Source organism: Monodelphis domestica, chromosome 2 (genome assembly GCF_027887165.1).
Source record: "Monodelphis domestica isolate mMonDom1 chromosome 2, mMonDom1.pri, whole genome shotgun sequence".
In the NCBI taxonomy this organism is placed as follows: domain Eukaryota; kingdom Metazoa; phylum Chordata; class Mammalia; order Didelphimorphia; family Didelphidae; genus Monodelphis; species Monodelphis domestica.
The window spans coordinates 231180808-231236181 of NC_077228.1; the positions used below are offsets into that span (position 1 = coordinate 231180808).

Genomic DNA, 55374 nt, shown 5'->3' on the forward strand with positions numbered 1-55374 from the left:
CCAGGGGTTTCCTACCCTTTAACAGTCTCCAAGTTCAGGGAACACAGAAATCAGCAGGCAGATGCCTAGGGCCTCTGGTGGGTTTTTATGATTTTATCTAAGGATGCTTATAAAACATCTAAGTTCTGACTGATAAAGTTGATTCTTTAGCTTGTAAGGAAAAGAAATCATCAAACAAGCTTTAGTTTCCTAACATTGTTAAGTATTTATCAGTTGTTTTCCAATTTAGGGGGATACATCAGTAGTAATTCTTTGCTAAATTTTGAAGGCGATAGGTTGTTGCAAACTATAAAGGTACTCTCTTATTATTTAAAAAAACTATGAAAACAGAAAACGGAGGCTTCAAACAGAATGAAATTGTTCATCTAAAGTTAACATACTTATTCCAACTACAACCTGTAGCTAAAAAAGACTAAAAAAGCAACATCAAAAACTCCAATTAAAAACAAAAAGTAGAAATTTTGAAAATCAAAGAAGAGATAAACATAATAATTGTCATCCATTTAGCTCAGTAAATAGAGTGCTGGACCTAGAGTCAGGTAGACTTGAATTCACATCCAAACTTGGGCTTGTTAGCTGTATGAACCTAAAGAAATTAAACTCTCTCAGCCTCAATTTCTTCATGTAAAACAAGGATCATACTAGCATCTACCTACCAGGGTTTTTGTGGGAAAAAAAAAGACAATATTTGTAAGTTCCATTGCAAACCTTAAAAGAGTACATAAATGCTGGTTATCACTAATTGAATTGATAAAAATAAAATCATTTATTTTAAAATTTTAATAAATAAATTGATCAACAAAATAAGGAAATCCAAGTTTCCAAGATCAAAAATGAAAAAATGGGTGATTAAATGATATTTTTAAAATCCTTACTATGTACAAAGTATTTTTATTACATGCTGGGTATTCAAAAAGAGACAAAAGCTAGTCTCAACCCTCAAGAAAGTACAACCAAAAGGGGAAGACAGGGGCAGCTGGGTAACTCAGTAGATTGCAAACCAGGCCTAGAGATGAGAGGTCCTAGGTTCAAATCTGGCCTCAGACACTTCCTAGCTGTGTGACCCTGGGCAAGTCACTTGACCCTCATTGCCTAGCCCTTACCTCTCTTCTGCCTTGGAACCAATACACAGTCTTGATTCCAAGATGGAAGGTAAGGGTTTAAAAAAAAAGGGAAGACAACATGTAGACAAATATATACAAAAATAAGATATATTTAGGAAATCAGAAGGAAGGAATTGGAATTAAGAGGGACTGGGAAAGGCTTCTTTATAGAAAGTGGGATTTGAGTTGAGGCTTAAAAGAATCCACACAGAAGACAGTAGGTGTAGATGAGGAGGGACAGCATTCTAGGCTTAGGGAATAACTGCAGAAAATGCCTAGCGCTGAGAGATGGAGTATCTGTTTTGTTCATGGAACAACCAAGAGGCCAGAATCACTGGGTTCAATCGTACAAGTATGGGAGTAGTATGAGAAGACTGGAAAGATAAGTGGGGGCTGGGTTATGAAGGGCTTTAAAGGCCAAACAGAGCATTTTGTATTTGGTTCTTGGGTGTTATCCTTTGTATTCAAAGAGGACCAAAATTATATCACTATGTCTGGGTCAATGTACAGTATTGTCCAACCATGGCTACTCAGACCAATACAAGCTCGGAAGACTCTACCACAGTTTGGGTACAAACAGCCTGTCTGAACAGTTGGGGTGAAGATGACTCTAAATATGCACATCTCAGCGTTTCTTTTGCATTACTGCAATTCTGTTTTGCTCATAGAGAACAGTGCCTTTTTTGCTGCATGTATGCCATGCTGGATATGCATGCCAGTGTCTCTCAGATCTCATAATCAATACCAAGTTCTTCAGAGAGGCCTTGAGAATGTCCTTGTATCACTTCTGACTTCCATCTGAGCTCTTCTGTTGTGTGAATTCTCCACAAAATAATCTTTTAGGCAAATGTACTTTTGGCATTTGAACAGCATGACCAGACAATCACAACTGGGCCTGGAAGCAAAAGGAAGCCACTGGAATTTTTTTCTTTTTTCTTTTTCTTTTTTAATCAATTACATGTAATAATAGCCATTGGAGTTTATTAAGTGGGAAAATGACATGAAAAACCATTAAATCATACACCTATCAGATTGGCTATGACAGAAAAGTAAATGACAAAATTTGGAGGAAATGTGGGGAAATGGAATTGTGGACTGATTCACTCTGGAGAGCAATTTGAACCTATGCCCAAAGGGTTATAAAATAGTACATACCCTTTGACCCAGCAATACTATTACTAGGTTTATATCCTAAAAGAGATTAAAAAAAAAAACAAAAAGCAAAAGAACCTATATGTACAAAGAGTTAAAGCATCTCTTTTGGTGGGGGCAAAGATCTGGCAAGTGAGAGAATGTCTATCAATTGAGGAATGGCTGAGTAAGTAATTGTATGTGATTGTAATGGTATACTATTGTGCTATAAGAACTGACAAGCAAGAAAAAAACCTGGAAAGACTTACATGAACTGAAGCAAAGAGAAATAAGCAGAACCAGGAGAACGCTGTACACAGTGACAGGAAAACTGTCCAATGAACAACTGTGAATAATTTAGCAATATAATGATCCAAAACTATTCCAAAGGACACATGATAAAAAATGCCATCTACTTCCAAAGAAAAAGAACCAATAGTGTCTAAATCCAAGCCAAAGCAGATGTTTTTCACTTTTTAAAATTTGTTTTTTATTCAAGTTTCCTCAAAAGGATTAACATGGGAAAATGTTTTTCCATGATTGCACATATAAAATCTATATGAGAATGCTTACCATCTTACTGGGGGAGGGGAAGAGGGAGGTGAGGAGAATTGAGGGGACAGAGAGAGGGAAAGAATTTGAGACTCAAAATGTTGGAAATGAAAAAAAACCCAAAATGTTTGAAATTATTTTTATACATAATTGGGAGTAAATTTAAATTTTTAAAGATTCTCTTCTGAAACAAAGAAAGATAAATTTTAAATGAAAGGTTAATTAATATAAATCCATTTTTCATCCTCCCATTCTTCCTCCTCATTAAAAAAATAAGAAAAGAAAACTTTTTCTTTCCCTAACAAATACACAGTCAAACAAAACAAATCTCCTCCTGTTAAAATACACACACGCACACACACACACACACATATTATATAGAATCTCATTCTGCATCATGAACCTTTTGCTTTTCTATTAGGAGTTGGGTAGAATCCTTCATCATCACTCCTTTAAAATCATGAATGGTCATTGCATTGATCATAGTTCTTACAGCTTTCTAATTATTCATCTTTACAGTAATGTTTTTATATAAATTGTTCCCTTGGTTCAGCTCATTTCATACTTCATCAGGTTATAAAAGTCTTCAAAATGATTTACTTTTGTAATATTGACATGAATATAAATTGTCCTACTTGGTACTTGATGCTTAACTTTACTCTGCATTAGTTCATACAAATCTTTCCATTTTATAGCAAATGCAACATTCCATAACAGTTGACCTCTCATCCCTCTATTAAGAAGGAAAGTTATTTTGTTTCCTGTTCTCCAGTACCAAGATTGGTTATTGAATTTAATCTGAGTCTAGCTTCCTTTTAGTATCTTCACTAATCTTTGTACTACCTGAAGTCTGATGAAATTCCAAAGTGAATTGGATCTTGCCCTCTCCTTTTCATTTAGAATGAAATTATTAGTTTATTATTATTATTATCAAAATTATAGCTAGTTGGACTCCTTAGCATATTCATTCAGCCACTTGAGAAATATGGCCACATTTTAGCAGACAAACATGTTTAAAATCTAGTTTGCTATTGTTTTCCCAGTTGACCTGTTTTAAGGACTGGATTCTAACTAGCCCAGGGAAAAAAGGTTCATTTATTTAACTCTTGTCTCAGTGAGAATTGGTGCTTAAACTAAGCTCCAGTAAGAGTTTAAGATGTTCAAAAGCAGGTGCTTTCCTAATGGAAAAGATTTTTATTTAGCTTTTTATTACTACTAATAGACCACATTTATAAAGCACTTCAAAATTTGCAAAGCACTTTATAAATATTTCATTTTATTTTCACAACATTTCTGGGAGGTAGATGCTAATTATCCTTATTTTCCATCATGAATATACAGCCAAGAAAGAAGTTAAATGAAAGAAAGAGGTTATACTGAGCCAATAAGTGTCTAAGGTCAAATTTGAACTCAAGTCTTCCTCATTCCTCCTCCTTGATTCACTGAGTCACCTAGCTTGTAGGCATCTCTCTCTATATGGTATTTGTTCTTAGGGGAGAAATATTAAATGAACATAAATATTTAGATTATTCATAATTAAAGGTTGTAGGTGTAAGGCACCATCCATTACATAGAGTAGGGACTGAGTTTATGATTTCATTGGTCCCTCTACAGGGCAGCACCTTCCCTGCAATTTATTGTCTTAGAGGTTACCTGGATTGCTGAAAGCCTAGAGTGACTTGGTCTGAGGCACACAGTCAGTCTGGTCTTCCTAACTTTAAGATCAGCTCTTTAGTTGGCTTCTTCTTGCCCCAGTCTCTCTCTCCAACCTTACTGAATATTACTTTCCCTTTTTCCCAGTCCCTTCGCCACTACCTGTGATCTGGCCAAATTGGCCTTCTCTTTGTTCCTCATACACAATTCTCTGTCTTCCATCTCTCTTATCTTTTATTAGCTGTCCCCCATGAGGGAAATGTACTTCTTCCTGATCTCCATTTCGTACATTTCCTTTCCTCTTTAAGAGGAGGAGGAATGAGGAAGACACCATCTTCTGTAGTTTTTCCAGATTCCTCCTTCCCCCTCAACCTCAACTACTTGTACCCTTTGTCCTAAACTACCTTGTATTTAACTACTTTGTGTATGTGTATATATATAAATACATATACACACATGCACATTTATTTGCTTCATACTTATGCTCTATATTTGGAGAGATTGGCTAATGTCTCTGATATTAATATAGAGAATGGTTATAAAAATTAACATTTAAATTTTTAGTATTGAAGATGCTAGTCTATTTTTGTTCTAAAAGTTATTCATGTAAAATGATTTAAGCAAAGTCACATTAGAAGTTTATATATTTTGGGCACAGTTACTGAAGGAATTTGCTTTGCTTGCTTGAATCTATTTGTTATTAGAACTTTCTTTTTTTCCCCCCTAAGGCAGTCAGAAGGAAAGAAAATAAATGCTTATTAATTGAAAAAATAATAAAAATGTTAACAATTTTTTTCAAAGCTTATGCATATAGAGAGTGTGCTCTTACAACACTGGCCACTATGAAAGTGTATTTTGCATGATAATATATGTATAGCTCAGATCAAATTGCTTACCATGTCTGACAAGGGAAGGAAAGGAAAGGAGACTGGATCTTATAATTTTGGAAAATATGTTGAAAATTATTACTACATGTAAATGATAAAATGAAATATAAAAATATTAAAGTTTATGCATATAGGGATCAAAGCTTTAAAAATGCTGATTTTGTTTTAGCTATATCATACCTTTACTTAAAATTGGTCTCATTCAAATGGTCAAAGGATATGAACAAGCAGTCTTCAGATGAAGAAATCAAGCTGTCGATAATTGTGAAAAATATTCTAAATAACTGGTGATTAAAGAAATACAAATTAAAACAATTCTGAGGTACTACTTCACATCTATCAGATTGGCCAACATTAAAGGAAAGTGATAAATGTTGGAGAGGATGTAGCAAAATTGGGACAGGCATTGTTAGTGGAGTTGTGAATTGATCCCAACTATTTTGGAGGGCAATTTGGAACAAAGCACAAAGGGTTATAAAATAGTACATACCCCTTAGTCCAATAACTCTGCTACTAGACCTGTATCTCAAAGAGATAAAAAAAAAGGGGGGGGGAAGGGCCAACTTGTTAAAAAATGGTTGTAGCTGTTCTTTCTGTGGTGGCAAAGAATTGGAAATTGGAGGGGATGTCCATCAATTGGTGAATGGCTAAATAGATTGTGGAATATCACAATGATGGAATACTATTGTTCTATAAGGAATAATAAACAGGATGATTTCAGAAAGAGCTGGAAAGACCTACATGAACTGATGCAGAGTGAAATCAGCAGAACCAGGAGAATATTGTACACAGTAACAGCAATACTGTGGAATGATCAGCTATAATAGACTTTGCTGCTCTCAGCAATATAATAATCCAAGACAATTCTGAGGGACTTAAGACAAAGAATTCTATCCACCTCCAGAGAAAGAACTGATGGAGTCTTTTTTTTTTTAAAAGCCCTTACCTTCCGTCTTGGAGTCAATACTGTGTATTGGCTCCAAGGCAGAAGAGTGGTAAGGGCTAGGCAATGGGGGTCAAGTGACTTGCCCAGGGTCACACAGCTGAGAAGTGTCTGAGGTCAGATTTGAACCTAGGACCTCCCATCTCTAGGCCTGGCTCTCAATCCACTTAGCTACCCAGCTTCCCCCTAACTGATGGAGTCTTAATACAGACCAAAGTGTGCAATTTTTCACTTTAATTTATTTAGGCTTTTATTTTGAGGTTTTGGTTTTATAAGGTTATTCACTTACAAAAATGAACAATATGCAAATATGTTTTACATGATAATACATGTATAACCCAGATCAGATTGTTTACCATTTCTGGGAAGGGAGAGGGAGGGGAGGGAGACAATTTGGATCATATAACTTCAGAAAACTTATGTGGAAAATGTAATTGGTAAAATAAAATATCTTTACAAAAAAAAAACAAACAAACTTGCTCACATGTGTTCTTTATGGAGAAAAAGAAATCCCAGTATGATACTATACTTTTCTCCTGAGTATGTTCATGTTTTGGAAAACATTTGTTCAAAGAGACTCTACTAGAATGAAGTATGTTGGCAGCAGAGGGTTGAGAGATTCATTTCTTCTTAGGGCCAAAGGTAGTTTCCAGTGCCAAAAAAGTATTTGCATTACAATTCTGAGCCTACTCTAAGTCCCCCCAACCCTCCCACCCACCAGGTGTTCTTAAGTCTCATCACTAAATAGGGTAAAATGAGATACAATCCCAAAAAGAGAAATTCCTTCTCTTTGCAGATATTAGCCATCTTTTGTATTTCTTCCTTTTATTGTATTTCATTTGATCCTTCCAACTCCTCCTGTGAGGTAGATAGGGCAGAGAAGTTTCCACCACCGCAGGGAAAAACAAAACAAAACAAAACACTATCTTCACATCAAAAGGTTTTTTGTTTCAAGTATACAAAGTGCAACTTTAGTCTCCATGCTCCATGTAAAACAAGCAGTCCCCAAATAAGAAACCCTTGACTGCCAGGCAACTGGGAACTCCAATGGTCAGGGCTATGCTTACCAAACCATTTCCCTTTGCCCCTAGGGACACACAGTAGCATCAGAGCTGGCTAGGCTCCTCATGCCTGATGAATCCACATTCCAAGGGCCAGTTGGGACAGGTTGGGGTTTGGTGGTAGGGCTACGGGAGGATGGGAAGTTGGAATTGAGTTCTATATTTTCCTTTCTCTATTAGTAGCGTTAGCATTGCGGGACAGTAAATTATTTGGGGACAGGAAGTTTTTCTTTAAATAACAGATCCTGTGTTTCCTCCCCCATTAAACTTAGAGTTCCTGGAGACTAAGGACTGTTTAATGTCTTTCTTTGTATCCTTAGCCCCTTAGCTCAGTGCCTGGCACTTGGTAGGAGGTTAGGAAATACTTGTTGATTCGACAAATAAACAAACAAAAAAGATGACTCAGGCATCACCAAAGAGGGAAGTAGAAGCACCTATGTGGGAGATGGCAGGGATCTGCTTCTGGCAGGAGACAGCCTGTTCCCCTGCCACTCAGGTAGAAGAAGCCTCTTTCCACTGGCTGCCAGCCAGAGCAGGCCTGGGTCTTTAAAGATCCCAGGCTAGGACAGTGTCATTTTCTCTTTCTGGCAGCCACAAGGAGGTAAAGGTCCTGTTCACCCGCAGTACTGGCACCTTCTATTGAGCTGGGTGTTGGTTGAAGGGCTACATTTCCCTCTCTGCCTTTTAGGCCCTGTGACCCCAAGAAAGGGGCTTGGAATTTCTGGTCTTTCTCTGTTGCCCCCTTTCAGGTCTATGTTTTTGGCAGTGGAATTTGAGCCATAGGAACCTTTCTTGTTAAGGGCACTGTGTCCTGTTAACTGGAGGACCTGTCTAGGCAGAGGGACCCTTCCTAGTGCCTTGCATTTCCCATTCCCCATTAATGGGTCCCAAAACTGTAGTCCCTGAGGGTGAAGGAGAGGTAGGGTTGGCTGGGTTTGCCCTTGGGACTTTTCAATGACTTCCCACCTTGCCAGTTCTCTCTCTCTCTCTCTCTTGCTATCTCTCTCTTTCTTTTTTAAAAATCATTTGTATGTTTTAATTTTAATTTTTAATATTATAAAATTAAAATACATAATATTATAAAATAATTATTTTAAATATTTTTCCATGTTTCCATGATTCATTTTCTTTCCCTCCCTTCTTCTCTGCCTGATCCCAGAGCAAACAAGCAATTCCACTGGGTTGTACAAATGTTGTCACTTGATACCTATTTCCATATTATTCATTTTTGCTATAAAACGATTTTTTAAAGTCTAAACTCCAAATCACATACCCATGTATATATGTGATAAGTGATGTAATATATTTTACTTTTGCATTTTTATTTCCATAGTTCTTTTTCTCAGTGTGGACAGCATTCTTTCCCATAACTCTTTCAGTAGTGTCCTGACTTGTTGCATTGCTACTAGTAGCAAAGTATATTACATTGGATTGTTCCACAATGTTTTACTTTCTGTGTACAAAGTTCTTCTAGTTTTGCTCATTTCACTCTGCATCAGTTCACTGAGGCTCTCGAAGTTCATATGTAAATCCTCCAGATCATCATTCCTTTCAACACAATAGTATTTCATCACCATCAGATACCACAATTTGTTCAGCCATTCCCCAATTGAAGGGCATCCTCTCATTTTCCATTTTTTGCCACCACAAAGAGTGCAGCTATGAATATTTTTGTACAAACATTTTTCATTATGATCTCTTTAGGGTACAAACCCAGCAGGGGTAAGGCTGGCTCAAAGGACAGGCATTCTTTTAAAGCCCTTTGCGCATAATTCCAAATTGTCTTCCAGAATGGTTGGCTCAATTCACAACTCCACCAGCAATGCTTTAATGTCCCGATTTTGCTACAACCCCTCCAACATTTATTTTCCTTACTGTCATATTGGCCTCTCTGCTAGGTGTGAGGTGATACCTCAGCGTTGTTTTGATTTGCATTTCTCCAGTTATGAGAGATTTAGAACACTTTTTCATGTTCTTATTGATAGTTTTGATTTCTTTATCTGAAAATTGCCTATTCATGTCCCTTGACCATTTGTCAATTGGGGAATGGCTTGATTTTTTGGACAATTGACAGCTCCTTATAAATTTGAGAAATGAAACCTTTGTCAGAGATTTTAGCTATAAATTTTTCCCCCTATTAGTTGCTTTCCTTCTAATTTTGGTTGTATTGGTTTTGTTTGTACAGGAACTTTTTAATTTAATCAAAATTATTCATTTTACATTTTGTAATGTTTTCTATCTCCTGCTTGGTCTTAAATTCCTTTATTCCTCATAGATCTGACCCATATACTATTCTATGTTCATCTAATTTGTTTATTTCCCTCTTTATATTTAAGTAATTTAACTACTCTGAGTTAATCTTGGTATAAGGTGTAAGAGGTTTAACTTTTTTATTTTTAAAATATTTTTCCATGTTTACATATTTCATTTTCTTTCCCTACCCTTTCCTTCTCCCAGAACCAATAAGCATTTCCACTAGGTTATACAAATGTTATTACTGATACCTATTTCCGTATTATTCATTTTTGCAATAGAACAATCTTTTTAAGCCAAAACCCCAAATCATATACCCATATAAACAAATGATAGGTCATTTGTTTTTCTTCTGTGTTTCTACTCCCACAGTTCTTTCTCTTTGATGTGGATAGCATTCTTTCTCATAATTCCCTTGGGATTATTTTGTATTAGCAAAGTCCATTATATTGGATTGTTTCACTTTCTGTGTATAATGTTCCCAGTTCTCTCTCTTAAATAAACTTTTTTTAAAAATCATGTAAAAAGGAGGACTCCAGGAAGAACTCCAGGCCAGATGTTATAGCAAACAGATGGCAGATAGAATGCTAGCCTAGGAGTCTGGAGATCTGAGTTCAAATTTGGCTTCAATACCTACTAGCTGTGTAATACTGGACAAGACACTTAACTTCTCTGGGCTTCAGTTTCCTCAGCTGTAAATTGGGGGTAATAATAGCATTTAATCTCCCTGGGTTGTTGTGAGCATCAAATGAGATAATATTTGTAAAGCTTCTTTCCTATCAGCCCAGCAGGGAAGCCTTGAGAAGCCAGCCTATTGGGACTTAAGCCCAGGAGACTTCAGAACTTGGTAGGACTTTGCTATATAGGAAATGAATTAAACTGGGAACCTATATAATCCAGTGCAATTGCTTGTCAGCTCTGAAAGGGAGGAGGGAAGAGGGGAGGGAGAAAAAATAAATCATGTAACCATGGGAAAAATATTTTTAAAAAATTAAAAAAAATAGACTGGGAACCTAATTCCCATCTTTTCCCCATAGACAGAGATGGTATAAGGGGGGTGGGGGGATTAGGCTCCCTAGGTGCTGGGAAGGTTTTTTGTATATTTGTTCTTGTGAAACATTTGGAGCAAATATTCCTTTTGAAAAATCTAATATGACTGTTAAATGGATAAATGGAAGTGGGGTGCAGGGAATCCCCTAAAATTGGAAGAACGCTGGGGCAACTGTGTAGCATAGTGCAAATAGGGTGTGAGGTCTAGCGCTGAGGGTTTAAATCTGGCCTCAGATAATTCCTAGCTAAATGATCCTGGGCAAAACACTTAACCCCCATTGCCTATCACTTACCATTTTTCTGCCTTGGAACCAATACATATTATTGATTCTAAGACAGAAGGTGAGGGTTAAAAAAAAATTAGAGGAACATAACTGGTGGGAGCTTAAGTCAATGGCACAGAAACTAGATATTCCTCGATTCCCAAAAAATGTACAAGAGAACCATGTGGGAAGGGCAAAATGTAACAACTGGTTTTCAGATGACCTTAACAAACATTCATTTATTGATATCTTACTATGTGCCAAGCACTGAGCTAGGGGTTGGGGATACAAATGAATAAAAAGAGAATCCCTGCCCTCAGGGGGAAGACAACACACAAAATGAAGTAGGAAAGCAGAATATTGACTTTGAATGTATAAATAAAATATGTAGTATTATGAAGAAAAATAGTTATAGTTATAAAAAAATTTTTAAAAGCAGGTTCATAGACCCCAAATTGAGAACTGCTGTCTCAAATTTATCTAAACTTTATTTATTTTTATTTTTAAAATTCTTATCTCCTGCCTTAGAATCAATACTGTGAAGTATGAATCAGACTTTCTTTGTCTATCAATCAGCAACTTTTAATCAACCAAAAACTGAAAACACCCCTATTTAACACTTTGTTAGCCAACAAGTAAGAGAATTCACCAGTCACTTACTTAAAGAGTTCACACCCTCAGAAACTCAATCAGTCAGGAATTTGTGAATCCTTTTGATAAGAGTTTACACTTGCAGAGGATGAGAAGTGTGAATCCCAATGACCCAGTGCTAGGCAATTTGGAAGCTGTGGTTGGCCCCTGTGAAGAGAGGAAGGGACAAAAAGGACTATCAAAGTCCTGATCTTCTTTGGCAAGGGAGTCTTCTGCAAGCAGTCTTCTAGAGATAGTCTTCTGAGAGTCCTCTTCTGCCTGAACCTGCCTCTTGGAGGTAACTTGGGACTTGGACTGCCTCTTGGATGAGTGAGTAGCTGGCCTTCCTTTCCTAGTGTCTGGAAAGAGATTAGTTTCGGAGAGGTCTTCCCTTCTTGGAGGAGGCCCTGTGGGTGAAACTCTGGGTTCTTTGGAGGGTTAACAAGCCCTGACCAGCTGAGCCCAGCACTGGAGCAATATTTAGTGTGATAGGGTAGATATCTTCTCTACCCTCTTTTTGTATTTCTATACTTTCACTCTTTTGACCCTTTTTATAAATAAAAGTCATTTTACCTTGAGCAATAATATTTTAAATTGGCAACTGCCATATTATTTTAGAATCCTCACATATTTTAGTCAAACCCTTAAATTTAATTCCTTACAATACTATATATGAGTTCTAAGGCAGAAGGACTAGGCAATGGGGGTTAAGTGTTTTCCCAGGGTCACACAGCTAGGAAGTGCCTGAGACCAGATTTGAACCTAGGAAATCCCATCTAGAGGACTGGCTCTCAATCCACTAAACTTTAGATTCTAGTGTGCTGAGACAATATTTAAGTATATACAACATATGGACACATATGGAAGCATATAAATATACATATGGGTATATATTGTATGTATACACACAAACACATATACATGAAAAATGTAACCCCCTTAACATTTGGCTTGATAAGTATTTGTTAAGACCAACATGGTATACAAGTACTGACCTTCCTCTTTCCCTCTCTCTCTTTCCTTCCTCCCTCCCTCCCTTCCTTCCTTCCTTCCCTCCTTCCTTCCTCCCTTCCTCCCTCCCTTCCTCCCTCCCTCCCTTCCTTCCTTCCTTCCTTCCTTCCTTCCTTCCTTCCTTCCTTCCTTCCTTCCTTCCTTCCTTCCTTCCTTCCTTCCTTCCTTTCTTTTTCTTTCCTTCCTTCCTTCCTTCCTTCCTTCCTTCCTTCCTTCCTTCCTTCCTCCCTCCCTCCCTCCCTCCCTCCCTCCCTTCCTTCCTTCCTTCCTTCCTTCCTTCCTTCCTTCCTTCCTTCCTTCCTTCCTTCCTTCCTTCCTTCCTTCCTTCCTTCCTTCCTTCCTTCCTTCCTTCCTTTTTCTTTCCTCCTCTCTCTTTCTTTTTCTTTCTCTCTCTCCCCCCATTCCCTCCCTCTCTCTCTGTGTGTCTCTCTCTTTTCCTTACTTTCTGTCAGTATCAGTTCTAAGAAGAGCATTGTATAAATGGAGATTTTGAGCCTTTGGACTTCATCCATCAGAAGTCCCTTAGTATTTCCCAAAATTTCCTTTTCCTGCATCCCTGTGTTTTGTGTGATTGTATTTAAGTGGCTGTAACTCCTCCCTATCTCTCTTTGGACCTGGGAAAGGGGCTGAATGCAGGCAGTTCTTTTGCCCTAGTTATTATTAATAGAACTTTTAAAATACAATACTTAGTTATTGAATATTAATTTTAAAATTCACAGCATCAAGGCAATAGGGTTTAAGTGACTTGCCTAGAGTCTCACAGCTAGGAAGTGTCTGAAGCCAAATCTGAACCCAGGTCCTCTTCTTTCCAGGCCTGGTGCTCTATCCACTGGGATACCCAGTTGCCCCTCTTCAGTGGTTTTCTACTTTAGCTCAGAGAGCAGCCTAGCAAGTTCTTGGTTCCCCAAAAGGAGAAACTATCTCTTAGTGTGAGAGAACTGTCCTCTTTTTCTCTCTACTAAATCCTTCAAGCTCATGAAGGACAGCTAACTGGGATAAAGAGCAGCAAATGGAGCTTGTCACTTTTCACATTAGTCACTTAATAAGCCCAGGCTGACTCTGAGCCAGGCTGAAAGGGGTTGCCAGCAGCATCAACTACCACTGACAACCAGTCTGTCCCATTGCTAGTTTCTCTCCTTGCTGCCACCACTTTTTTGGCTGCTTTATTTCCCCCTTAAAAAACAAACACAACTGCTTGATTACATGGGTCGAGGGGATATGATTGGGGATGTAGACTCTAAATGAATATCCTAGTGCAAACATCAACAGCATGGAAACAAGTTCTGATCAAGGACACACGTAATACCCAGTGGAATTGCACATCGACTACGGGAAGGGCGGGGGAGGGGAGGGAGGACTAGAACATGATTTTTGTAACCAAGGAATAATGTTCTAAATTAACCAAATAAAACAAAACAACAACAACAACAACAAAACCCACAAACTTGGCTTTTCCTAAGGTCAAAGCTAGACTCTCTCCTCTATCTCACTCCTTAATAAGAAGGAAGCTTGATTATTTACTCTAATCCCCACCCTTGCTACACATTTGGTTATTTCTTATAGTTCAATGGAGCTGGAGGACATGAGGAGATGTAGGGTAGAAGAACAATAAATATAGAATGGAAAACCTGAGTCAGAATCCTAGATCTTTTGATCTTGGACAAGGTACTTTGTACCCCAGTTAAGGTTTATTGATTCTGTAAAAATTAAGTAGATTGAAAAAATAAAAATTAAATCAATAAAATTATTTAAATAAATAAATTAAAATTAAGTAGAGGCAGCTGTGACTCAGTGGTTAAGGGCATTGGGCCGGAGTAATGATGGCCTGAGTTCAAATCCAGCCTCAGACACTTCCAAAACTATGTGACAAGTTTTGGGGAGTGTGCTGGGCCTGGAGTCAATAAGATATGAGTTCAAATGTGGCCTCAGATATGTTCTAGCTGTGTGACCCTGGGCAAGTCATTTAACCTCTAATTGCCTAACAAAAAGATCTCCAGGCTTCTTTGGAGAAGGAAATGATAAACCATTCCAGTAACCTAGCCAAGAAAACTCCATGGATAGCTATGGTCAGTTGTGCCATAAAGAGGTAGACATGATTCAACAACAACAATAAAATTAAATGGTTGAACAATATTATCTTTAAGGTTCCTTCTGAACCTTTGGGTATCATTCTGGGATTTCATTTGTTCTCAAAATTTTAACTTATTCATTCATTTAACATTATTGAATCCATAATTGGTATTCTATATAACATGGAACATAAAAAATATGACAAATTTTTTCCCCCTTAGGAAACTTACAATCTAATTGGGGAGACAACACACAACCCTAAAACATTTTTACAACCCAGATATCAGGTAAACACCAAACTAAGTGGTACAGACTATAGGTGCTTACATGAAGACAGAGAGATGACTAGAGGGATTGAGTGACTGGAAAAGATTTTTTAAATCTTATTTTTTATTGATATACCTTAATTTCTCAATATATTTTTCCTTTTTCTCCAAACCAATGAATTCTCCTGAAACAAAGATTTAAAGGGAGTGTAAGAGAAAGCAGTAAAGTAAAAGTAACTTCAGCAACCTTGTCTGACTATATACAACAACCTATACCCATGATCCACCCTTTACCATCTTGGCAAAGAAGAAATGGTAGTGAATTTTCTCAACTCTTCTCTGGGTGAAGCTTGGTTATTGTTAATTAAAGAGTTGTTTCTTTTTTTGGTTCCTTCCATTTACATCCTTGTAGTCATTGTGTATATTGCTTTCCTGGTTTTTCAAATTCACTTAGGCTTAGTCTTTTTATGCTTCTTCAAATTCCTTGTATTCATGGTTTCTTATGGCATAGTAATATTTCTTTCTTTCTTTTTTTAAAATCCTTACCTTCCCTCTTAGAATCAGTTCAGTGTATTAGTCCCAAGGCAGAAAAGTGGTAAGAGCTAAGCAAGTGGGGTTGTGACACAACTAGAAAGTGTTTGAGGTCATATTTGAACCTAGGACCTCCTGTCTCTAGGTCTGGCTCTCAATCTACTGGGCCACCCAGCTGCCCCTATAATATTTCATTGTATCACAATTTGTCTAACCATTCCCTAATTGATGATTCTAATTCTTTCACAAGAAAAGCTGCTAGTCTATTAGGATACCTTCCCTGGGGTATATGCCAGCAGTGGAATCTCTGAGTCAAAGAGTATGAAGACATTTTAGTTACTATATTGTAATTATTATTGCATGATTCCAAATTTCTTTCCAAAATAGTTGATTGATTCACAGTTCCTTCAAAACTATGCCAATGCTTTTGTATTCCTATAACCCCTTTAACTTTGATTATGCCTTTGTAAAGATTAAAATTTAGGGAGACTGGGGAGACTGAGGCAGGTAGAAATTAGTTTCTCTCTGCAAGGAGTATTATATTTTTTTTTTGAGGTTTATTGAAGATTAAGGATTAAAGAAAATACAGGATAAGAGACATGTGTCTAGGCCATAGAGTGGCCTAGACCCAACCTCACCTACATTATGAAAAAAGCCAGGCCTAACCCAAAACGGAAGTCCAAGAGTCAAGAGCGCCTCAAAAGCCTTTGAATCAGCTTAAATACCTTCTCGATCTCAGCCCAGGTGAGATTACAAGGCATTCTGGGGAAGTGGAGCAAAGGCTCATGGGGATTATAGTCCTGTATTCGAGTCTATTTTTTACACCTTCAAGGATAGTTAGATCAATTCACAGTTTTGCCATCAGTGTTTTAGTATGCTTTTTAAGGAAAGGCTTACTAGATGAGATAGGACTTAGGCTGGGATGAGTTGGGGAAAATGAGATGGGGTAAAAAAAAGACATGGGCAGCTAGGTATCTCAGTGGATAGACAGTCAGGCCAGGAGACAGGAGATCTTGAGTTTAAATATGACCTCAGATACTTCCTAGCTGTGTGACCCTGGACAAGTCATTTAACCCCAATTGCCTAACCCCAACATTCTTCTGCCTGGGAACCAATACTTAGTATTGATTCTGAGATAGAAGGTAAGGATTTAAAAGAAAAAGAATAGGTTAACTTCAGATAGATGAAAAAGACATTCCAGGCAAGGGGGAATAGGAGAAGATAAGAATAAGCTTGGCATATTCAGGGGACAGTGTAATGGCACCTGAAGAAGAAAATTCATAGTAGAGGAGCAGTGAGAAATGAGGCTAGAAAGGTTAGATTTGAGCTCTGTTGAGTGAGTCTTGAATGTTCCTCAGAGGAGTTTGGACTTATAGGCAGAGTGCCACTCAAGGCTTTTGAGCAGGAAAATAACATGATGTTGGTGTTCCAGGAAGACAGAGGACAATATGAAATAGGCATAGGGGAAAAGATAAGGCAAGAAACCTGATGGGCCTAGGTCTCCTGGAACACTTGTTTCCTGTTCTGGTCCTTTACTTTTCTCCTTCCCAAAGTGAATTGGGGGATACTAACAGCAGCAAGGTTCAGGGCTGTGCAAACAGTCAATAAATATTTATTAAGAGCCTTTATCTATGGTTTAGAGAAACACAAAAGGGGAAGCTGGATGGTTCAGTGGATAGAGAAGCAGGCTCAGAGATAGGAAGTCCTGGATTCAAATCTAGACTCAGATATTTCCTAGCTACATGACCATGGGCAAGTCACTTAACCCCAATTTTCTAGCCCTTACTGCTCTTCTGTCTTAGAATATTGATTCTAAAACAGAAGGTATAGATTTAACAAGAGCCTATCAAGTGCCAGGCTTTGTACTAAATGATGGGTACACAAAGAAAGAAAAATCCCTGCTCACAGGAAGTTCACAAGTCTAATGGGGGAGACAATATACAAAAATTTTTGTATAAATTATATCTACAAGATGAATGGGAGATAGTTAATAAGAGAAAGGGTACCAGCATTAAGGAGGATTAGGAAATGCTTCTCATAGAAGATAGGATTTTATCTGGGACTTGAAGGAAACCAAGAAAGCCGAACAACAGTCGATTGGGTGCTAGTAGCTCTCATTTCATCATCCCTTGCCTAAGAACCAGCTCATCAAATCCAAATTGCTTAGGCTTTGGGGTATTAATATTCCTTCATGGTTATTTTTAGACCTTGTTTCCCCCTTGAGTAGGTGCTAGTTGACTGACTTGACTGAGTCAGCAATCACAAGTTTCCTCCAGTAGACTCTTTTTCCTAGCATGATTCTCACTGCATTTCAGTGGGCCCTGCTTTAAGTGCCTAGGTCCAGCTGTGGGGCTGGAAGTGAGTAGCCAGGAAGAAGTTGACCCTTTTGGCTGCATGCAGAGACAGGTGGGCTGAAAGCTGAGACTCTAAACATGATCTTGAGCACGGGGAGGGAGGAGGCTCAATTACAGTCCCTTCGGCAAACAGCATGACTTGTTCACTTTATATAGCCTGGAAAGCTCTATATAAGGTGGAAATGCCCAGGGCTGAAGAGGGACATCACTGTGACTGCTGCTGCTATCATCACCACTGACCCTGGATCGTGGGAGTTGCTCTTAAAGACCAAAGATCTTTCTGTGCTAAGCACACTCCCATAGTTTGTACTCCCAATTTCCTCAGACTGTCCAAGTCTTTTAGGGGCACTTGGGGAGAGTTTGCTTTCTCCCAGCGCCTGCTAGGATGCGTTACTCAGTGCCAACCACTGCTGCCCACCGCAGTCGCTATAATCAGCGACGTCTACATGCAGAACGCTGTGTCCGATTTCCCAACGATGTCCTATTTTTGGATCACATTCGACAGGGTGATCTGCGGCAGGTAGGGCGCTTCATTCGGACTCGAAAAGTGACCCTGGATACCATCTATCCCTCAGGTGAGCAAAAGAGGTTTTTCCTCCTTCCCATGCCTTTAGGATGTTGTTTATTGTTTCAAGACTGATTCCCTTTGCTGCTTTGGGCTATTTCTTCAGTCTGCCCTACTATATGCTACCCTGGAAGAGAATTTTAGAACCCTAAAGGAAGTAATGGGATCTGAAGCACTATCTAGGTATATCACAGAAAGACCTTAGGCTTATTATTATGAACAAATTAGTGTCTCTGTGTGTAAGGGACAGGTAACAGGTGCTTGGAGAATTCTGAAGGGGCAGATAACAAATCTGGGCTTAGATTAGGGAAAGGTTGCTCTGGGGACCACTCTGACACTGTTTAGAGGCTTAGATTGGCTCACTTGGAGCACCAGTTTGAGCTGGAAGGGACCTTAGTGGTCAAGTGGAGCAGCCTGCTCTTCTTATAGATGAGGAGACTGAAGTCTAGACAGGTAACTAATATCACACAACTAGTAAGCCTAGATCAGGCAGGAAGAAAACATGTGGTAAAGGGAGTTTGCTCTCAGCCCCAGCTCTTTCTGCTCTTATCCCCATCTTTCCATTTGGCCATACTAATGAATTCCTTAATGCTTTCTCTCTTCCAGGTCTGGCTGCCCTACATGAAGCAGTACTTTCTGGGAACCTAGACTGTGTGAAGTTGCTCATCAAGCATGGAGCTGACATCCACCAGCGAGATGAAACAGGATGGACAGCACTACACATGGCCTGCAGTGATGGTTACCCAGACATCGCCAGGTGAGTGGTTCAGCCAAGAGTAGGGTCTCTGCTCTCCTTCTGGCTGCCAATGGCACACCTGGGTCATAGTAATACACCCAAGGTCACACTTTGGAGGGAGGAGCAAATTAAAACCCAAAGCCCAGTCGCATAAGACATCCCTTCACTGTAGAGAAGAGTGGGATGGCCTCTTAATGATAGGACACTATGAACTTAAAAGATGTCTGACATCTGACATTAAAAGTTCTTCACCCTATTTGGGAAACTATAAACAGAAATAAGATCCTTGAGGGCAAGGACCACATTTTATTTTGGACACTTGATGCTTGAATTGACTTGAACTGGGACCCCCTAGAGGACAGGGTGATATAGGACATAAATGGCAGGGCCAGCATTTTAACCTGTCTCCTACTAAGTACAAATCCAGCACATCCCAATTCTGGGATAGATACCATGACATGAGGTTGTGTCCAGAGATTTGGACCACTTCATGCCTCTTCCTTTACCCAGAGAAAAGCAAACATTGTAGGCTGTCTCAGTCACCACTAGGCCCTTGGGTTCCCTCCAGCCCTTTTACCACTTTTCTCCTCACCTTAGATACCTCATCTCCCTTGGGGCTGATGTAGATGTCGCTAATGACGACGGTGACTTGCCCTCTGACCTCATCGACCCCGACTACAAGGACCTGGTGGAGCTATTCAAAGGGGCCACGATGGACTGACATCCTCTTGCTACCACATCCCTACGCAGAGCCCTCAATGTCCCTTCACCTTCTCCTCTCCCACCCCAGAGACCCTGAACTTGAGGCGGGGGTTGGAGAGTTGCCCCCTCCCCAACCCCTGCCCCTTACAGCCCAGGTGAGCCTTGCCCGAGCCTCGGCACACACGGAGGGTTGAATTAGACTGGCTGCGGGCACACACACCCCTCCGTCTTGGGCAGCTGAGGCCTTCCGGAGGGGTGGTGCTCGCAGGCCCCAGCTGTGCCTGGCCTTAGGGAAAAGGGGTCCAGGGGTTCATGGATCCCCCTCCACCCCGGCCCTCCCGGTTTCCTCCGCTCCCTGGCCGAGAGCTTGGCTTTTCTACCGGACGTTTTCGTGTTTTATTTTGTTTTATAAATCATTGAACACTTTTTACTTTTTCAATAAATGATTTCCACAGACCACAGTTGCCTCCTTGCCCCGCCCCACTTTCTCTGACTCCAGAGGCCCGAGGGCTAGGAAGGTAGCCACTTCCCACCCAGCCCCGGGCCCCGAGGCAAGCTCTCTTCTCGTTACGCACCGGAGCTGGGAATACGCCGGGTGGGGGAGGAGCGTTTGGGGGAGGAGCTTCTCAGAGTGGCCACGCCCCCTCAGTAAACCTCAGGGCTGAGGTTACTATCGGGCTACTGGTAAAGAGGCGCGCCCGGGCCGAACAATCACATGGGGGCTCTCCCTTCGTCCTGCGCCTGCGCGGCCCCTCTATCTCGTCACTTCCGGCCCGGGCCTCCCAGCTGGAAGCGGCTGCGGCGGTGGCGGTGTCTGAAACTGGGCGAGGTGAGGCGCCAGGGGGCGGCTAGGGGCCCGGGGCTGGGGGGCGGGACTGGGCTCGCGCCGGAAACCTGTGGGGATCGCCCCGCCCCTGACGCGACCTGGGCCACGCCTCCTCCCTTTCTTCTCCACCCCTTCATGTCACGATACGACCCCCATCCCCGCACTGTCGCGATGCGACCAGCACGTCACGTCGTAAGATGGGCCCCGCCCTCTTCGACTGGCAGAGTCTTACCCCTTGATCTGTCCTGGTATACCTGTAGTGATGTATAACCCCTAACTGCGGGAGAAGGGATCCCCTACCCCAACCCACCCCATCCCAGGACAAGGTAGTCATTTCGCGACACCACGCCTTAGGTGGTGTAGAGTGGGATCCCAGAGATTCAAGTCGAGGGCAAGAAGTGGAGCTACCTCACTACTAGCACGTTTGTGGAAAGCAACAAATCTACCTGAGAATCCTTTTCACTTAGTTCTCCCCTCCCCCTAGCTGCATGGGACCCTCTGCTGCACACTGGAAATATCACCGGTTTCCTCTTTCTCTCGGTAGTGTAGAAGAGGGAGCCGGTGAGACCTGGGTTCTTCTCCCGGTTGATGAGGTGCTAACCTCCAAACTTACCCCACTGCTGGCCTTTTCAGGATAGTGTAAGAGATCCTGGGGGTGTGGGGAGGGTCAGCCTGACTTTTGGGAGGTAGAATGTTCATGAAATTTGCTGGGTGAGCAATAGCAAGTAATCCTTGAAGTCTAGAAGTGCCTTCTTTTGAAAGCAGATACCTTTCAGCTCCTTTTGAGATCAAAGACCCCTACCCCACTCCCCCTTATACTGCAGGTCAGGTACTATCACTGAGGAAATAGGTAGAACCGAAAGTAAGAATTTAGAACCAGTCTGATGTAGAGTGCTGTGCTATTGGGAATATTGGAGGTAGAAGGGACCTTAGAAATCATACAGATCAATAAGGAAAATGGGGGGCAAGTGACTTTTTGCGGAGTCTATGTAGGTAGGAGATGAAATTGTACTTAGAAATCAGTTCTAGTCAAATATTTTTTTTCTGTAACACCACGGAAAACCCTGCTTTATCAGATCTTGTATTTATATAACTTCTGTTGCCATGGTCCCCAGGTAGTTTGACAAGTGTGCCCTTTAAACTTCCTCATACCAAAGGGAGATTTATCAGTGCCAGGTTGTTGAGAGAACTGGAATTGAAACTCCTGTTATTTAGTTGCTCAGATACCCTATTGGACCATCACCCTTCCTTTTCAACTTGGTGGCGGAAAGCAGCAACAGGATCTCCAAATGACTCCCAATTCAGTATCAGCTTTCTGATAAAGCTAAGAAGCCCTGTTGTTGCTGGAGTCTGAAGATCTAGATTTAATGTGACTAGTTTAAACTGGAATGTTCATAGGCCTGGAGACGGAATGATTTTATATATGTTTATATTACATTAAAAACCTTAAATCATATAAATCTATGTATGATAATAACTATATATAATATATTTAATCATATAAATATATGTTAACTATGTAACTACATATAGTTATTATATATAATTTTAGGTTTGGAATGTACTTTATAGACATAATTTCATTTGATAACAATAGTTAGCATTTTATCATTTACAAAGGGATTTACACATTTAGTCATTTAAGCTTCACAACAACAGTGGGAGGTAGATTTTGTTATTCCCATTTTCTAGATGAGGAAATTGAGGCAGGTAAAGAGGTTAAGTGGCTTACCAAGTATCACACAGTTGGTAAGTGCTGAGGCAATATGAACTCAGGTTTAACCAGACTCGTCTAAGCTCCTTGCTTTATCTACTGCATCACGTGTAAGGCCTATTTGATACTTAAAACAACTTTGTGAGGTAAGTACTAAAGATATTATCTGTCTTACATCGAGGAACTTGGGACCTAGAGAGATGAAATGATTTGCTAGGATATATACAGCTAGAAAGTATCAGAGGATTCAAATCCATGTCTCTCCAATCTCTACGACCAGTTTTCTTTCCACCACCATCAATGCTTTATTCTATTTACTGAATGTGAAAATCAAAGTGTGAATAATTTTGATGAGACTAAGGAAACATTGCTTCAACTTTGTCCTTCTGCAAATTATAAGATCATTATTTTATCCATAAAAGTATTTTTTAATATGATTCAAATAACTTGGGTTCATCTCCCTGTTGTGTGATCTTGAAAATGTACAAGCACTTTGTACTTGTTTCCTCTGTAAAGCTGGAACTGACCTCATTTAGTTCTTTACTCTTAAGAGGACTTGAAGGAATTTATATGAAGACCTTTGAATGCTTCACTTTGTATTATGTGTAGGACACTTTGCTAGTTACCAGGAGATTTTTAAAAAATTCAATCTACATAGCTCCTGAACCCAAGAAGGTTATAGTTTAATAAGAGAGATATGTAAAAAAAAAAAACTATAATGCAAGTTATGTGGTTTGTGTACCAGAGAATTCTTTTTTTTTTAAAACCCTTACCTTCTGCCTTAGAATCAATACTGTGTATTGGTTTCAAGGCAGAAGAGTGGTAAGGGCTAGGCATTGGGGATTAAGTGACTTGCCCAGGGTCACACAGCTAGGAAGTGTCTGAGGTCGGATTTGAATCTGACTCTCAATTCACTGAGCCACCCAGCTGGTGCATACACATACCCTCAGACCCCCATTTAGTTTTAAGAGAAATTTGAGGAGGGAAGGGTCATTATGGCTAGGGTGCTCAAGGAAAGCTTCTTGGAGGGACTGGGACCTGAAACCAATTTCAGAGGGAAAGAATTAGTGGGAAAAGAGTCCATTTCAGTCATAAAGGGCAGGCTGTGGTGTGAGCCAAGGCAGAAAAGAGCAGAAAGAGAATACAGGCATATGAGTAGTTTGTTTTGGTCAGAACTTAGAGTCTATGAAGGAGAATAGTATTGATAAGGCCAAAGAGATAGATAGGATTTTCATTGTGGGGAGCTTTGAATACCCAGCGAATTTTATTCTGAAAACGAAAGGCAACAACCACTGAAAATAATGAAGCAATTAGTGATGTGAATAGGAATGCATTGGGAAAGTTAAGTGGGCATCAGGGAATGACAAGAAGAATGGTTTAAATTTTCTTTTTCATTGTGAAATTTATTATCAAACATTTCAATATACAAAGAAGAATAAGAATTGTATAAGAAACAACTCATACAATTGATTTTTAACAATTATTTGTGAAATTGAACAAAGTAGTAACAAAATTACTCAATTTGTGTCTTCATTTTTTGTTTTAAAAAGTTTTGTTGGTTCTCTGTAAAATTTTTAAAATGTTGTTATGTGCTAAACATGGGGGATTCAAACACAAAGCAAAAAACTGGCTCCACTCTCATAGTCAGTGGAAGGGCTTAAAAGCTTTGCTTTAGGATGATTCATTTGGTAGTAGAGTATAATTTGAATTAAAGAGATGGATGAGAGACTAGATGGAGGGATTTTGGAAAATGTTATAAAAGTCTAAGTGAAAGCTTCATAAAATCATAGATTGAGAGTGGAAGGGATCTTAAAGATCATCTAGTCCAACCCCCATATTTTACAGATTAGGAAACAATGATAAAAACCTGAATTAAGATTGTGGCAGTAAAAATGAGAAGGAACAATAGATCCAACAGACTGATGGTAAAGATAGTTTTGTCTTATCCTTTTAAATTCTCACCTTCTGTCTTAGACTTGATTACTATCAGACATAAGAGAGGTAAGAACAGGCAATTGGAGTTAAGTGACTTGTCCAGCATCACACAGCTAGTTAGTGTCTGAGCCTCAGAACTCCTCCCAACTCTAGGCCTGATACTCTCCTTCAGGAGGTCAATTTCAGACATGTAATTTTTTACCTTTTTGTTTTCTCTTACTTAAAAAAAAAAAAACAAATAAAAAAATCTACTTTCTCTCCCACTGTTCCCCCATTGGGAAAAAAAAAAGGAAAGCAAAATCTTAATGTAAAGTCAAGCAAAATAAACTACTGCATTGCCCATGTTCAAAAATTTTTAAGGTTCATTCTGTAGCCTGAGTCTACTCCCTGTCTGCCAGGAAGGGGATAGCAGGCCTTATCATAGTTCCTCTGAAACCATAGTTTATCATTGTACTGATAAGATTCTTAAGGCAACATTTGTTTTTATAGTGTTATTGTTATTGTATAAATTATTTTCCTCATTCTGTATATTTCACTTTATATTAATTCATGATATCTCAGTTTTTTCCAAAATTGTCCTTTGGCAAAATAGTATTTTATTATATATCATAATTTGTTCAGCCATTCCCTAATTGATGGGCAACCTTTAGTTTCCAGTTCTTTGCTGTCATGAAAAGAGCTGCTATAATTATTATTTTTGGGATATATGTATATGTAGTGTTAACTCTAAGCTAAAGGGTATGCACAGTTTATCGATTTGGAAATATATTAATTCATAGCTCCACCACAGTGCTTCAGTGTGCCTGTCTGTTTTCTGTTTTCTTTCAGTACCTCAAACATTCGTCATTTTCCTTTTTTTAGACATATCAGCTTTGAAGAGGTGGTACCCAAGTCAGTGCCTTAATGCAAATGGAAATATCCACTAGCCAGTTTGACAGCATGATGCTCTATAAGAATTTGTGCATTATCTCCATAGAATTGATATTTGAAACTGTGGGAGTGTTATGACACTTGTGAAAAGAAAAATAGATAATTTCTCCCAGGCTGTTTTGGTTTTCTCTCCTACATATGATACTAACTAGAGATATCTGACTGTGTGTCCTGAGAAAGCTTGCGGAGTGCTTTTGAGGAAAGTAAGAAGAGAGTTTGTCTTTGGGAATTTTTAATGTCAGTAAGCTCTGGAACACCAAGGTCTATCAGGTTGTGTTTCTGGATTGTGAAAGGATACAAGGAATAATTTATTCCAATGTCTTCAATGGAGGCAGGGGTTTTAATGCCCCTTAACAGTGAGGTTTTAGAAATAGCAGGCTTCCTACTAGTTTTTTCCTTCCTAGTAGTTTTTAACCTGGGGTAGAGGTTGAAGCTTACAGAGTTATTACGGAATGTCCATATCAGTCAGTTCAAAAGCATATATTACTGTGTTTTAGCAGACACAAGGCTAATTAAGCATAAGCCCTAAAAGATAAGGTGAAAATAATCCCTTCTTTCAAGAAACGTAAATAATCCTAATTCTAGTTATGTATTTTTTGGTATCATCATACTTTAAAAAATTGGAAACCAATTGGAAAAATTGTTCTAGCCTTTCTCATTCATTCCTTGTTTATCTGTAACAATACTATGGAGTCAGTGTTGAGTTATAGGGAAACTCAGGGAGACAGGGAGAAGTCTTTCATCCTTTAAGTCTTTTTTTTTTTAATAAACTTTATCTTGGCTTAGAATTGATAGTAAATATTAATTCAGTAAGGATTTGAAAATTGGGGTTAAGTGACTTTCCCAGTGTCACATAGCTAGGAAGTATCTGGGACCATATTTGAACCCAGGATCTCCCTGTTGCCAAGCCTGGCTTTCTATCCACTGAGCCATCTAACTGCCTCTGTACTTTAAGTCTTTAACTCCTCCCCTCCCCTCCCCTCCCCTCCCCTCCCCTTCCCTCCCCTTTGTATTAGCCTAAGCCAGATATAAGGTCTAAGCAGTAGGGGTTGAGTGACTTGCCCAGGGTCACACAGCTAGGACTGCTGATCTCTAGACCTAGCTCTCAACCCACTGAGCCACCTAGCTACTTCCCTTTAACTCATTTTCATTAGAAACATTTCCTTAGCCATGATAGATTGAACTCATTAAGGGAAACTCTTATTAAGGGAAAAGGTTTAGTACAGAATTTCTTAACTAGAGGTCAATTGATAGATTTCAGGGGGTTCCTGAATAGGTGATGCATCTTTAGGTAAGTAAATTCCATTAATATATTCTTTAACTTGCCATTTTAAGTTTAATTAATTAAGAATCCATGGTTACATGAATCATGTTCTTTCCCTGCCCTCCCCCCACCCCCTCCTGTAGCCAACGAGCAATTCCACTGGGTTTTACATGTGTCATTGATCAAGACCTATTTCTATATTATTAATATTTGCACTAGGCTGATTGTTTAGAGTCTACGTCCCCAATCATGTCTCCATTGAACCATGTGATCAAGCAGTTGTTTTTCTTCTGTGTTTCTACTCCCAAAATTCTTCCTCTGAATGTGGAACATTAATAGGTTTTTAAAAATCAGATCTTTATTTTCACTAATCTTTCAATTCCTTTGTAATCTTATGTAGTTTATTTTATACTTTTAAAATATCATCTTAAGAAGGGACCCATAGACTTCCAAAGGGAAGACTGCCAAAGGTACTATGACAAGAAATACGGTTAAGAACTCCTGATCAAACGGAACAAAGTGGATGCAGATGGTTTCACATCTTTTGTATAATTGGGAGTCATCAGATGAGAGGGGCTGGTGGAGGTTATACTATAGCACTACATATTAAAAAGAAAAGAATTCAGTAAATAGAATTAGACAGAGCTTCCAAGAAGGGGAATGTCTAGAACCCTTGTTTTAGAAAGCTATTTTGGTAAGAGATTCACTGAAATCTTGTTCAGTGAGGAGTTCTTGGCTTTATCAGGAGGAGACCAGAAAAGAGTGTAAATAAATGCCTTCTGCATTAAGTCAAAACATTTTTGAGGACTCATTGAGTACCTGACACAGGGGGGAGGAGTGGGAGTTTACAGTAAAAGTACACAGCCTTGGTTCTTCAGCTTGTGGATTTTTAAAAATATATATTCTGAATTTAATGAACACTAAAAAACCTTACCAAATAGAACACAAAAAGATTATATACAAAAATACAGATTTGTTATATATATAGCTTGCTTTTCATTTAAAAAAATACATAACTAATTCTGAATGTTACTTTAAAAGATGCCCTGCTTATCTTGTTTTGAACTTTGAAAGCTTGTATTTTGAATGGGAAGATAATATACATGAATAGTGTAAAGAATTATATATAGAACAGCCTACATTAATGAAAATAAGGGCCATCTAGGTGTCTCTGAATAGAGAGCCAGGCCTAGTTTGAAGGTCCTGTGTTTAAACCTGATCTCAGACATGTTCTAGCTGTGTGTCCCTGGGCAAATCACTTAACCCTTGTTGCCTAGCCCTTACTACTCTTCTGCCTTGGAACCAATACATAATATTGATTTTCTTTAATTTGGAAACCTTTATTTAATTAATTAATTTACAATAGATAGTATTGATGCTACGACAAGGTAAGGATTTTAAAAATTAAGAGAGTATCCAGAGCAAACTCTGTACTGACTAGACCCTATCTTTATACTATATGGGTTTTTAAGAGACATTAACACAAACTGGAACATTTCCAGCAGAGACAGGCAGAGTAGTGTAGGGACTCAAAATCATGATTTTTAGCCTGGAGAAATGAGGAATTCGAATGTGATTTCTGTTTTAAAACATTTGATGGGCTGTCATGTGGAAGGGTGTAGGGGGGATTATCCTATATGCCTTCAGAAAGTATAACTAAGACTAGTAACTAGATGGAAGTTACAGAAATTACAGAAATTTCAGCTTTATATCCAGAGGAAAAACTTCCTAACAATTAGAGATTTTGAGAGTGGAATGAGCTGCTTTTGTGAGGTAATGCATTCTCCATCGACAGTACCCAAGATTTTTCCACTTTGTACTTGAACTAGATGACCTCAAAGATCCCTCCAACTTAAAATTCCCTAAGTAGACATTGTGATTTATTCTTATAAATTCCTGCTGGGAATTCAGTGAAGGAAGTTTCTTGATACCTACTTCTTTCCAATGTTTCTATTCAAATTTCTTTCCAACCTTATTTAATTTCTCTCATGTACTTAGGTTTACATTTGTACAGAAGTTTTTTTTAATGTAAATGTGATCATGGTCCCAGGATGGAGAAAGACCAAAGCTGCTTTCTCCCCTTAATGTAGCCTTAGAGATGCTGACCATTTTATTTTTCTTTAAAAATTGCTACCTTTTTTTTTTGGTCACCTTGATTTCCTAATATGACCTTCCCTCTTCCTTACCCTGAGATCTATCCCTTAACAAATAAAAGAAAAAAGAAAAAAACAATTTAGAAAAAAATTAACAGTCAAGTTTGACAGTATATGCAATTTCCCACTTCCGTAGCACTCTGTCACTCTTCAACAAGTGGAGGAAGTTACATTCTCCAATCTTTTGCTTATGTGCAAGCTTGTTTGTTATAATTACACAATGTCCAGTTTGGGGTTTTTCGGTGATTATTTCTATTTGCATTGTTATAGTCCTGGTTCTGCTTACTTCATTCATACAAGTTTTCCCATGTCTTGAAAACAAGTTTTTGTTTTCATTGCTTTGTACAGCTTGTTGTAAAGTGAGGTTAATAAATATTCAGTCACATTTGTGTACCACAGTTTGTTTAGCCATTCCTCAATTTAGGGTCACCGACTGTTTCTAGTTCTTTGTTTCCACACACACAAAAAAATGCTTTTATAAATGTTTAATGTATAATGGAACTTTTCTGAACTTTGACCTTCTTGGGGTATATGCCTATTTGCAAATACCCACAGTTTTCTCACACAGCCTGATTTCCCCTCCAAAGATATCCAATGTTAGAGAAAAATGAAATGCTCAATCCTTTCTCTCTATTCATTCCTTGCCCCTTTGCAGTGAACTCTTCAAGGATAGGCTAGATCATACCTGTCTGTGTCCAAAGTTGAGTATCAAAATGGGGATACTGATGACATATAGCAGTTCTTTTTGCCTTGTGTGCCATTTCCTGGGGTGCATCTTGTTTAGGTTGTCACCTTAGATGTTGGAGGGCTTATTCAGTCAGTTCACCCCTTCCTCAGGCTCCCCTCAATGATTCTTTTCTCTGTCTTGCTAATTTGAGAACTTCCACCTAAAAATAGCCATTCCCCTGGGCTATGGAAATCCCCAGAGCAAGAGGTAGCTATAAATATTGGTCTGTGACAGGATCCCATTAGGTCCGGGCCTAACTAGGTTGTTGTAATCTTACCTTGCCTCCCCCCCTCCCCCTCTTCTGTTTTACCCTGACAGAAGCCCAGTAGGGCCTACTTCTCTTTGGACAAACAGACTCAGGTCAACCTGCTTCTGAAGACCCAAATACAGACTCTTGGAGAAGCTTCAGAGTAGGAAGCCAGAGGTGCTGACTCTGGGAAGCTGATTATACCACTCAGGATTGGGCAACTGATGTTTCCACAGCAGTACAAACAAATTTCTATGGCACTAGGACAGAATTTCAAGGAGCTCAATACACTTAATACATAAAACACTATGGATGGGTGGGTTATTGCCATGAGCCATGGAGCCAGCAAAAGCAGTAACAGGATGAGTGAAAAAACATTGGTCCTGCAAGCCTAGTGTCAGACATGTTAAAGCTCAGAGGGATATGAAGCTACTTAGCAAAACTCAGGCGAACAAGGTCCGCATTTAATTATGCGGAGGGGAAAAGAGTAGGAAGAGCAAAGAAGGGATGAGATATTTGAGTGGAATGGGATCCATCCTATATGAAAAGAAGGCAAAAGGTCTCACCTTATTTTGCTTCTGTTTTCTCTGCAATGGATAAACTCTCTTTGGACTGGAAAGGAGAGGACAAAGGATTAATGAGGCACTCATGTAGGTAGATTGTAAAGAAAACATTTAGCCAGGCTTGACTCTGAAGAAGAGAGAAGAAAATGAACATTCTTCCCATCTTTGAAGCAGTTGAGGGGAAAAGATCCCAAGTATGTAATCTATATGTACCATTGGGCATGGGTGATCTGTTCATTAATTTTGCTATTCTGTTTCTCTTCTTTCTTGTTATTCGAGGGCTTTCTGGGTGTGGGAGGAGGAACTGATGTATTAGAGATACAAGTAACATATTCACAAAGATACCAATAATATATTTTTAAAGTGCTCCTAGCTCACTTGATGAATTCAAGTCACTCAAGCCCAAATGAATGACATCATAAGCTACTGAAAAAACTGGTGGAAAAGATTGCTGGGTTACTCGTTAAAGATCTTTGAAAGATAAGGGAGAATTACAGAGGTGTTAAGGAAAGAAAAGATGTCCCAATTTTTAAAAAATAAAAATAATGGTCTGTAGAGCCTAGGCTAGTGCATTTGACTTTGATACCTGGCAAAGTTATAAAAACATGGCCAAAAAGAACCAGCATGGTTTCATCATCTGCCATAGTAGCTTTTTTTTTTTTTAAATAGGGTTAGTTGATTGGTAGACCAATGGAATGCTCTAGATAGATTTTACCTAGATTTTAATGAGGCTTTGAAAAAGTCATGCTCTTATTGAAGAGATAGAAATAGACTAGATCAGTGGTATCTAATTCAAATAGAAATAGCCATCACCAAACTGATGCAAAGTGATAAGTATAACCAGAAGAGCATTTTCCACAGTGGCAGCAGTATTTCTTGATGTACAACTGTGAATGACCTAGTTTTTCTCAGCAATGCAGTGATACAAGACAATTCCAGAAATTCCTGATGAAAAATGCCTTCTACCCTCCAAGGAAGAACTGGAATCTGAATGCAGACAGAAACATACAGTATTTCATTTTCTTTCTTCCTTTTTTTTTTAATTTGAGATCTCTTCCACAAAACAACTAATGTGGAAAAATGTTTTGCATGATAACACATGTGAAATACACATCAGATTGTATGCTGTCTCGGGAGGGGAATCAGAAGAAAGGAGAGATTTTGGAACTCAAAACTAAAAATGAATTTTTAAAATTGTTTTTATATGTGATAGGAAGAAAAATAAAATATTTTTTAAAATGTCTGTGGGCTGCATATATTAACTTCAAATACCATGTACTAATCTTATCTATATTTTATTGTATTTTTATTTTATTATATTTATTTTATATTTATTTATTTTGTTAGATCTTTCCCAATTACATTTTCATCTGTTTAGGACAAAGTTAGGGAGTATTGTAGCTATGTGTTTGATACCTCTGGGCTAGATGATAATATAATTAAGTGGATTCAGGTGGTTTAATAGTTAGACCCAAAATTGTCATTTTTAGTGCTTCTGTGTTAGAAAGAAGCATCCAATGGAGCATTCTAGGGATCTACATAAAGCAAAACTTTCTAACAAACAAAACTGTTTGAAAGTGGAATGAGCTACCATTATAGTGGATTCTCTTTCTCTTGAAGTCTTCAAGCAATGTCATAGAGGGTACTCTTGTTCAAGTAGGGATTAGATTAGATGATCTCAATTCCAGGATTCTCTGTTTGTGTCTGATTTTTTTTTTTTTTTTTTGCTAAAAGGAGATGGGGTAGGATCCTAAAGTACTTTTTCCTTGCCCAGGGTCATACAGCTAAGAAGTGTCTGAGGCAATATAATTGAACCCAGGATCTCCTGTCTCCAGCCTGGCTCTCTATCCACTGAGCCACCTACCTGCTCCCATGCTATTTTCTAATAGTAGGATTTTCTCTAAATACCTCCTTTACTGACTTTTTAATTGAATTTTTTAAAAATTGCTTTGCAGACTAGACTTTCTGAAAAAACTGAAAAATGATCCTCTCCCCAGGCTCTTCTACGTCCTGGTCAGGACCTCATGCTTGCTGCTACATTGCCCATTCTAACTGTATAGACATAAATGTCAAGAAGGGAAGCTTGAGGTCCTCCACATCCCACCAACGATTCTTATTGTTGTTCTAGGCTGCTGCTGGAGGGAGGCAGTTGCCTTAGTTGACACTTGGTTTTCCTTCTCTAGCAGTTGCCCTTCTCAACAGCAGTCTGAAGCCAAGAAGGAGGCCCAAGCATTCAAGTTGTGTGATTGGATCAGACACCCCAGCTATGACCAGGTGAGGCTTGTGTTATCTCAGCCACAGAGACTGATTATAGCTTCTGACTCTGGGGCCTTGCCCATGGCAGGAAGTGGCCCCTAGCCCCTGCACTGTTCCAAGACACTCACACACAGGTGTTTGTTCCCAGTTCCCCTGTCTCCAGAGTTGTCTACAATGGCAAAAGGAATAGTAGCCCCCGGTCTCCAAGCAACAGCAGTGAGATCTTCACTCCGGCTCATGAGGAGAATGTGCGCTTCATTTATGAAGGTAGGTTATCTGACCACTGTCTCAGGGTCCTCACCCTTAGGGTCTTTGTCTCTTCATGGCTTTTTTTTTTTTTGTAAGCCTTCCTCTTATCTGGGCAGGGTCTTCTAGTGTTAAAGAACAGCCTCCTGCAAAGGAGTTTTTCTCTCCTCCTATCCCCTCTTCTATAAGGATGTCCCTTAGCATTGAAGTCACTTAGATTCTACAATGGATCAAGTGTTTCCTGCATGCAAAGTCTTGAATTAGTTGCTATGAGGGAATATTAAAGAATGAATCAGGCTCTGGCTTAACTTTGATAGTGAAACATGAGGATAGAGTCCTGGGCCTGGAGTCAGGAAGGCCTGAGGTTACATCCAGCCTCTGACTTACTGTGTTGATCTGGTTGAGTCATTTAACCTCTGTCTGCCTCAGTTTCATATGGTTGTTAGGAAGAAAAAAATGAGATATTTGTAAAGCACTTGGTAAAACTTAAAGCACTATATAAATGTTAGCTAGTGTTATTACTAAATTACCGTGTGACCTTGGGCAAGGCTCTTAGAGATCTCTCTAAGCATTAGTTTCCTTATCTGTAGAATAAAGGGATTGAACTAGATGATCTCTGGGGTTCCCCATTGTTCTTATATTCTGTGACCCAATGCTATGATCACAGCCCTCAAATAGTTTACAGCTAGCTAGAGAGACAGGAAACACAAGCACAACCTAAAAAAATGGTAATAAGTATAGATTTATATCCTGGAAATAAAGTACATGAAGATTAAGAGAGCATAGTGAAGGATTAATTTTAGTGCATTGAAGGGTTTCAGGTAAACTCTCATGGAGGTATTAAAGATATATTCAAAAACTGACTCTAATGAGCAAAGTGCTCATGAACCAGACTTGCGTATACATTTCTAACATTTCACATGATTGACTTCTGAATCCTTAAATTGGTTGGGTCTTAAATTTGGTGGAATTTAAAAATCAAACCTCTTCTGATTATCTGCAGCCTGAAAACTAGCAAACAAGTTCTAAAAGTCCTTTGTAATGTCAAAGGCTGACCCCTACATTTGCATAAACTGGTGCCAGTGTGCTGTAGAGGATTTCACATGTGCTTCTTACCCTAGTACCTGGTTATACTATTGTGGCCATCTGTTCCTTTTGGTTGTCATTACTATGTTAAAAACTTCTGACGTCCTCGCAACTCCTATTCCTACAATCTTCAATAAAAATCAGTTTAGCTCACTCACGCTCTCTCTCTGAACATCTGAGGAGGAGTTGACCTGCTGACATGCTGAGACCATGCTAAAGTTTTGTACCTGTGTTTCTTCTCTCTCTGCTCCTTCTGTGGCTCACTCTCTAGCCTGTAAACTTAACCCATTACTTTCCAGCCTTCAGCTTCCCTCTGTAGGTGATTCAAACCCACACGAGAAATATATGTAGAGTGGGTCTCTACATGCATTACTCAAGAAGGGTCTTCTGGAAGAGGTGGGTTTTAAGAGAGATTGATACATGGTCTGGAGGCAGTAAAAGCATCTTCCCTAACTTCATGGCAGAGTAGGTATCAAATTTAGACACAGACTCCAAAGGTTCATACTGCAGTTATCTTGATCCTCAGTCCCCAACTTCTTTTTTTCCCTTTCCGTGCAGCATGGCAGTGTGTGGAACGAGACCTCCGGAACCAGATGTCTGGCAGTGAGCGTGGCCTGGTGGAGGAGTATGTGGAAAAGGTCCCTAACCCCAGTCTGAAGAGTGAGTGCCCCTGGAAGGACATGGGGAGGCTACTGAGTCCTAGCTTCCCCTCTGAACTCATGAGAGCACTGGCCACTAGATACAGGGCTAGGAAGGAAATACTTGAGGAAGTGCTTGCCTCCTCTTTCAGAGATCTGGTTGAAGGAGACAGACTGAATCTTCCCACAGGGGCAAGCTTGGAGACTGGTTTCATACAAAAGTAGAATAGAGTGGATCCTAAGATTTCCTTAGGGAAGGTGGGATTATACAAGGGATCCCCTCCAGAAACTGACATTCAACTCCCTCTGCACCCAACAGCTTTCAAACCTTTTGACTTGAGTGACCTGAAACGCCGGAACACACAAGATGCCAAGAAGTCCTAAGGGCAGTAGCCTGGTTGCTCCCTTCCTCCCCATGGCCTCTGGAAGATTGAAAGTTGCAGAATTTATGTTGGTTTTTCTCCCCCTCCTCTGGGCCCATCTCCCTGGCAGGGCAAGTAAAGAGCCATGTTCATGTTGGGCTGAGTTCCTGCAAGGATGGACTTGATTGGCACTCAAGGCCCTCCCTCCCCTTCTCCTTCCTTTTTCTTTAGGGAGGTTCCAAGTTATTAATGTGGCTTGGGGGCCTTGGCCCCTGTTACCACCCATCCTCTCTTCCTGTACTCCAAATCTATATGTCTCTGGAGTTGCCTAGCTCTGTCTGTCCCCCCTCTCCTCCCCCCCCAGCCTAGAGCCCTCATTTTCCCTCTTTGGCTTTGAGCTGCCAAGGCAGCCAAGCATGGCAGCCCTCCCATCTCTTCCTATATTTCTGAGATAAGGTGGAAGGAGCAAGGGACATCTGGGGGAGTCTGGGACAAGTTGGATCAAACTGGTTCCCTAAGGTGGTAAGGTTAAGTATGGTAGCTCTATCTTCCCACAGCCTGGTTCCACTGTAGCCATCTTTTGCTGCCTCAGTCTTGGGGCAAGCTGGGGAAGTCTCCATTCCTCCTTTCCTAGATGTCCAACTGATGCTCTTTCCCTGTTTTCCAGACCCTATTGGCCCCAGCTTTCTCATGCCTGGGTAGCCCTCTAGGACCCATTCACTACAGGGTTATCAAGCAGCCATGCCAAGTCTCTCCTAGATCAGCAGCCTCTCTCCCTTAGGAGCCCCCGTGCCCCTGAGGGTCAGTGGCTGCCATTGTTCCCTGGTCTATCCTATTCCCAGCTGGTAGTTTTACTGAGAGGGTTACCAGTAGTTCCCTTTTTTCTTTCTGTTACAGTTCAAGAGCTGAGTTGTTTGCCATTACTCTGTAGCCTGAGGAGCTGTAAATAAAGATGGGGTTAGGCATTTGGAATGTGCCTCTGGCTGAGTTTGTAGCCCCCTCTGTAGCCAAGTTGGTCAGGCCTGATATTGCCTCAGGTGCCCACTCAATACTAGGACCTTGGGTATCAGGCCATTTTTCACTCAGGCCTTAAGCTGGGTAGCCAGCATGAGGCCTCAACAGGTAGTAGGAAGGATCCTTTACAACTGGATCTTATTTCTCAAAAGTACGTTGACTTTCTTAGAACTTTAGAAATTTAAAAATGAAATTAGATTTCATGAGCAAGATTATGAGAATCCAAATAATGTGAGATGTATACTCAAAGAGTGTGCTTCCCCACAAAGGAATTATGAAATCATCTCTGCTCCCATGATACTAATTGAGTCGATTTTTCATTAGAAGGCACTGGATTGGGTATTGGCCTCTCTTGGTCAATAATGACCCCTTCTCTGGCTCAAACAGTGATAGTTATGGGGAAGGAGTCCTTTACTTCTTACAGTGGGACTAGCTTTACTGTTAAGCCCAGTTTGATTTCTGCGTTTGTCTCATCCCCTCCTGACCCAGCCTGACCTCATTTAGTTTAGGAGAAAATCTCCACTCCCTGTGGGGTGTGGTGCCAATGTGAAGGGAGCAGTAAACTTTCCTGTGTGTTTGGGCTGGACCTCAGAGATTAATCTCTGCTAGAAGGGAACAAACAGAGCTCTAGTCCGAAGGTCTATCCCTTCTGACATCTTTCCTTTGAACCTAGCGGAGAAACCTGTGACTGGGAAGCAGTAGCCAATCTGAGGTTTGAGCCCTTGGTTTGTCATTAGGTTGACCTTGTCATTTTGATCTGGCCAGACATGGAACATTCCTCCCGTCTCAGGCAATTGAATTCAAACGGAATTCTCTGGGAGGATTTATTTCAGGAATGCCCTTTCCCGGAATAGTCTCCTGGGACTTGAGTGGCATCTCAGGCAGTATCAATGGAGGCTACCTTCCCCCAAGCTTACTCTGACAGCTGAAACCCTCTGTGCACCCTTGCCCTGAATCTCAGCTCCTGCTCTGTGGCCACCTTTGCAGTGAGGCCTGGCTGGTCACAAGGACAGGAGGGACTGAGAACATGGAGGAAGGAAGATTTGGATTCCAGGCTGCCCTGGGACATTGGGATCAGATGCTTATGGGATTGAGGCTAGAGACACACAGTATTCAGAGAAGCTGGGGTTAGTCCTGGTTGTATATGCATAATAGTAATTATTAGGATCATAGAGCTAGAAAGGACCTTAGAGATCTTTTCATATAACAGCTGAGAAGCTGAGGCCCAGAGCAGGGAGAGCGGTCATGTATCCAAGATCACTGTATGAGTTAGCTAAGACTAGCACTCAGACCTCTCAAATCCTAATCCAGCATCCTTTCTACTCACCAAATAATTATCAGATTTGTGGTTTGGTTTCCTGACACCAATCTCTGGAGAACAGAGCAACCTGGAGGCCTCTCCTGACCTGAATCAGCCTGGCACTTGTGACAGTTCCTTTCCTGTCCTGTATTCCATGGACAACACTGGATCCTCAGGGATCCTTTTAATCTCTTTCTCTGCTAAGTTTTCACCAAGTCCTTTGAAGCACTTGCCAGCAATGAGACTCAGTTTCTCCACTCCTATACCTGCGACTGCTGAATACTGCCGAAGAGTGTCTTGAAAAAGGAATTGACCATTGTCAGTTCAAAGAATATGTTGATATTCCAGCTCATTTATGGTTAGAACTGATTTAATAGATGTTAAAAAGCAACAACTTCAGTTTAGTTAATGGTTCAATTAAAAAAAAAATAAAATTTAGCCAAAAAAAAAACCCAAAACGAATCAATGTGGTTCATTTCAATTTAGAATTTTACAGTTAGGTATAAATCAAGGTTTTGCTTAAAATTGAGCTGACTCTAGTCACTCCAGATTGAGGACCACTGTTACTGATTTTCCACCTTTGACTGTTATAAAGCATTCCCATATCCACCCTCCTCAACATTATCTTAAAGCTGATGATCTGCAATTGATTGAGGTTGAAAACATCAGGTATAAGCCATTAATCAGTGTTCCTTTGTGATGCAATTCAGATTGATAAACAAATGTTCAGCATTGTGCTGGGTACTGCAGACTTGAAGACAAGAAAGAAATATTCCCTGCCTTCAGATAGCTTGTATTCTACTGAGAAGGCAAGACCACATATGCAGATAAAATAATAAAATACAAATGAGGAGAGCGCTCACAAAGGGGATTAGGAGTGTGTGTGTGTGTGTGTGTGTGTGTCTGTGTCTGTGTCTGTGTCTGCGTGTCTGTGTGTCTGTGTGTGTGTGTGTGTGTGTGAGGTGGTACCTGGGCTGCCAGGGAATTTATGTAGTAACAGTGAACAGGGAGTATAGTTACTGGTCCTTCATTCATGTCAGGCCCACTGTGTCCCCACCAGCTCTTTCCTGGGGCCCTTTTCCCTGTTCTGTCTATACTTGGTGGTCTCACCAGCTCTCACAGAATCAGTTATCAGGCCACTGATGCTAGCTTTCTTTCTCCATTGAGGCTTCTAGCTCTTCTTTTCTCCTTAATCAAAAGCAGACAGTCAGAGGAGAACCTTTCTAATTTCCTTATACTATATCCCCCTCCATCTCCTCCAAATTTTCCATATGTCCCCATGGCATCACAAAATCAATGTCTAACATTACCTTTTCCCCAACCTTCTCTCTCTTATTACTGTTGAGGTCACTACCTTTCTCTGTCACTCAGACTCAAAACTTCTTGTCATCCTCTATTCTCATTCATAACACCACCCAAGTTCAATACCTCCTCATTCCTTGACTGTATTATTACAATTGGGGCAGCTAAGTGGCTGAGTGGATAGAGATCAGTCCTGGAGACGGGAGATCCTGGACTCAAATGGGGCCTCAGACACATCCCAGGGCAAGTCAGTGTGAAGATTAAATTTACCTCTCCCCTGATTGTGAAAATGAAAATAATTAACTTTCCCCTGATTGTGAAGATTAAATTGTAACCCCTGCCTATTTTTAGATTTAATCACCAAAAGTGTAAACACCCTACTTAAAGTTGAGTGGGAAGATCTATCCATTTTTAGATTTAATCACCAAAAGTATAAACACCCCATTCACACTTGAGTAGGGGAGGTCTGTGACCCATGTGTGTGATAGTGGGTGACGAATCAGAATCAACTGCCTCATGGGTAGTCCTAAAGCAGGACTTCAACTGTGATTGGTAGACACATAGGCACAGGAAGTAACACAAGAGAAAGTATCTTTAAAAGGGAGTGACAACTTCCTGAGGAGTTCTATCTGACAGTTCTTCATGCTTTGGAATTGAGGTTGGTGGAGAATCTGTGGACCCAAGATGTGATGAGTGAAAGTGAGTGAAAGTGACTCCTTTCCTATAGGATTTTCTGAAGAGACTAGCCTCTTGAGAGAGACTTTCCCAGGTCCTCTGCCTTGCTGAGGCCTAAGAACTAACTCCCTGCCTGGGTTAAGCCAGGGGCTGGGAGTAAATTACTTAGTGCTTAGGCTAGATAGCTTATCCTGTTTTCTCTCTGATTTTCTTCCTTCACTCTATATTTTGTAAATAAATTAATTTCCTGGCAACCCTATTTTAAATATAATCTAGTCCAACCTTTTTTAAATAAACCCCTTTCCCCCCTTACATCACTTAACCCCCATTGCTTAGCCCTTACCATGCTTCTGCTTTGGAACTGATATTTAGTGTCAATTCTAAGATGGTAAGGGTTTAAAAAACAAAATAAAATAATAGCTTTTATATTAGTCTCCCTATCTCAAGTCTTTCCCCTTCATCCTTCAGTTGCCAAAGAGATTTTCCTAAATTGTAGATCTGACCTTGCCATTCTCAACTCCAAGGGCTCCTTATTACCTCTAAAAGAAAAAATAAAAATATTTAATATTTTCTTAATATGGCCCTTTCCTATTTTTCAAGTTTTTCTTTTTAAAAGCTTTTGCAAAAATGGTTATTTATTGAGAAGATAAAAGAACAGAAATTCAAACATATCTTCCTAAATCAGGGACGCCCCACACCACTACCACCATTATCACCTCAGGTCCTGGGAGGAGCTGGCTCACTAGAACTGGCTACTTCAAAGTATTTGTCCCACCAATATCACTTCCAAATGTAGTATAGTTGATGAATGAAGTCCCTTCCAGAAACTAGTGTCTTGGTGTCAGGCCTTTGCTGAGCTGTGTCTAGTAAGTCGTTTTGAGGCTTTACTCCTCATTGGGCTTGGCTGCATACATACATTTGCATACATATGTCCCAGTTCCTGGATCTCTAATGTTCTCCTGACCTTTTGAAGCTCAGAAAGTTGTAACCTGGTCTGGTCAATGTCACTTCAGGCAGGAAAGAATAGACATGACAGAGACAGAGATAACAGCTTGGCTTCATGTTGACCAGATTGTGTAAGTAGACAGACCACTGATGCTAGTTTTCTCTCTCCATTGAGGCTTCTAGCTTTAACTTGCCTCTTTAATTGAAGCCAGCCAGGCAGGAAAGAGCTTTTCTAGTTTTCTATATACTATATTCCCCTCCATTTAATCCATAATCTGGCCACACTGGCCTACTTCTGTTCCTCACACGTGTTATATTCCATCTCTCATCTCTGTGCCTTGGCACTGTTGTCCCCCATGCCTAGAATGCTCCCTCTTCTCACCTTCCCCTCTTAGCTTCTTTGGCTTCCTTCAAGTCTCAGCTCAAATCCCACTTTCTGCAGAAGGTTCTTCCCTGTCCTCTCAGCTGTTAGTGCCTTCCCTTCTTAGATTGCCCTGCATTCACTTTGCATATATCTTGTATATCTACATAATGTTTCCACCTATCAATATGTGAGCTCCTTGAGAAAAGGAACTTTTTGGGAAACCTATCTTTGAATCTGGTGCTGAGCATAGTGCTTGGTATATGGTAAATACTTAAATGCTTTGGGATTGACTGATTCTAAGCAAAGGAATGATAAAAGAAAGTTATAGAGATTGGAGTTGGGATATTAAGCTCAGTGAACAGCATAGGCCATTTTGACTAGAATGGAGAATGGGAGTGAATGGGAGTAATATGAAATGTTTGGGAAGGTAGGTGGGAGCCAGATGATAGAGGGTTGTATTTTACCCTAGAGACAGCAGGAAGCCAGTAAAGATTTTTGATCAGGAGAATAATGTGTGGAATTAGTCTTATTTTTTCAAATATTTTAGCTATGTCATAGATGGATTAGGGAGAGGAGAGAACTGAAACTGGAAACAGAACAGATCAATTAGTTGCCTAGTCCAAGTCAGAGGTGATGAATACCTGAGTCTAATCAACAAGACAATAAATAAGGGAACAATAAAGAATTATTCCAAAATTGTGAGAGCAAGGGGCTAAAAGGATGGTGGTAATGGTGGAAATGGAAATATTTCAAGGAGACATTGGATTTTGGGAGAATATGTAATTTGAGGTTGAGATGCCTATGGCTCATTGGGAACCATGCACAGAATGGTAAGAAGAGGATCTAGGAATAAAGAGATTCATGCATAATTACTGGGTAGGAGGTAGATGATGATCCAATGAAGGTCAGTGAGGAGGAAAGGGGAAGAATCAAAAGAAAGTACAGTAGTATCAGTAAAACTAAGGGAGAGCAGAAGGCAATTGCTTGAAAGCACAATGGAACTAAGTGATAATCTTAGATGAGTGGAGGAGACTTGAGCATATTTTTAGGTAATAGAGGAGCCAGCTGAAAAAGAGTAGAAGAGGGCGAGGGAGAGAGGGAGAAGGGGAAAGACAAAAACAGAGAGAGAAGGAGGAAAGGAAAGAGGGAGAGATGGAGTGGAGGGAAGGAGGAGAGAAAAGGAAAAACAGAGGAAATGATATGGAGGGAGAAAGAGGAAAGAAGATGGAAAGGGGAGAGGGAAAGAGAGAAAGGGAGAGAAAAGGAGACAGAGAAAGATGAAAGGGATACATTTCCAGAGAAGATAGAACGGGATGATATTAAAGGCATGAGGAAAAAGCAAGCATAAAGGACACTTCTTTCTGAGAGACTAAAGAGGAATAGAAATGATGGGACCATGTATAGAGATTTTTTTTTGATGCAGAATAGATAAAAGGGAACTCCTAAAGGATAGAATCCATTCAAGAAAATTAAAATAAGGTGAAATAGGTAACTGGAATAATTTGGGAAACATTTGAATGACCTTAAATAGCTCCTTAATGGTCCTGGCCCCACACTTTCCATTCCATCCCACACATTTTGCTTGAAAACATTTGTCTTGAATCAAAATGAGAGGTGACTGACCAAGAACTGGGCTTTAAATTCAAATTCAAGATCCTTCTCTTCCCTGCTGTGTGACTTGGGCTATATGTCAATCTTTCAGTCCCAGGTTCTTGCTCTCTAAAAGAATAACCTTGCTGACCCTATCTACACCCTAGGGTGTGGAGGATCATTATCTCTATGGGTAAAAAGTGCTTTATAAATCTAGTTAGTATTCATATGCAAACATTCCCAAAACATTATGAATTAAATTTTCTCTAGGACATTCTCTCTACTTTCTTCTATCTGAACCATATTCACTCCTGCCACTCCATAATGAGCTGACAGCTGGCTCCATAGTACATTTACATAGTGGTTTAAGCTTTGCAAAACACTTTACAAATTTTATTCTCACAGCAACCTTGAGAGGTAGGTGCTATTATTTTCCCTATTTTATACATGTGTAAATTGAGACTTAGAGAAATTATGTGACCCTATGTCCCTGCGGGTCCAAGATTTTGTGTTAAAATTTTGTGTTAAAAGTATAATGTGGGGATGCCCTTCAATTGGAGAATGGCTGAACAAATTGTGGTATATGTTGGTGATGGAATACTATTGTGCTAAAAGGAATAATAAAGTAGAGGAATTCCATGGAGACTGGAACAACCTCCAGGAAGTGATGCAGAGCGAAAGGAGCAGAACCAGGAAAACGTACACAGAGACTGATACATTGTGGTACAATCAAAGGTGATGGACTTCTCCATTAGTATCAATGCAATGTCCCTGAACAATCTGCAGGGATCTAAAAAATACTACCCACAAACAGAGGATAAACTGTGGGAATAAAAACACCGATGAAAAGCAACTGCTTGACTACAGGGTTGGAGGAGATAAGACTGAGGAGAGACTCTAAATGAACACTATAATGCAAATTCCAACAACAGGGAAATGGGTTCCAGTCAAGAACACATGTGATAACCAGTGGAATCATGCGCCCTATGGGAGAGGGAAAGGCGGGGGGGGGGGGGGGGGGGAGGGGCAGGGGGGGGAGTGGGAGGAAAAGAAAATGATCTTTGTTTCCAGTGAATAATGTATGAAAACGACCAAATAAAATAATGTTTAAAAATTTAAAAAAAAAGTATAATGTGGGACCTTGAATATTTTTAAATGCTTGAAGGAGAAAAAAAAGGGAGAAGGCGGAGAAAATGGTGATTGTCAAAAATGTATTGGTGCCGGGGCACGGAGCTAGGTGGCTCACTGGATAGAGAACCAGGTTTGGAAATGGGAGGTCCTTGGTTCAATTCTGACCTCAGATACTTCCTAGCTGTGTGATCCTGGGCAACTCAATCCTCATTGCCTACCTCTTACCACTATTCTGCCTTGAAACAGGTACTTAGTATTGATTCTAAGACAGAAAGTAAGGGTTAAAAAAAAAGTGAATTGCGACTCCCTCTAGGTGGGACAGTGGATAAAGATTCTGGATCTGGAGTCAGGAAGATCTGAGTTCAAGTGTAGTCTCAGATACTTCCTAGCTGTGTGACCCTAGGCAAGTCACTTAACTTCTTCCTGCCTTGGTTTCCTCAGCTATAAAATGGGGATAATAATAGCATCTACCTCCCAGGGTTGTTGTGAGGATAAAATAAAATAGTACTTGTAAAATGTTTTGCCAACCTTAAAGCATTAAGTAAATGCTAGCAAGGTAGTGCTTGGGGTATGGAGTTACTGTGATTCAGACAAAAAAAAAAGGTATCGAGAGATTGGCCTGGAGGAAAAACTATGATGTACTGAAGTTCCCAGACAGCTTGTTTGAAAGGAAAAGGGTTTAATAAATGATTTCCCTCAGAACTGGAAATGAATCAAGCTTTTATCTTCAGAGCTTAAAGGGATCTGATTCAAATCAGAAGTAAAGAGAAAGGGAGCTTAGAGTACTGACAGTGGAAATCAGGAAACCTGGGCTTTCATCCCAGCTTTGCCACCCATTACTAGCCGCCTGACCTTGGACAAATCACTTTCCCTTCACTGTGCCTTGGTTTCCTCATCTGTAAAATGAAGGAGTTGGACTGGAGTATTTCTAAAGGCCATTTCAGCCTTAGCATTGTATTGTTTAAATGTAAACTGTGGCCCCAGGCTCTTAATATGCTCTGGACTTTCACTGTCTGATCCTAGAAGCCTGACTCAAGAGAATAAATTTCTCACTTTGGCTTGTTATACTATCACTTCACAATTTATTCCAGAAGCAGGAGCAAGTCCAGTCATCTTCTACCTGTCTTCTGAACAGGGAAAAGTTTAAACAAGGCAAAAGGGAAAAGGCCATGAGAGGGCTATTTGTTGTTCTCCTTTATAAGGAGGCTTTTGTCCAGAACAGCAGCTCCTAGAACAATTAGAAGCTGGCCTCCCTATGCCCAGTCAGTCTCTCATTGTGGGGGCGTGTCTAAGCATTGAAAATGAATCAAGGGGGCAGCCATGTGACTCAGTGGATAGAGAGTGAGACTTAGAGACCGGAAGACTGGAAAAGAAAGGGAGGAAGGAAGAAAAGGAAGAAAGAAAAAGAAAGGAAAGAAGGGAGAAAGAAAGAAAAAGGAAAGAAGAGAGAAAGAAAGAAAAAGGAAGGAAGAAAATGAATCAAGTTTTCTGTGTGCTTTCAAGAAGGCCACAGTAAGCCATGACCACACTCTTCAACTGGTATGTACCACACAAATTCCTCTAACCAAATTACCTCTACCTACCCTGTAATCTCATCCAGTCAATTACAGGATTTGTAAAATTAGGGGGGTGGGATGAGAAGTCTTACATAAGTAAAGAAATTGAAAGGAATTCTTGGGGCTATATTTCCTTCTTCCCCAGTCTGTCTTTCAACCTCATTTTGTTTCTTTGGGGTACTAGTATATGGGGTGGGAGTCAAAGCCATTTCAGTGGTTTTATTTCTATTTCCAGGTAGAAAGAGAGAAACAGGTATTCAGGCTTGGAGGGCTAGGGGGCCTCAACCTATTCAGTAGGTCAGTGGCATTTGGCACCAGACTGGCCAGTGACTCCAGTTATCCAACAGCGTGCTCTGGTGGGGAAAAGATTCATGAGCTTGTCTTGCTTGGGACTCTCCCTGAAAGGATGTTGGATATAGCAAGGATTCTGACTGATTGGTCAGGCCATCTCTTTTGCCTTCTCCCCTTCACTGTCCCATCCCATTTACTCTTAAGTGGGATATTTATAATACAACATAGATCTTCTCTGAGAAGTTCTAATTAGATACTTTGACATACTGGGGAAAGCACTGGATTATGTGGTCAGGGGGCATATAGTTTAATTCCAGATCTACTACTTACTACCTGTGGAACTGTAGGCAAGTCATTAACCTCTCAGTCTCAGTTTTTTCACCTGCGAAATATGGGGCTTGAACTAGGTGACCCCATTTACATCCTCTTATAGCAGAAAGCTATGATTCTATGATTTTTCTGAAACTTGCCCAATGGGGAAGATTGAAATGAACATCCCTGGCCTTGGGGCAATGAGATCTAGATTGATCTAGTGGTTACACTACTAAGAATATATAAACCAGACATTATTGGGGGAAGGGGGGGACCTTCCTGTATAAAAATATTTCCACCTTTGCTTTCTACTTTCTACTACTTGCATTTTCTTCCCATATATCCTTCAAAGGAGTCTCTTAGAGATCTTCCTATGCCCCACTTTGGTACCGATGCAGTTCACAGAGTTGGAAGGGATCCATCTAACCCTCTTATTTGACAAATGAGGAAAAAGGCCAAGTAATTTGCCTTCTTTTCTCCTCTGGACTTCACCTTCTTCATAAATGCAATATAATACAAATGTCTTGTTAAGAAATATCAGAGGGTGGCTCAATGGATTGAAAGCCAGACCAGGGACATCCTGGGACTAGAGTCAGAAAGACTCATTTTCTTGAGTTCAAATATGGCCTCAGATACTTCCCAGCTATGTGACTCTGGGCAAATCACTTAACCCCAATTGCCTAGTCCTTACCATTCTTCTGCCTTGGAACCTATACTTAGTATTGATTCTAAGACAGACGATAAGGGCTTTAAAAAAAAAGAAAGAAAAATATCAGAAATAAAGGCCACAAAATAAATATGGAAAGAGTTGTACAAAGTGAAGCCTATTGAAGAAAATAGAGCCCAAAGCTCAGTATATGTGCTGACAGCATCTTGGCAAGTAATAAAAATAGCAGCAGCAGCAGCAGGACTCAAGTAATATTGTTACTACCTTATTAAAGTTGATATAAACATTAAAAAAACTGTCAATCACAAAAGCTTGTTGTGGTTCCATTGTGTCCAACTCTTTGTGACTCCATTTCCTTGGCAAAGATACCAGAGTGGTTTGTTACTTCTTTCTCCAGCTCATTTTACAAATGAGGAAACTGAGGCAAATTGGATTTGGTGACTTGCCCAGGGTCACATAGTAAGTGCCTGAAGCCAGATTTGAACTCAAGAAAATGAGTTTTTCTGACTCTAGCCCCAATACTCTATCCACTGTGTCACCTAGCTGTTCTTGGCTATATTTCATGTATACTACTTTTTTTTTCTTATTTGCACATTTGATTATGTGTTGAGTATAATTTAAAAAATAGTAATGGCCTGTTTGTGGTTTCTTTCTCCCACACAAAGGTCAGGCTCCTTTCCTGCTTGTTTCTAATAGTCTCCATAGGCAGCACTGCTACTCTAGGGAATAGACTTTACAATTCTCTAGGGAGCCAACGAGAGAGGATGTCTCCTCTTTCTCCTCTCTCTCCATTTGTCTCCTGACTTTATTTTATCTTCCCTCCCTCCAGTTCCCCATGTCCCTCTCTGGCTTTGTCCGTGGCTACCTCCCTCCCTCTCTCTCTCTCCTTGACTTTGCCCCCTCCCTCATTTTTCTTTTTCTTTTCTTCCCTGTCTTTGTCTCTGTCTTTTTCTCTTTTTTTCCCCAGCCTTTTCCACTTCTCTCCTTACTTTGTCTCTTTCCCTCCCTCTGTTTCTCTTTTCCTTTCTCTTCCCTGTCTTTGTCTCTGTCTTTTTTTTCTCCCCAGTCTTTCCCACCCTCCCTCTCTGTCACTGTCTCCCTTTGTTTCTTGCTCTCTTTCTGTTATTTTTCCTATCTGACTGTCAGTTACCTGGCACATTAGGGGTGTGTGTTTGGGTTGTTTGTCCTCTCAGTGTATATGGATTTGAACTCTTTGTGTTTGGAGTGTGTGTGTGTGTGTGTGTGTGTGTGTGTGTGTGTGTGTGTGTTACAGCAGGGTGCAGCCACAGGGAGTTATTGACTCCTCTGGACTCCTTCCCTGCCCTTTTCTGTCCAGCTTAAGTGTAACCTAAGGTGGCACTCAGTCCTTCCCTTATCTGACACTCCACTCTCCTGAAACTCTTCCAGATCAATCTCCTCCCTCCCTGCCCAGCCCTGCCCTCTCCCAACAAGTTCCTGTGTGGCCAGGTCTAGGACAACAGATAAATTGATAAGGGGAAGGAGCTCCTGCTCTGTTAGGGAGACCCACATCCCATGCCATCCTCTGAAAAAAACCAGTCACACAAAATGCCAGCTTCTACAAATTTACACACCAGGTCCACACCCTATACAATTACAATAGCTAGCATTTACATAGCACTTTAAGATTTGCAAAATACTTTACAGGTTAGCTCATTTGATCCTCACAATAAGTGAGGATTAACCCCTTTTTATAAATGGGAAACTGAGACACAAACAAGTTAGATGATTTGTCCAGTCACAACTGGCAAATGTCCAATCCAAGATAGTGTGACACCTAACTGCCAATACAATTGGCATATGGCAAATGGCAAATGGCATAAATATGACCCACTCCAGCACATAATTCCCATCTACACAGGTACTATTATTCTGTCCAAATTCACAGAAGATCACATTCACTGTTTGCATTGCAACTGATCTTATGATGCATGCAAGCAACTGCTCCTTTAGGCTATCTTTCTCCCTCTCTCTCCACCCTCCCCCTCCCCCTCTCCCCTCTTTATCTCCCTTCTTCCCTCCCTCTTTCTCCTCCCTCCCCACCTTTTCTCCCTATCTCACCCTCCCCCTTTCCCTCCTTCTCCCTCTCTATTTTTCCAAAGGACACAGAAGGGAAACTGAGACACAAGGCACCAACATCAGTCTAGCCTGTGATCTCAGAAGTATCAAGATCCAAAATTACAAGGGAAACAAGAAATTGGAAAAAAATTATAACAAATGTCTCTAAAGGTCTAATTTCCCAAATATATAGAAAATGAAGTCAAATTTATAAGAATACAAGCCATTCCCTAATTGACAAATGGTTGAAGGATATGAATAAGCAATTTTCAGATGAAGAACTCAAAGCTATCAATAATCATATAAAAATGTTCTAAATCCCTCTTGATTAGAGAAATGCAAATTAAAACAACTCTGAGGTACCACCTATCAGATTGGTCAATATGGTAGTAAAGGAAAATAGTAAATGTTGGAGGGGATATAGCAAAATTGGAACACTAATGCATTGTTGATGAAGTTGTGAACTGATCCAGCCATTCAGGAAGGCAATTTGGAATTATTCTCAAAGGGCTATAAAACTGTGCATACCCTTTGATCCAGCAATACCACTACTGGGCCTATATCCCAAAGAGATCATAAAAAAGGGGAAAGGACCCACTTGTACAAAAGTATTTATAGCAGTTCTTTTTTGTAGTGACAAAGAATTGGAAATTGAGAGGACATCCATCAATTGGAAAATGGCTGAACAAATTGTGGTACCTATTGGTGATGGAATACTTTTGTGCTATAAGAAATGATAAGCAAAATTATTTTAGAAAAAGCTGGAAAGATCTTCAGGAACCGATGCAGAGTGAAATAAGTAGAACTGGGATAATATTGTATGCAATAAGAGCAATATTGTATGGTTATCTGTAAAAACTTGGCTACTCTCAGTAATGCAACGATCTGGAACAATTCTGAAAAATTTATGATGGGGAATTCTATCCACCTCCAGAGAAAGAACTGCTGAAGTTGTCTTTCATATCAGTATGTTTATGGTTTTATTGGGAGATTTTGGTCACATATGACTTTGCTCTTACAACAATGACCAATATGGAACTGTATTTTGCATGACAATAAAAATAAGATTAAAGAACAAACAAACAAACCAAAAAAAAAAAACCAACCCAGATGTATCAAGAACACTGAGCTCTGAATCAGAAAATCTGACTTTTGAGCTCTTAACTATTATCTTGTGTGACTTTGGGAAAGTAATTTTCCCTTTGGGTCTCAGATACCTCATCAGAAATTGTGGGGATGGGACCAGATGATATCTAAAGTTCTTTCCAGTTCTGACATGCTGTGAGGGCAGAGAAGGGAATGGAATTTGGATCCTTTTCATTGTTCTAAAGCTTAATTTTCCTTATCTGAAAAATAAATTGGTGCTTGGACCCGTAACCTATAAAGTCTTTTCTTACTCTAGTCCTAAGAAAGGAATTTAGAAGGACAGCTTGGTGCCTGGAAGATTTCTTTCACTGCACAGTACCAGAGATGTGGCTAGCAAGATTCCCAAGAAGCATTGGGATATTAAATAAATGTGGTCCAGCCCAAGTGCCCTGTCATGAGGTGATCCTTAGTTGGAGAGCCCAGCCCCAGCCCAGGTCAGTCTCAAGCCCCTGGAGGCTCCTGCTTCCTTGTTTTTCCAGAATCCCAGTGGAAAGACATGGGTAGAGAGGGGAGTTGGTGAAGAAGAGGAGGGAGGGAACTAGTGGGCTTCAAGGGCTGGATAGTGGGGAGGGAAAAGAAAACCTCGGGGCCTCAGAGGAAGATGGGGGAGGTTGATGGGTCAAGAGGTGGTTGTGTTCTCAGCCCTGCTCTCTGGGCAAGAAGCATAAATCCCAGAGAACTCAGCCTGCGTGAAGGAGAATTTATGACACCTTTGCCAAGCCTCTGAGGCAGCAGTGTTCTCGTACTGATGGATGGTTGGTCCTGAGCATATTCGGGGGGGGTGATGTGGATCATATAGCCTTTCTCCACCCCTATTTCACTTGTTTCTCTCCCCTAGCCCTGTGCAAGGACATCTGGCCAGACTGTTCCTCAAGAAGGGCTCTGTCTAGGTGGTCCACAGGTTCTGTCTCTGAAAGTAGATTAAGTGCCAGGTGGCATGGGTCCATGATGTATGTGAGCCCTGTGAAAGGCACTGGAAGGTCAGGGGGAACGAGGCAGCTTTAGTGCCAGAGATTGAAAGCTGTGAGTGCATGCCTTCGATGGACAGATCAGAGATAGGAGAGAACAAACGTCTGGCCTTCTTTCCATAAATAATCGTGATGTCACCAGTTTTAGCTTGGTGGTACCCACAGCAGGAGGCCCCAGGCTGGGTTTGGGACAGCGCTGTTGTTATTGCTGGGTTTGGAGTGTAGGGAGAATACATAGGGTGATAGACCCTTCTAGATCATCTCAGTCAATTCCTTCATTTTACAAAGAGGGAAATTGAGGCCTATGGAGATGAAAGAACTTGGCTTCACAAGCAGAGATGGTTTACCAACCCAAGTCTTCTGATTCCAATTCCAATACACTTTATTTAAATTATTTTAAAAATCCTTCTCTTCTGTTTTAATATCAGTTCTAAGACAGAAGAGTGGCAAGGGTTAGGGAATTGGGGTCACATAGCTAGAAAGTATCTGAGGCCATATTTAAACAGAGGTCCTCCCGACTCCAAGCCCTTCCCACTTAACTGTCCCCCCACCCTTTTTTCCCCAATACAAACATTTAGCCATTTAGCTCACACAAGGTCATCTTCAGCATTGTGCTGCTGACAGGGAGAGGAAATTCTAGTCTCACCTCAAGCACTAACTAGCTGTGTGACCCTAGGCAAATCACTTGACTTTTCTGGCCTTAGATATCCTTCTTGATAAAATGGGTGTGTTAGATTCAATGACCTGTAAGGCCCCTTTCACATCTCTAGCTCTGTTCTTGGGCTGATAAAAAGGTCTCAGCTCTGGGTGGTAATATTGGGGCTTAAAGTGAAGAAAATGTGGAACACCCACTCCAAGGAATATTGTAGGATCAATAAAAGGATGCCAACTGTACTCCCAGATTGGGGGTTGAAGACTTGAAACTGGGCTTTTGGTACAGGATATCCCAATTTAGAGGGTGCCAACAGGGAGAAACTACTTAGCTTAGCACCCAGTTAGTATGAATAATCAGTTAAAATGGGAAGTTATGGTTAGTTTTGCTGAACTTTTTTTTTGTCTTTAAAAAAATCTTTGTAATGAGGGATAGCTGGGCCAGACAGGGGAGTAGGGAAGAATATTTTGGGAAGCATGATGACAAAACAAAAAACATCAATAAAAACAATCTTAAAAATAGGAAACTATCAGATGAGCTCTTTACCCCTTAAGGGAAATGGGGGAAAGTTCCACCCCAAGTGGGTTTACATGTACACTCCATAGGCAGCCTTTTCAGAAGTATTCTATGAGGCCTTGTATTACAAAGTCTCAATCACAAGCTCATTACTGGACCTGTGTTCAAAGTTCAAGGTCTTTTCACCTTACCCATCCCTAATGAATCTGTCTTTTTTTAATCTTTACTTTCTGTCTTAGTAATAAGTCTAAGGGCAAGGGCTAGGCAAATGGGGATAAGTGGCTTTCCCAGGATGACACAGCTAGGAAGAGTCTGAGGTCATATTTGAACCCAGACCTTCTCTCTGTCTCCAGGCCTAACTCTCTATCCTCTAAGCCACCTAACTGAGTATCTTGTATTGTTTCTTGCATAATGGTGTTCAGATTTTTTTATTGGGTTCTTGCAAGAGACCTATAATCCCTACATTGCCCTTTTGCATCCTGTCTTTGACATATTTTATAGAGACCATGTTGTCTTTTAATGTTAATTGCTTTTTGCTTCTCTTCTTTCAGATTGCCTTTTACTTCTGTGTATTTGTATTCTCCATCAATTGTCTTCTCTTTTGTTTCTTTGGCTGAAGCATGGCACTGTGGATTCAAATGTTTCTATTCTTCTGGATAGGCCACAAATTCTATGTTCACAATTTTGATTTCTCTCTTGAGACATTTCTAAACCCCTTGCTATGGTTCTATGTTATCTTGAGAATTTAGAAGATCCTCTGCCTTGTCAAGTTTTGATTCATTTTCCTTTGCCTCAAAGTATTATTTATAAATGTCTAGACTAATTTAGGTGACATGGGCCACATTTCCTTCTGTTGTTATATTTTTCCTGTTGGTTTATATGCTTGTGTTCATTTTTCTAACTTCTGAGATCTTTGATCATTTCAGCCTTTTTTTCCTTGCAGTTTTCCCAGGGGCTGACCTCAAAACTGGTTCAGCCTCTGCCAGGGCAGGGCAATTCTTGTTCCATTGGCCTCAGATTCTGTTCCAAGTGACTTCTGCAGGGACAGAACTGGCCATGACTGGTTGTTGGTTCCTCCTTTTTTTCCAGACCTGAAGGAAACTCCCTCACATGCTGGTATCATGCCCTAGTTCCCTTTATGCCTCTGTTACTACACAGAGCAAGCTCTTGGCTTTTAGGCCCTCCATGGAGCAAGGAAGGGGGGGCAGAATGAAAAAATGAATTCTATTGCAAGCCAATGGGTTGATTGAAGCAGCCCTGCCAGAGTGGTGGCTGGAGAGGGTGGGGATGCTGAATGAGCAGGGGAGGGATTAGCTTTCTCCAATGTTTGTTTTCATTGGGCACTTGGTACCTTAGACCATGGAGCAGCTGAAATTGCTTTCTGTCTTGCACATATCTGGGAGAAATTATAGACATCATGAGGATCAGAGAAAGTGTCTTGTCCTCCATCTTAGTGGTATTTCTTTCTATTTGTATCCCCAGCACTTAGCACTCATGCTGTTTAGTCTTTTCCGTCTTCCTGACCGCATTTGGAGTTTTCTTGGCAAAGCTCAATTGTTGTGGTTTGTCATTTCCTTCTCTAGCTCATTTTACAGATGAAGAAACTAAGGCAAATTGGGTTAAGTAACTTGTCCAGAGTCACAGAACTAGTAAGTTTCTGTGGATGAATTTGAACTCAGATCTCCCTGATTCCAGGGCCAGCACTTTATCCTCTGAGTCACCAATCTGCCCTACTTAGCACACATAGAAACCATTAAATCAATGCTGATTGACTGACTGATCCACCCTAACTCCTGGAAGCTCTCTCTCAGAGTGCTCATGAAGGAGCAAACCCCTTTAGTTCCCATCTTCAAAAACAAAAAGCCCTGATACATCAGGGTTGGTGAGCAAATGAGCATTTCCTGTTAGAGGGAGCTTTGAAAGAGATCTGGACTCTAACCTTAGGAGGCTTTCACCTTCACAGTTGAGGATGACAGGTAGGTAGGAAGGAAAGAACCAATGGGGAGATGGACCTAGGGAAGTTTGGTTCTCCTGGAATCTTTAGGTGCCTTCCTCACTTTGAAGCTGTCTCGTTCTTCTAGGAAGAAAATGATGAGGTGGTAGAAAAGTTTAAGGCAGTTAAAGCACCAGGCCTGGAGTCAAGAAAACACATCTTCCTGAGTTCAAATCTGACCTTAGAGACTTACTAGCCGTGTGACCCTAGGCAAGCTTAATCCTGTTTGTCTCAGTTTCCTCATCTTTAAAATGAGCTGGAGAAGGAAATGGTAAACCACTCCAGGATCTTTGCCAAGAAAACTCCAAATGAGATCATGAAAAGTCAGACATGACTGAAACAAAACAAAACACAACACAACACAACACAAAACCAACAAAGAGAGAGGTTCAGGGAATTCTCTGTTCTAATTACTTTATTGTTTAGAGCATTTCTTCCCAGAACAAGGAAGACAAAGGTTTCCTCCTTGCTTTACTCATCTCCTAGAATCCTAAAGTTTAGAGTTTCAGTGGTTTAATGCAAATCCCTCATTTGAAAAAAGGAAGCTGGACTTGGGAGAGATGAAGCAATTTGTCGAGGTTATACTGATAGGACTAGGTTAGTATTAGAACCAAAATTTGAAACCAAGTTCCTTGACCAAACATTAGAATTCTCATTTTTTCTTTTCTTCCCACCTGATGTTTCAACCCCTTTCTTTCATCTTTCAACCTGGGTTCCAATCCCAAGGTCTTCCTCCTCCTTAGAAGTTCATTCACAACTCTGTCCAAGTAGACTTTTCCCTCTTCCAAATCCCACCCTAAAGCTGATATATATATATCATATATATATATATATCATATGTATATATCATATATATATGTATATATCATATATACATATATATATGTATATATGTATATATGTATATATCATATATACATATATATATATATATATATATGTACACCCTTGCCTTCTCTTAGGAATAATGCTAAGTATTGGTTCGAAGGCAAAAGAATGGTAAGGGCTAGGCAACTGGGGTTGATGGAGAGGTGGGGGAGGTGGGGATTAAATGACTCACTCTGAGGCACATAGCTAGGAAGTATCTGAGGTCACATTTGAACCCCAGACCTCCTCTCTCCAGGCCTGGCTCTCTATTCACCAAACCACCCAGCAAAGTTATCTTCTTAGGATATCTTCTTTCCCTCTTGAGTTTTATAGAAGAGGAGTTAGTTTCTGCCTAGTTCTCAGTCCTCCTAAGAAGCTTCTGAAAAGTAGAAAAGACTGTCTTAACAGACCTGTAACCTACAGTTTTAAGCTCTTGGGAAAGTCAAGGGGAGTAAAATACATTCTCAGACTGCCCTACTAAGGGCAGATGGAAACCCATGGCTACACCCATTGGGAAATTGCCCATCTAGTAATTCTCAGGTAGGAGCTCAGTTGTGCCAGAGAAGCAGCCATCTGGTAGTTTCCTATTTTTATTATTTCTTTCTGCTAATTGGATGGTGAACTCTATTGTTTCTTCTACTGAGACTAAAAATCCCCTTTAAATTTGGTGATCTGAGGCAAATCTTCAGGTTGCTCTAGCCTAGTGATAGCTCTGGGTGTGGGTAGCTGAAGGACTCCAGTGGTCTCATGGACTCTGGGAAGTTGAGGTTGAGAAGGGAGGAGTAAGGTAGGAGAACAAGAGGAATCTGAGGGTCTTTGGGCAAGGATAAGGTCATATTTCAGTGTCTACAAGAACATAGAGAATGTATTCAGGGTCTCAGAATGAGAAGATATCAAAAGGAGGATATATGATTTTAGGATAACAAAAATAATTTGGTGAGTAGTCTTGGGGTTTTGGAACCTGTGGGAGGCAAGGATTTTGGATGGGGATGGACAAGAAGGAGGATTTATTCTTTGTAGGTCTGGAGGTACTTTGTATCCTGAGGGAGGGCAGGGTATATCAGGGAGAGGTAATAATACCATTTGGGATGGATAAGCCACTCCATCCATTTCCCATCGAGGGCCCCATTCATGGGTGAGTAATTCTATTTACTTTCCCTGAGAGGCCTCCTGTCCTTCTATTTGTTCCAATTAGGCCTGGGATCTGCTTGAGTGGCTCCTGCCCACGTACCTCTGTGTACCTGTGGGTGAGAGACTCCTCTCCCCATGTTCACACAAAACCCCTTGACTCAGTTCACTTC

The 55374-nt window shown here is 40.3% G+C and overlaps 2 protein-coding genes across 5 annotated transcripts; both read left to right on the forward strand.

The window, feature by feature from the left end:
• Nucleotides 1-17935: 17935 nt before the first annotated feature.
• Nucleotides 17936-20217, forward strand: PPP1R27 (protein phosphatase 1 regulatory subunit 27). Its single transcript, XM_001379685.4, has 3 exons — nucleotides 17936-18333; nucleotides 18930-19080; nucleotides 19657-20217. Exons 1-3 carry the CDS (start codon nucleotides 18144-18146, stop codon nucleotides 19778-19780), a joined length of 465 nt encoding a protein of 154 aa, XP_001379722.1. The 5' UTR covers nucleotides 17936-18143; the 3' UTR covers nucleotides 19781-20217.
• Nucleotides 20218-20289: 72 nt separating this feature from the next.
• On the forward strand, nucleotides 20290-37480 carry MCRIP1 (MAPK regulated corepressor interacting protein 1). Of its 4 annotated transcripts, none has more exons than XM_056817333.1 (5): nucleotides 20465-20590; nucleotides 32307-32394; nucleotides 32525-32643; nucleotides 34267-34368; nucleotides 34666-37480. In XM_056817333.1, the coding sequence occupies exons 2-5, from the start codon at nucleotides 32387-32389 to the stop codon at nucleotides 34728-34730; spliced, it is 294 nt and encodes a 97-aa protein (XP_056673311.1). In that variant the 5' UTR covers nucleotides 20465-20590; nucleotides 32307-32386; the 3' UTR covers nucleotides 34731-37480. The 4 variants fall into 4 exon arrangements, 3 of the variants coding, with proteins under 3 accessions (XP_056673312.1, XP_056673313.1, XP_056673311.1); XR_008916440.1 differs by lacking the exon at nucleotides 20465-20590 and having other exon boundaries at nucleotides 32304-32394; nucleotides 34666-34839; nucleotides 35606-37480; XM_056817334.1 differs by having other exon boundaries at nucleotides 20290-20590; nucleotides 32304-32394; nucleotides 34267-37480.
• Nucleotides 37481-55374: the final 17894 nt, after the last annotated feature.

What these genes read in the sequence shown, in the direction of transcription:
- PPP1R27 (XM_001379685.4), top strand. Translation starts at nt 18,144, where the DNA reads ATGCGTTACTCAGTGCCAACCACTGCTGCCCACCGCAGTCGCTATAAT. An exon ending in GGATACCATCTATCCCTCAG is followed by an intron (nt 18,334 to 18,929) that starts GTGAGCAAAAGA and finishes TCTCTCTTCCAG; the next exon opens with GTCTGGCTGCCCTACATGAA. An exon ending in GGTTACCCAGACATCGCCAG is followed by an intron (nt 19,081 to 19,656) that starts GTGAGTGGTTCA and finishes TCCTCACCTTAG; the next exon opens with ATACCTCATCTCCCTTGGGG.
- MCRIP1 (XM_056817334.1), top strand. An exon ending in TGTGCGCTTCATTTATGAAG is followed by an intron (nt 32,644 to 34,266) that starts GTAGGTTATCTG and finishes CTTTCCGTGCAG; the next exon opens with CATGGCAGTGTGTGGAACGA.